This window comes from Coenobita brevimanus, chromosome 3, assembly GCF_032717465.1.
Source record: "Coenobita brevimanus isolate Jiangsu-jjx chromosome 3, ASM3271746v2, whole genome shotgun sequence".
NCBI classification, from domain to species: domain Eukaryota; kingdom Metazoa; phylum Arthropoda; class Malacostraca; order Decapoda; family Coenobitidae; genus Coenobita; species Coenobita brevimanus.
Window position 1 is genome coordinate 19,274,841 of NC_136956.1, and position 72,089 is coordinate 19,346,929.

The following is a 72,089-nucleotide window of genomic DNA, read 5'->3' on the forward strand; positions in this document are numbered from 1 at the left end:
AAAATTTAATGCTATATAAAAAAAAAATTGTGAACTTAATGAAATAGGAGTCCAGAAGTACATCCCACAGCACAATGAAGCAGAAAAGAAAATAAAGAAATCGTTCAATACAGAATGTAAAAAATTAAAAGAAAGAGATTTATTGTGGAATAGATACAGAAGACACAATAGTGAAAGGGCATATAACAACTATAAACAGGCAAGAAACAATTATACAAGAATAAGGAGGGAAACCCAAAAACAGTTTGAGGAGGATATCATAAACAAAAGCAGTGATCAGCCGAAGCTATTTTACAGCTACATCAGAAGCAAAACCAAAGTAAAAGATATAATACAATCCATTACGGACGAGGGAATCACTTATACACAAGAGAAAGATATTTGTGAAGCACTAAATAAGAATTTCCAATCAGTTTTTACAAAAGAAAAAAAAAATTAGAGGGACTATGTGGAACATGCATATCCACACATACTACCAGATATACTGTACAAATATCAGAAAAAGTAATACAGGAGGAGTTAATCAACTCCTACAATACCTATGTATTGTTTTAAATTGCGTTGTTTCTTCTGGTAGGCGATTAGATGAAGTTGTATCTTTTTATTTATTTATTCATGAAGATAGATTTATTTATTTATTCATTTTTCTTATTTTTTTTCCTTTGGCTCGTATTCTCGGCGGTTAAGTTAGTGCCCTAACACCTGTTCTTTACCTACTTATTTTGGGATACAGCTGGCGCATATAAATTTTGTATGTTATTTATGCAGAGTATGGTTATGTTAGAATGATTTAAGTAACACAGGAGAAGACGGAAAGGTGTAATAAGCAAAGTAAATCGCTTAGGAGGAGGTGTTGGGCAGCTTCCTTAATGGACGAGAATACGGACCTTAGTCCTAGAATGTTATTTCCCTTAGGACACACACACACACACACACACACACACACACACACACACACAGGAAATTCAAGGTGATTTATGAGCTCATCAGACAAGTCAACCCTGGAACTGTCTCCCTCTCTATAATTCCTACTGCTTATGATCTCTAAGTCTATCAATCGAAGCGTGTCCAGGTATCTCGAAATGAAATGACTTTGAATTTGGCTCCCTGATTTTTTTTTTTTTTTTTTTTTTTTTTTTTTTTGAGGGAGCAATCTTGTGGGCTACTGGACTTTGGTTTTTTCTTCTTTGCATTTAAAATAATCTGATAGTGAAACAGTTAAAGCAAAATCCAATACTACTAATACCACTGTGCTGAGTTGAGGAGGGGACAGTGTGTAGTGAATGTGTACATTTTTTTATTTTCGCGTTAAAAAAAATAAGGCTATGGCTGCATAGAAAAATACAATATAACTCTGCTGGCTTTACCTGGCAGTACCTGAAGTCTTGGTATGTTGTCGCCATTCTCAGGGTTTGCATATGATTAGAAGATTTATTTCTGCTTCATATATCTCTGGCGTCTGTCTTGAAAATATTGCTTTTCACATAAGGTATCATTTCTATTCTCCTTACCACCACTGTCTCATTTACTGCAGGTAGGCTTACACATTAGTTACTGATTTCAATGTAATAAATTTTCCGTGATATACTCTATTTAAATTATCATTATCATCATTATCATTTAAATCTACCATCATCAGTTTCTTATATTTGCAGCAACCAAAATTCTACATCTAATCGAGATCGTCTTCCTTTTCATCGACAGTTTTCATATCTGTTTTCAGAATGAACTGCAAGGGACAAGTTTTGCCGATAGCCTTTGTTACCTTCTGCATTACAAAAAAGAAATCATCACCACTTACTACTGTCACCATCTTGCATCTTTCATCGAGACGTGAGCAATTTTACATCCCTATCGAGGTCATTTTTCCTATTATTTTTTTTATCATTTCAGTGCTCTGCCATATCACTGCTTACTATTACCATTAGCACCATAACTTTAATCAATCCTTAATCATCATTAAATCTACCAATCTGCACCATATTTAGGACTGTCATCATATCGTCATCATATCATTCGTAACCATTCCCAGGATATGAAAAATGCCATAGCTATTGTCAGGCACCATTACCATACTTTTACAGATTGTTAGCAATATCAGTCTCCTTTAGGCACCACCACCATCACCACCATTACTATCATTACTACCCAGTATTACTACCCCTTCACCAACCAGGCAAGTCCACTGCCACAACATTCATTATATTAAAATCACTACAATTTTTGCCACCACCCCAACCACCACCACCATAATTACTATAAATTTCAATCTTTTTTGGCGATATGTATCAGTAAGTAATTATATTCTTTCTTACACCAGAGTATTTGCATTACTACTACTACTGCTGCTGCTCCTGCTGCTGCTCCTGCTGCTGCTGCTACAACAACAACAACAACTATTACTACTACTATTACCACAACTACTGCTTCTACTATTACTACTACTACTTCTACTACTACTACTACTACCAAACAATTGTCAGTCTCTGCCAGTCGTTACCAAACTGTCCTCTCCTTCATTGGTGGCAGATGAAAAGTAGATTTACACTGATAATGTATAGTTTTGAGAGAGAGAGAGAGAGAGAGAGAGAGAGAGAGAGAGAGAGAGAGAGAGAGAGACGGCTTATGTTCCCACGCACATCCATAAATTGGTAACCCTTTCAGTGCGATTCTATCACTGTAATTCGCGTTTCACAAGACAGCATAATCAATTTATGAAACATCTCCAGTATGACAAAAAAAATAAATAAATAAAAACGCAATACGTTTGAATGTTTAGTCTGATTGGTGATCTTTTTCCCTTGGTAGTAGTGGTTAAATCTGAATTCAATTTCTTTTTTTCATGGAAGAGCGGTAGCCAGAGACAGACATTTTTTTGTTTTTCTATAAATTTCCCAACTACTCTTTTAACGACATGGGTGCAAACACACGATGAGAAAAATTGCATGTAGTGAAACACATTACAAACACTGTATGTGGAATTTCAAATACGAATTTCGATATTATCATGAGTGTTACATGTATCAGTCCGTTTGGTAATTCAGTGTAACATAACCTCAGTTAGTCTCGTCAGTCAGCAGCCTCAGCACGCTACACGAAAAGTAGGAGCAACAACGACTAAGATAAATCGTTGAGGATGAAATGAAAGAAGAAAAGTAAAGGTTGCTAAAAATAAAAGGAGGGAAAGTGAGCGAGACATGGTATGAACTGGGAGGTAGTATGGAGTAAGAGGACGGGAGATTGACAGTCATGATACCATGTCCACCCAAAGGATTATCCTGTCTCACACAACAGCTAGTCTAACGTTCATTACCTCACCTCCAAACAAGCAGACATCCGCCAGAGCGATCCACAAAGAAATTACATTCGTCAATGAAGAGAACAGGATTCCACTCTCATCTGGCCCACCATTCATGTTGGCAACACCACTGTAATCTGTTCTGACGATGGGCGAATGAGAGATCCAGACCTCTTACGGGTCTACGTGGGTTTTGGCCAAACCACCGCAGTCGCCTCTGTATGGTGAACCTGTTTATCCGATGATTACGTAGACCAGGATTCTCACCTGCTGTTTGTGCTGCCGATAGGAATCTGTCTCAGAGATGCAGCAGCTAGATGTGGTGACCTTGACATTCTGCTGTGACATGTACTCTTCCAGGACGCTGTCGGTCGTCAAATGAATCTGTCCCATGATGCCTGTGGATGAGACTGACAATCGTTGAATGATAACAGCCCATTATGCTGGCAGTCTTTCAAGAACTAACAGATTGTATTCCATTTACCCATGACCTAACTTTTATCGTAGACGTAAAACGACCACGTGCTCCATTTCCACCAATAGGCAGCGAGTGGAATGGGTTGACGTGATACATCTTATCTCTGAGACGTGGCTTCGTGAACAAAATGAATCTTTGTGTTCATGTGAGTGCCGTATGAGTCCATGATCCTTCCAAACCTGATCAATGTTTGAAATAAGCAACGGTACATGAATTATTACAATTGAATTAGATGGTACGTTTTCATTGACTCAAACTTTTGCTCACTTAGTAACATAAAGTGTGCCTTCCCGGACTAATATATATATATATATATATATATATATATATATATATATATATATATATATATATATATATATATATATATATATATATATATATATATATATATATATCATCATTTCATTTCATTGCCAGACGCCATGTATCCCAAATGGGGTGGCCAAGGGCTTAGAGTTAACTGTTTTACAGGGAGGGGCACTAATCCTCCACCAACCCCACTTGACATGTAGGGATGCCAACAGCATCTGGTGTTCCCAGGCGGTCACCCATCCAAGTACTAACCAGACCCAACGTTGTTTAACTTCGCTGATCGGACGGGAAGTATATATATATATATATATATATATATATATATATATATATATATATTACACTCCGTTCACAGTCACAGCTAGCTTATGGTTTATTTGTCATTTGTACCTGTATCTGTATGATATGTACTAATCCACTGGACCGGATTCTCCCCTCAAAAATAATAAATAGACTTTTCCCCCGTGCTGCCAGAGTATGAATGACGGGAAGGTGTCTGGAACTGGAATGGTACATGTGAAAGTGGAAATGTTGTACTGGCAATGTTTGTGTGTGTCAAGTTTGGTTTATATCATCGGCTAAACTGACTGGATGCAAACATATAAGGATATCAAAGAACAAGTCACTAGTGCCCTTTTGTGTGCCCCCACCTGGTTCGCATCCTAGACTCATAGGAACATACATCAAGAGATAAGTGTTTTACCACTGGATAACCTTTGAAGAGACATGTACAGTTCATCGTTACAACTGTATAACCTTTGAAGAGATATTTAAGGTTTACTGGTGAATACATTATGTATTATGCCACATTCTTTATCGTTTTTATCAGAAAGGGAATATGCGACATTAAATCTAAGTTATATTTCCCGCAACGCCCATCTCAACAGTTACTTCAAGAAACAAGGGATGAGGCTATGGCACACCTAATGTCTGACTTGGCTCATATCTCTGACTGGGGTAAAAATAATATGGTTGTCTTTAATGCTTCTAAGACTCAGTTCTTACACCTATCAACCCGACAAAATCTTCCACAGGTATACCCACTAATGTTTAATAATATTCAGATTAATCCTGCATCATCCTTGAACATGCTTGGGGTTTCATTTACTCGGGACTTATCTTGGAAAGATCATATTACAGCTCTTGTAAAATCTGCTTCCAAGAGATTGGGTGTGCTAAGCCGACTCCGCTCTTTCTTTACCCCTGCACAATTGTTGACTCTATACAGGGGTTTTATCCGCCCGTGTGTGGAGTACAACTCTCATGTGTGGGGAGGCTCCCCACATACAGCTCTTCTCAATAGGGTGGAGTCAAAGGCTTTTCGTCTCATTAACTCTCCTCCTCTTACTGACTCCCTTCAACCTCTGTCTCTTCGCCGCACTGTTGCATCTTTATCTCTTTTCTATCGCTACTTTAATGGTCACTGCTCCTCTGAACTGTCTGCTTGCATTCCTCCACCTCTACGACGGGCGCGTAGCACCCGTCTGGCAGCAAACTCTCATCCCTTTTCTGTCCAACTCTCTAATGCAAGAGTTAACCGTTACTCCCAGTCTTTCATTCATGCAACAGGTCAGCTCTGGAACTGTCTCCCTCTGTCTGTATTTCCTCCTGCCTATGATCTCCAGTCTTTCAAACGCAGTGTGTCCAGGCATCTCAAAATGATCGGATCTTGAATTTGGCTCTCTATTGTATTTTGTTTTTCTCTTGGAGGGAACTGTTACTGCGGGCTCATGGCCTTTGGTTCCTTCTTCCTCGCATAAAAAAAAAAAAAAAAAAAAACACTGAACACCGGAATCGTCAACCTAACACGCACTAGTCATAATCTCTATTTTCCGTTTTAAATCTTTTAGTATATTCCTGTTAAAAGTTTTATTTTTTTCATCACTTCATCCATATCAGGAGAAAGCCAGTTCTGATTCACACATATTCTGAGATTTGCCTATATACGTCTAACTAATAATTCCGCATCTAGCATCTCTTCAGTTCATAAATCCTTCAAGAAACCTAATATAAGCAAATTCCCGTTTCTGAAAATGACGACTAGCCAATTATTACAGTACAAGCACGATTCTTGAAACTTGTATATAATTTTTACAGCATTACCAGGTCAATATAGATATCAGTATGGTATAATGACTTGTAGGTAAGATGTTAAATGCAGAGAAAGGACACAGGATTTATTAAACGTTTCGACTGTGACGGCTTTCCTGAAACAACAAATGTTTGATACAAATGAGCAAATAGTTTACAATATTGTTCTTTATATTATGGCCAGCAGGAGGCTATTGTATACTAAACATCGCCCGTGCAATGTATGTCCTCTGCTGCTGGTAAACATCGCCCAGGGAACATATGTTCTTTCTGCGTCAGGGTTATCATCATTATCACACACCACCTATACCTCAAAGTTCCTCCTTGTGATCTCCCTCAACCACCACCTTTTCTGGGGCCATCAGCAAGTTTTCCTTCAGGGGTAGTGTCGACCAGAAGTTCAGTACCTGAGGAAGGCGGTGAAAGCAGGAGAAAGCTAAAATGATTGCATGAAAAAACGATAAAATGAAAGAGTGCGGTAAGACACACACACACACACACACACACACACACACACACACACACACACACCTCATTCCTCACACCTGCAAATCACACAATTTTTCAACGGGGTCTCTCCTCATCTATAAACTCATCTGGATATAAAACACCGAAATATTGAAAACAAACTTAAACGTGATTTATAAAATCAATTACCAAATACATTGTAGAAGGACGGTAAAAAGATGCTCAGTTAATAGCAATAATAGTTCCAAACCCAAGGTTAACTGAACGTTAACCCAGTGGAGATCAGGCTGAAGTTACCCTTTTCCCATAGTCCTCAATCTTCCATTTGGGAATAATAAGGTAACTGAGAGACGTTTACATGACTAGGCAGCAATGCTATCACGTGACGACGTCCCTCTCGTACACCGGAAGATACTCAAAAAAGGAACAAATAGACAAGGGTACAGGACCGCTACCCTTGCTCAATAAGGATACTGGCGCAGTCACATGCCATGCACCTTGCTAAATACACTGGCGCGGTCATCTGCCATACACCTTGCTAAATACACTGGCGCGGTCACCGGCCATACAGCTTGCTAAATACACTGGCATGGTCACCTACCACACACCTTGCTAATACACAGGCGTGGTCAACTGCCATGCACCTTACTCCTAGACTAACCCCTTAATCTATCCCTGAGGGTGTGTTATCGTTACCTGCTGGAGGCGATCGGGTGCCATGGCAGGAGCAAGATTAAGATCAAGATGGTGAGGGTCAGAGGGGTCAAAAGGGGTCCAGGTGAAGCCCAAGGAATCATCTGGGGTTGGGTTTCTGTGAGAGAGATATCTAGGGTAAGTTGGATACAGCACTTTTTTTCTTCTATATCAATATGATTGTCTCATTTTCACTCTCTACAGTACATAAACATAAGGAAAATAAGACCATAACGAATAAGGGGAATGGAAACAAACTAAGCACACACTATTGCCATACACTTATTTAAAAATCTTGCACGTCTATTGCAATTTTAGATTCCAGAGCCATCTTGTGTTCTCTGTATTGTAACAATTCACTCTGGCGCAATCAAATATCCCTGTAACATATCCTAGCCTCCTTTAAGAAAACTAGTCCCTTTTTAATGTAATCCCGACCTCTGTAGTGTAACCCAGTCCTCTTTGATAAAACCTGGCCCTCTGTAGCACAATTTGGCCCTCTGTTGCACAACCTGGCCATCTGTAGCACAACCTAATCCTATGCAACACAACCTGGCCCTCTGTAGCACAACCTGGCCCTCTGTAGCACAACCTGACCCTCTGTAGCACAACCTGGCCCTCTGCAGCACAACCTGGCCCTCTGTAGCACAACCTAATCCTCTGCAACACAACCTGGCCCTCTGTAGCACAACCTGGCCCTCTGCAGCACAACCTGGCCCTCTGCAGCACAACCTGGCCCTCTGCAGCACAACCTGGCCCTCTGCAGCACAACCTGGCCCCCTGTAGCACAATCTGGCCCCCTGTAGCACAACCTGGCCCTCTGTTGCACAACCTGGCCCCCTGTAGCACAACCTGGCCCTCTGTTGCATAACAAGGCCCTCTGTTGCACAACCTGGCCCCCTGTAGCACAACCTGGCCCTCTGTTTTACAACCTGGACCCCTGAAGCACAACCTGCCCTCTGAAGTACAACCCTGTCCTCTGTAGCACAACCTGACCCTCCGTAACACAACCTCGTCCTCTGTAGCACAACCTGGCCCTCTGTAGCACAACCTGGCCTTCCGTAGCACAACTTGCCCCTCTTTAGCACAACCTGACCATCTTTAGCACAACCTGGCCCTCTTAAACATGAACCTGCCTTCTGTGCCACAACATAGTCCTCTGCAACATAGCCACTGTAACACAACATAGTCATCTGTAACACAGCCTAGGCCTCTGTAAGACAACGTAGTTTTCTGAACCATAATCCAGCCCAATGTAACATAGTCCTCTTTAGACAGCAGAGGCTATCGTAACTCAGTCTAGGTCTCTGTAACACAACCTAGGCATTTGAAACACCTACTAGGCTTCTGTACCAAAACCTGGGCCCTCTGTGATACAGCCTAGAAATCTCTACAATTATTTAGGTCTCTGTGGTACAACCTAGCAATCTGTACAACTATTTGGGTCTCTGTGATACAATGTAGCAATCTGTACAACTATGTAGATCTCTGTGGTACAACCCAGCAATCAGTACAACTATATAGGTCTCTGTGATGCAACCTAGAAATATGTACAACAGTTCATGTCTCTGTTTCACTACCTGACAATCTGTACAACAGAGGCTTAAACACAGTCCAAGTCTCTGAAAAGGAATCTAACCCTCTTTAACATTATCCTGCCTTGTGACACACATCCAGGGGTCTCTGTATCCTAATTTAGAATCCTTTTAACACTTTTTTTCTACAGTTTTTTTTTTTTTTATTGAGAAAACTAGGTCGCTCCCACAACTTTAAAATTTTGCGGTGGTTAAGTGAAATTCCAGAAAGGTTAGTTATGAGGTCGGAATAAGTCTCGTTAGTTACTATTTCCTTGTCACTCCAACCTGGCATAAAATTGCCATTCTTCCCTCTTGAATATTGAGTTTAAAAATATATTAACAAAGGAAAATGGTGCTGGTTACGAAGTAGTGCTATTGTATGGATATAGAGCCATAGCATCGACCTATCAAACCACTGAGTTAAGTGAAATAAGCTGCAGAAGGACGAAAATCTGGGCCAGGTTAAGGTGAAGCAAGTATAGTTAAACTGACCACCTAGTCTGAGTATAGTTGACCATTACTAAGCTGAAGGGGGTTAGGAATATTTTTCAGGTTAAAGTAAACACACTATATACTCCTCATACCCTAATCTAGCCTAATATTTTCTTCTCGGCATGTTGAATACCGAGCTGTAAATTAAATTAACACTCGTATAAGGCGCTAGTCACGATGAAGTGTCTTGGAAACGATGTAGATTCATAGCACTGTCTTTCCCTGTCATTTAGCAACATGGAGTAAGCTACGAGGGGAAGAAAAGATGGGCCAGGTTAGGTAAATGAGCAAAGAAAGCATACCCAATAGTTGTGACAAGATGTAGATTTGTAGTATTGTCTTCTTCCATCAATAAATAACGTGGGTTAAGCTAAGAAAAGAAGGATGTATGGGTCAAATTAGGGTAAAAGAATGAACCTACCCAGTGGATGCGAAGTTGACCCACAGCTGTGTTATGAGGTCACGCATGCGCCCGTCGTTTGGTGTTGTGGAAATGGACTGACTGAAGATACCATCGAGTGGGAAGAGGTAGAAAAGGTCATCCCCGTGGCACACCCCTGATATGCAATGATGATAAGAGTGATAATAAAAACAGAAATAATTTCAAAGGCTGAGGGGAGAAAAGCATAACAGCATTACTAATAATAATAATAATAATAATAATAGTAATAATAATAATAATAATATTAATGATAATAATAATAATAATAATAATAATAATAATAATAATAATAATAATAATAAATAATAATAATAATAATAATAATAATAATAATAGTAATAATAACAACAATGGTAATAATAATAATAATAATAATTATTATTATTATTATTATTATTACCATTGTTGTTATTATTATTATTATTATTATAACAATAGTTATATAATAATAATAATAATAATAATAATAATAATGATAATAATCGGTAGGTGGGGGCGCTCACCATCCACTCACTCAATGTAATGCTGCTCTCGGGCGTGTGCCCTTTCCTCTCCTCCATCCTTCTTTCCTTCCATCCTCTTCTGTCTTTCTTTCCTTCATTCTTTCCTCTTTCTTCTGCCTACGGGTGACTTTACACCTCCTCTTCTGTCTTTCTTTCCTTCATTCTTTCCTCCTTCCGCTTGTGGGTGACTCTACAATGAGTGACAAGTCAAATGGTTTTCTGTACACCAGGATACGACTTACTATGTTGGGTGGTAACCATATAACCTAATTTTGGCGCCTGGTGGTTTAGTGGGTAATTACGGTGCTCCAGTCGGATTGAGCCGGTGAAGGTTTATATCCAAGGGATGGTTGGGGTTTATTGCTCACGTAATGCCACTAAGGGATGAGTAAGGCTGGTCATTCTCATCTTAAATGTCAGGACCAACTTGCCTAGCCCCGGGCTACTACGTTCCTCATGGGGCAACGTAGGATTGGATGATGGATGGATGGATGGATGGATAATAATAATAGTAGTAATAACAATAGTGCTAAAGACAGTGAGACAGCCAAACTATATATGCGCGCATCAGCAAAAATACGTCCTCGGTACAGACTAACCCAAGAGAGCTTTGACGAGTTAGGAGATTAAGGAAATAAATCACTTAGGAAGAGGTGTTAGGCAGCTCCCTTTACCAACCACAATATGAACCAGAGAGACAAAGCATCATGCGTGCATCCGTAAAAATACATCCTTAGTATAGACTAACCCATGAGATCTCTGAGAGGTTATCATTTACACTTGGCCAAAGTAATCCATCATGAAATTGTAAAGTGTGTCAATGCTTTATGCCTCATTGGTTTCAAGGCTTTAAAAATACTACAGTATTCATTTTATTCTCGAATCATTGCTCCTCAGGTAGTAGCGGACAGAACCTGATAACACACACACACACACACACACACACACACACACACACACACAAATACACACACACACACAGCAATAATGTAAATCCCCCTCTTAATCTAAGTTCAAAATTACATGTAAAATATATACACATATTGTACATATTTACAATACCTTATCCCAGATTCAAAAATAATGAGAGAGGGTGGTGTGAGCTGAGGGCAGGGCAGCGAAATGGCGGGAGACAAGGTGATATGGAGGCGATTTGCTTGTGGGTACCTCTTACGAGACCGAGGGGTCTGGCAATAGATAGATATTTAAATTCAATCTTTAATTTTTTTTTAAACTTCGCTTGCAAAACAGCCTCTGATTTACTCCACGCCCAGTATTCCCGTCGGTTAAGGAGGCTCCTTAGCACCTCTTCCTTAGCGATTTATTTTTAGATATGGATTGTTGGTATTAATTTGCACGTCATGTATGCAAAGTATTGTGGTATCAGAATACTTTATATAACACAGAAGAGGAGAGCAGGTGTTAAAAGGACAATAAATAGCTCAGGAAGAGGTGTTAGGGAGCTTCCTTAACTGAGGAGAATACGGGCTCCTGAGGCAGCCACTGTTGGGATCATATTCTTGTTGATTATGGATGCTAGGTAGCACCTCTTCCTTCGTGATTTATTTTTGGATATGGCCGGTTAATATTTTTTTCTGTATTATTAATGCAGAGTATGGGGATTATGGATGGACTTATGTAACAAGGAAGAGGACAGCAAGGCGTAAAAAACAAAATAAATTGCTTAGGCAGTGATGTTAGGGAGCTTGCTTATCTGTTTATGTAACACAGAAGAGGACAGTCAGGTCTAAAAAAAAAAAAAAAAAGGCTTAGGGAAAGGAGTAAAGGAGTTTCTTTAATTATTTATGTAACACAGAAGAGTAGGTAGGGTGTAATATGCAAATAAATTGCTTAGGAAAAGATGTTACGGAGCTCTCTTAACTCTTTATGTAACACAGAAGAGGCCAGGAAGGTGCAATAAACAAAATAAAGGGCACAGGGAAAGGTGTTAAGGAGCTTCATTAACCGACAGGGATAGGGCCTTGAACTGCAAAATCATATTTGTCGGCACAGTCAACAGAAATCCTGATCAACTCGCTGGACATGTTTGCAACACAGCGAGTAATGATCACCCGACATTAGCATGGGGAGGCAATATAGTTCTTGTGTGTGTGTGTGTGTGTGTGTGTGTGTGTGTGTGTGTGTGTGTGTGTGTGTGTGTGTGTGTTGTCAAAATATCTCGACAAGTTATAGATGAATTTTCACCAAACTTCCAGGGAACAGCAACCGTGTGGAGGCGCAGAAGCCTATTACCTTTGGTGAAAAGTTAATCAAAGATGACCGAATGCCAGTCGCCATATTTTTTTTTTTAAATATGAATAGGCTTTTTGTGAAATGCAGGGACTTGGTTCAGTAGTGTTTAGCGAATTTTCTTCAAATTTAGTTTGTAGGCAATAGTACCTTAGCCAACAGCGTATTTTGGCGGACGATTAGCATTCCACCCCTGAACGCACTACCCTGAAGCCAGAAGGATCCCCCCAACACCTCACTCTACACTCCCTCTGACTTACACTGGCGTGGTGGTGTGGAGCCCATTAAAAAGAGAGTTGCGAGAGAGATCTGGCTGTAATGTGTCAACTCGTAGGTGAAGGTGGGCGCCATGCGGGAGTATCGGTGAGCCTTCTCCTCCACACCCACTTTGACCAGTCGATCCCCGTACATCTGGGATTACAGTAATGGGTATACAAATTACTGCACATGTGAAGTGTACAGTAATGCAGATACAAGTTACTGGAAGTCTGCGGGTTACAATAATGCATGGGGATACAGCTGCACAAGAATAAACACACGAAAAGCACAGTAAGTATTACAGATGTGCGTCTTCCTTGAGAATGAATGTGAGAAATAAATGGTTCATGCGAGCATCAGTGAATGTCTATCAGCAAGACAAGCAGAATTAAGTACAAAAAAGAACAAGGCAAAATAACCTGTGAAAAAAAAAGATAGATAATAAACAGATAAATATATCAGCACAATTGCAAATGAGAATAGACATCATGATAACTCAGAATAAAACTTGTAATTAGGCAGATTAAGCAGCATGAAAAGTATACATTTTCTAAATGTACGAAAGAAGGAACTATAGGCCAGGTGCCCGAAAGATTCTTCCCTCCAAGAAAAAACAAGAACAAGAAAATAGAGAACCAAATTCAAGATCCGTTCATTTCGAGACAGTATTCCAAGTAAGAGTAAGTAACGTATGTAAGAAGATGTAATATCATAACTTAGGATCATGTAAATCGAAGTAAGCATCATCATATCTACTGGAGGATTAGAAACGTGACACTCTTGACTAAATATTCCTCTGCCACCTCGTACCCCGCTGAATATCCTCCTGTCTCAATTACACCTATTCCTTTGAAGACCCTTGAGTAACTTGTAAATGCTTAAGTATATTTGTTGAAAGCTCTATTCGTGTTCCAGATGTCCAGTGTGTATTTCGCGAAGGCTGTGGTGTTTGTGACTCCCTTCTTACTCTGGTGTTTATGCAGTTGTCCCTTGGAAATGTTGGGTGGGAGTGAGACACAGGTTAGAGCTTGAATTCTTTACTTTTCCAAACGTTTCAGGCCACACAGAACCCACTTTCAGAGAGAATGAACAGGAAAATGGGTTCTCTGTAGCCCGAAACGTTAGTGAGTGGACTGCCTAGCTCTACAATAGAAATTGGGATACTTCAAGACTGTAAACGGGTGGCTAATTTAATTTTGTCTTCAAAGAGATTGAACAAGAGGATGAGCTCTGTGTGGCCTGAAGCCTTATAGAGAAAATAAAGAATTCAAGTTCTACTCTGTGTCTCTCCCACCCAACATTTCCACTTATCGCAATGGATCATGTACAGTTGTCCTTTGATTCTAGTCATAGGTCGTGTGATTGGATGTACTTGAGTTCTGTCTTTGATCATGTGATTCATAAGACTGATTATTAAAATTATTGTACAAACATCAGTGTAGGTGAAGCATTACTCAGTGTAATTCAAGAGTTTTTGGGTAACACGCCCCAGTGTATAGTTATTAATTGAAAACATAGTGATCATTGGAATGTCATTTGAGGAGTTCCCCAAGGTAGTGTTTTGAGTCCAGTACTTTTTATAATTTATACTCATATATGGGATGGTTCAAGAAAAAAGTTAATAGCCTATACTAACGACAGCACCCCGTTTGTAGCCATTCCTGCATCTGCAGGAATGAACTGTGGAATACTCTCCTTATTACCTCTGTGATAGAAAAATGGGATAGCCCAAGATTTTAAACGGGGGACTCACTTAATTTTATCTCGTATATCAAGTGAGGAATAGTTTTTCGTAAGCTGCTAGTCATTTTTATTTTGTTCTCATGTTCATACCCCATTTTCATGTTTGTTAGTTGTTTTTCCTGATGGAGAATTTAGGTCAATACTCCTAGATTTCTTCCACTATAATAATAATAATAATAATTATAATAATAATAATAATAATGATAATAAAAATAATAATAATAATAATAATAATTATAATAAGAGTAATAATAATAATAATAATAATAATAATAATAAAAATAATAACAATACTGCTGCTACTGCCATTACAACAACAACAACAACAGCAACTACTACTGCTGCTACTACTACTACTACCTCTACTTCTACTACTACTCTGTCTATCTATCTATATACCTAGGCTGCTTCCCTCAAGGAAAGGGAGGTAGCCGTGACAGGACGACACACTCCCCATTTACTCATCCATTCAGCCACATTCATTCGCATCTTAGCCCCAGAAGAGAGAAGGGACAGATCCTCACAGCACCACAGCGCACAAGGGTCAACTGCGCAGTGCAATCAGTGACATCCCCAGCAGGGCCCGACAGCAGAGCTGGTTTACCCTGCCACATCATAATAGACCCATCACCTTACCCACACCTGACCTGACTAGCTGATCAGACCCAGTGCGGGAGAATATCCCCTCAAGGCTGCGTCATAATTTATTCATTCACAATTTCTCTCCATTTATTTCTATCACGCACAGCCACTCTTCCTTGCTCAACAGACATCCCTCTCACATCCAGCGCTCTCTTCACACTGTCTATCCATCCTATTCGTGGTCTTCCTCACAACCTTACAACTCTCACATCAGATCTAGTTATCGTTTTCACCAACCACTCATTATCCATTCTCTCCATATGCCCAAACCATCGCAACACGCTCTGCTCAACTCTATCAGCCATCTCCTGAACAACTCCAGTTCTCCTTCGCACTCCATCATTTCGCACTCGATCCATACGCGTCACTCCACACATACTCCTCGGACATCTCATCCCCATTACATTCAAACTTTTCCTCTCTGCTACACCCATATTCCATGTTTCAGCCCCATATAATGCAGTCGGTACCACAACACCCTCATACAGCCTTCTCTTTACATCCATTCTAAGCGAACGACATCTAAACACCTTTTTCATTCCTCCCAGCACCTTTCCTACTTCATTCATTCTAAACTTCACTTCTGCATCTATTCTTCCATCCACAGCAACATGTGACCCTAAATATTTAAAACACTCTACCTCCTCAAGCAACTCACCATTCAAAACTATATTCATCCCCCTACCATCTACCAACCTCGTACACTTCATCACTTTACTCTTATTCTCATTTACTTTCAATTTCCTCCTTTCACACACCCTTCCTAACTCCTCTACCAACTGTCTCAATTTCTCCTCTAAATCAGCACCAGTGCAGTATCATCTGCAAACAGCAGCTGCTTCAGATTCCACTCTCCACCATCAACATTCACCAGACTCAGACCTCCACCTAAAACTCTTGCATTCACCTCCCTTACAACACCATCCATATGAATATTAAACAACCAAGGCGACATCACACATCACCTTCGCAGCCCCACTCCCACAGGAAACCAATCACTCACAGCATTTCCCACTCTTACACACGCTCTACTATCTACATAAAAACTCTTCACCCCTTTTAGTAACCTACCATCAAGTCCATACAATCTTAAAACAGTCCACAAAGCCTCCCTATCAATTCTATCATATGCTTTCTCTAAATCCATGAATGCCCAAAACACATCCTTGCCTTTCGCTAAATATTTTTCACACACTTGTCTCACAGCAAATACCTGATCCAAGCATCCTCTCCCTCTCCTGAAGCCACACTGCTCATCACCAATCACTCCCTCTGCACCCTCTCTAACTCTCATAATTAATACTCTGCCATACACCTTACCTACAACACTCAAGAAACTTATACCCCTAAAGCTAGTACGTTCATACTTATCACCCTTGCCTGTATACAACGGGACAACACAAGCACTTGCTCAGTCAACTGGGACCATACCTTTCACAAAGCACACATTCAACAATCTTACTAACCAGTCAACAGTAGTCACTCCACCAACCTTCAGGCATTCCACAGCACACCCATCCATACCTGCAGCTTTCCTTGTTTTCATGTCTTTTACTGCCTTCTCAACTTCCTCCTTCGTGATCAAAGAATCATTCAACTCTCCCAACACATTTATTCCCAGCACCCTTCCATCCGCCACAATCTCAGCCACCTTTTCCTCCTCTACATTTAACAATCTTTCAAAATACTCTGCCCATCTCTTCCTTGCTGCATCCATCTCAATTAACATCCTTCCATCCTCTGTTTTTACTCGCTCTTCCTTCCCAGACTCTCCCTTTCGCACCCTTTTCACCTCCTTCCAGAACATTTTCTTATTCTGTTGAAAATTCTTAGTCAGCCGCCTACTCCATCTCTCATCTGCTGCCACTTTAGCATCACGCACAGCCCTTCTCGCCCTATTCCTCTGTTCCTTATACCTCGCATATGACACCTCATCCTTCCTCTGCAGCCACACTTCATATGCACGTCTCTTCTCAACCATAGCCATACTTACTTCCTCGCACCACCATTCACTTGCTTTTCTTACACCACCACCCACACGTCTCACACCACACACCTCTTCTGCATGCCCCACCACAGCACCCGTAAACAACTGCCATTTCTCCTCCACACTGCCATTTTCCTAATCTTTCACTGTGTTCCATTCATCTTTCAATTTCTCCTGATACTCTATCATTTTCTCTCTTTCATCGAACTCACTCACTTTCAAAACCTTCCTACCACACCTAACCCTCCTAGCTCTCACTCATCTCTTACCTACTCTTAACTTTCCCTCCACCAGGTAGTGGTCAGACATACCTCCACCCTCCCCTCTCAGAACTCTCACATCCAATAATCTTCCTATTACATTCCTGGACACAACCACATAGTCCATCAAAGCTCTATCAACAACCCTTCCACCCTCCTGTCTCACCCATGTATACTTATAAATATCTTTCTTCTCAAACAGCGTATTTCCAATCACCATCTCTTGCTCAACGCACATCCCTATCATTCGTTCCCCATTTTCATTTCTTCCAGGCACACCATGCATACCAACTACACCTTCAAATGCTACATTTCCCACTCTAGTATTCAGATCTCCCATCATTACCACATTCACATTCGTTCCAAAACTCTGCAGACACTCATCAACATCATTCCAGGAAGACTCCCTCTCTTGTTCATCCCTTTCACTACGAGGCCCATATGCACTCACAAACACCCAGAACTCACATTCAGATTTCGCTTTCACCCACATCAGTCTCGATAACACCTCCTTCCATTCAATCACACACTGCTGTACTACAGGACTCACTAACAAGGCCACACCTTCTCTTGCCCTTCCTCTATCAACACCTGACAATCTTCCATTCACACTTCCAAACATAGACTCACCCTACTACTACTACTACTGATAATAATAAAAATAGTAGTAACAACATGCAGTACCATATCTAAGAATTAAAAACATAGTAACCAAAAACAAATTGACATAAGCAACAACAGAAAGAATAGGAAAGAATAAACAGTTTAATATTTTATACTGAGCAACATTAAGTTAGACGAAAGGCAGCAGTCCACTCTCCCTACCTCTGTCATCTCATCCAGGCGATCCTCTCCAAAGTGGCGTCCCCCAAGGTAGTGTGAGAAGATCCTGGAGGAGAGGGTGAAGGGATCCGTCTCATCCTGTAGCTCCAGCGACACCTCCTGAATCTCCCTCTTCGTCAGTAGCTGGGCCATGGACGCGTTAGCAAGAGTCTCTGGGGAGGTCGACATGTTTTCCGAAATATTGTGAGTTTTAGTGTATTCCTTATGAAAACATTCGATTATAATGTTATCTCTGGGGAGGGCTGACACTTTCTCTTAGATGTTGTCAATGTTCTCTCTGGGGTCGATCAACACTTGCTCCAAAATGTTGTAAATTTTAATCTATTCCTTATGACAACACCCGACTACATTGTTGGTCAACACTTTCTCCTAAATGATGTCAATTTAAGTGCATTCCTTGTGACATCAAGCGATTATATTGTTAAATCATTTACTCACAGGACTGCTATTTGGAACTCATTGCCTCAGATTAGCCCCCCCCCCCCAGAAAAAAATCAACCTACAGCAGTTCAAGTCCAAATATTAGATTTTTTATGAACGGAGGACACCTGTGTTCTTGTATGTTTTTTCCCTTCCTGTGTTCATCTTCTTAATATATATATATATATATATATATATATATATATATATATATATATATATATATATATATATATATATATATATATATATATATATATATATATATATATATATATATATATATATTAAAGAAGAATAATTCTTCACATTTTTCACCCTAACATGGCCTAAAATTATCTCACCATTCTGAATTCCGAGATCTAACAGTAGAATAAGATGCCAGTCGTGCACTAATGCTATCTCAAAGATGTAGAGTCGTAGTATTATCTCTTGCTGCCGCTGAGTATGTAATAAAAGCTGCCCAAAGGACGACAGTCTGGGCCAAGTTAAGGTGAAATTCGTAGAGCCGCAAATAAAGATGTCCCCATAAGCGAAATAGTCACATCACGGTACCTAGACTCAAATGGAAAGGATGGTGCTGGAGAGGCTTGTAATCGTCTTAGAAAAAGTTAAGCTTCGATGATGTTGGCTGTTTCCAGGCACTTCAGAAAGGGAAGGAATATAAACAAGGCCAAAGCATCTCAAACTGTTTCTCTTAACGCTTTGAGACACATCCACATCAACACCACAACGCGTCATTATTTTCCGACCATCTGTCTATCTGTGTATTGCCAGACGCCTCAGTCCAGTAAGGGGTGGCCACAAACATCGCCTCCAAGTCGTCCTGTCCCCTGCGATTTGACTGCCCTTCCCCCAGCTCACACACACACCCCTCTCTCATATACCTCTCCACTTTATCCCTCCACCTCATCCTCTGCCTCCCGCTCCCTCTCCCCCTTTCTGTCTCACTCACATACACTCTCCTCGTTAGTCTCTCTCTTTCCATCCTCTCCACATGGCCAAACCACCAACGTGTATTTCTCCTAACGCTTTCTATCACACGCACATTCAAATCACAACACCTCTTCACTTCCTCATTTGTCAGTGTTTCTCTCCACGTAACTCCACATGCTCCTCTCAACTCATTTCCACTGCGCTCACTCTTGTCTTCTTTCATTCAGACCAGGTCCAAGCATGACTTCCGTATGTTAGAGTTTGTATCACATCAACATCACGCAGCGACTTTTTTACTTCCATGCTCACTTCCCTGTTTCTTATCACTGGCTTAAAAGAACCAGCAACATCTCTTCCTTGTTGCACCTTTTCAAGTACATCATCCTCCAAATTTCCATCCTTACTCGCCACACTATCCAGGTTCTTAAATGCATTCATATTTTCCATTTCCTCATCATCCAGCCTCACTGTTCATTCAGTGACTTCATTCTCCTCGAAGACCATATCTTTACACTTCCCGACATTCACTTTTAGAATCCGTTTATTACGGACTTTCCCAAACTCATTCACTAAACCTTGGAGTTCCTTTTCGTCTTCACTTAACATTACAGTATCATCTGCAAACAACAGTACAGGATTTTTCCAAATGCTGCCCTGTCTCATTAGGGCCACAACCACTGCCCTACCTTGTACGTCTTTTATTGCTCCAATCATATAGGCTACAGACTGAACAACCATGGAGACATGGCACAACCCAGATTCAATCCAACATTCAGATATTGAAAAATTCACTCAGTCCACTCACCACACACACTGCAGCCTTAGCATCCTCATATATACTCTACACGACATTCAACAACTTCACATTTACTCCATATAATCATAATATTCCCCATATTTCTTGTCTGTCCACTCTGCCATATGTTTTCTCCAAATCCATGAAGGCTGCATACAACTTCTTTCCCTTCTCTAAAATCCCTTCCACTGAAAAACCTAAGGATGAATATCTGATCTACACAACCTCTTCCCTACCTGAAACCTCCCTCTTCTTCTTCTCCAACTAATTCCACTGTTATTTCCCTAACTTTGTTAATACGTATGCAGCCATATTTTTCCCGTTGCAATAAGAAGACGAATGCCCGTACGATTACCATGCACTTCTTTTGCCCTTTTTCCTTTGTACCGGGGAATTATTATACCTGACTTCCAATCCTCCGGGACTCTTCCTTCTTCCCAAGCAAATCTGCGCATCTTCCGTATCCATTCTACTACTAATATCTCTCCATGTTTCATTATTTCACAACACACTGCATCAATGCCTGGTGCTTTCCCCGTACTGACTTTCTTCACTGCATCCACTACTTCCATTCTGCTAATCTCTTCCTCTCTTCTCACCACCCTCTCTCTCCCAGTCATTCCCAAGCAACTTATACACTCATTACTTTCATTCTCTATGTTAACATTTCCTTAAAAGATTCTCTACGTCTGCTCACTTTTTCTCCCTTTTCCACCATCAGTCAACCACTTGTACCTTTCACTTCCCTGCTAACTTCTTTATCACTTTGTCCGACCAGCGGGGGTTATAACAGTCCTTATCAAACACTTCTATTCTACAATGGAATAAAATCATAGACTATAATCGTTCAGTGGTAGTGTGATTGAAATGGAAAAGACGTCATCAGATGAATAGGGTTAAGGCTGAGTTTTGTGTCATTGAAAGGAAAGGAGACAGTCGTGTGAAATCCGTAAAGAACTGAGGAATGGTAAAATTGATTTTGGACTCGCAGTTGTTTATTTCCAAAACTATGCATTAATACCTTCGTTTTTTGCTTCGTGTATCCTTTTAATGTCGACATAGATTGCATGAATAACACACACAAAAATTGTAAAGGAGCAGAATCAGAAATAAACCGGTAAGGAAGAGGTGTTAGCAGACATCCAAACCGCACCAGAATAACATAAAAATATAGTTACGGAGCAGAATAAGAAATAAGCCGGTAAGGAAGAAGTGTTGGTAAGCCTCCAAACCGGACTAGAATAACACAAGAATGTAGTAACGGAGCAGAATCAGAAATGAACCAGTATGGGAGAGGTGTTAGGAAGCTTCCTAACCGCGCCGGAATAACACACAAGAATATAGTATTGGAGCAGAATCAGAAATACACCGGTGAGGAAGAGGTGTCAGTATGCTTCCTAACGCACCAAAATACCACCCCAGGAGCTTTTAGACGTGCTATTATTATTCCAATCCTCAGACAACTGGAAGATTTAGATATCGTCCAGTTTAACTTCCTCTGTACTAGACATCTTTCCTGAGTGTCATGTAATGATCTAGTACTTTTACCAGGCGTGAGCTGGGGGAGGGCACAATAATGGCAGGGGACAGGAAGGCGATTTGTTTGTGTCCGCCCCTTACGGGATTAAGGAGTCTGGCTCTAGGTAGGTAGACAGACAGAAAGATGCAAGGATAGATATATAAGTAGGTAAATATGCAGATATGTGGATAGATATTGCTAAAACCTCTCGTATTATTGAAGTTAAGTATTTTTTCGTCCCATTTTTTTTACTATTGAAGTACGACTACAATTTACTTTTTTTCGAGAGATCTCAAAAAGAATCAGTAACTTCTTGACTTTCGTGTTTGAGATTTCGTGTTGATAATACGAATGGGCTGGAGAGAGGCGCCTATATGTGGTGGCAACGATATGACCAGGTGGCTTCCCCACCTGGTTATACAAACGTCCCTCATCTCCTTCCTATCCCTCGAAAGAAGAATGGTAGGATGCAGGAGAGGTGAAACTTTGGCATGTGGTCCACTGGTTCACAATACAGATGAACCAAGGGCAACAACAACAACAACAATAATAACAAGAACAACAACAACAACAACAACTACTACTACTACTACTACTACCACTACTACTACTACCGCCACTACTACTACTACTACCACTACTACTACTACTACTGCTACTAACGAGCAGTGACGAGGGCCCCTTCGTGAGCCGTGACCCCGGTGATGAGGGGTACGTGGTGGTGCCTCCCGTCCCTCAGAAGGACAGCCGGTTCCTCAGGCAAGTAAACCCTGTCCACGCGAGGCGCCATCAGTACAGGGGTAATCCCGAACATCTGTCAAGGTTTAACAACAGTATCACCATCAACGGTAGAGATAACAGTAGAGACAACGGTAGAGATAACAGTAGAGACAAGCATTTAACAGCCCAGTCTTACTTGACGTGGACCTACTCTGACATACCGGGCATCTCCATGTGAACTTTCAGCTCAGTCCACCCAGCACTGTGACCTGTAGAGGGTTCCCAATGCCTGGTGAAAAATTGGGCATAAAAGTGCGTTTGGCTGGCATGCAACTGACCATACGTAATTATAATTTACACACAAAAACTAGAGGGAAATCAATCCACATGCCACAGTGCATAATAAAATTCTTGACATTTATAGAAAATTGAATAAAATCACCTCGTGGCAACAAGAGTAAAGGTCCATTACCTTGATGTTGTTGATGTAAGCAGCCAGGTCACCTGCAGGGGCTTTCTGGAGGCAGGTCAGGAGGGCGGGGCTGTGGGTGGTGTCAGGGCAGTTCAGGTCACGTCCAATTTTCTCCGCAACTTGCCTGAATGAACCACCGAGCGCCCAGGGGTTGAGAGGTGACCCGGATTGTGCTATGGCTCGGGAGAACAGACCTGACGATGATTGGAAAAGGTATAGTAAAATCTGCTCCTAATAAGAGACATAATGAGGCCTGGGCAGTAAATTCGTAGGTTTAAACATACAGAATTGACAATGAATAGATGGATGTGTAGTAAGTCCTTGAATATGAGGTCTGGGGCGGCTAGTAAGGAGTGGAAGGATGTGATTTGAATATATTGTTGTTGTGATTAGGAGAGGTAGATCGAGATGGTTTGGGCATATTGAGAGGATGGAGGATGACACTTTTGTGTGAAGGGTGAAATGTGTGAATGTCGGAGATATGGTTACGAGAGGCTGACTGAAATGAAAAATCTATAACCTGAGGGATAAGGGACAGAATAGGGAGGCTGCCAGAGATCGAACAACGTGGAGAGCAGCCATTAGGTGACAAAAGCCGACACATGCATGCATATTGGAGCCCTTATAAACGATCCGATCCGATAAGAACTTCTGTTCAATGAATATGGAAGAAGTGCAGAATCATTCTTCTTCCCATCACCATCCAATAAGAAAATATCGTCGTTTATGGCAGGGACAAATTTTCGTAATATGTTAAATCTCAGTCCTGGGTGATGCAGGTGGAGAGTGACTGGTCTTTGTTTAGCAAGAGTAAGCAGGAGATAAGCTGAAAAGTATGCAAATAATTCTTCAGCAAATAATTATATAATAGTTAAACACGAAAAACATGGTATATTCGTGATCCATATCAGGGGAAGTAGGTCAAGTTGGCATATGGACACAGGACCTGCATCATTCACACTGTATCCATTATGACTATCACTCCTTATCATTAGTCTTCGTACAACTTTCACAGTACTCTAGTTCTTAACCATACTCTTTCAAACAGTTACATTTATTCTTCAAAAAAAAAAAAAAAAAAGAGGGGGGGGGGTTGGACAACCAGAGACGATTCATGCTTGACGGGCTGAAACAGAATGTTAAAAGGAGCATCATGTACCCTTGGTGAATGGTGAGAGGAGGTGATAGCTGACAGAGGCCCCGCCAGCACTCTCCCCGAAGATGGTGACTGCAGAAGCGTCGCCACCAAAGTGGTGAATGTTGTCCTGCACCCACTGTAGCCCTGCCACCTGATCCAGCATTCCCATGTTCCCCGGCAGTACCTCGTCTTCGGTAGATAAGAATCCTGGTTTGAAGAGTAAATTTTTCAGTATCACATGTATCTCCCAGAAGCAAGAATACAGTATAGAAGAGAACAGCTTGATTATACTGAATAACTTGATGAGGATTATAAAGCTGATTTCCTAATGAAAATTTTCCGTCTGCAACCTCTTAATCCATCAGCATCTCTCCTCTATGCCTCTCGCCCACTCACTCTTGTTGCTCATCTCACGCTCTCTGCATATCCCAGTCATCCCTCTCCTCTCTAATGCCATTATCCTTCTCCCCACTCACACCATTATCCCTCTTCTCTCTCACACCATTATCCCTCTCCCCTCTCACACCATTATCCCTTCCGCAAGTCCTCTCCACACCTTACTGTACCCTCCCACCCCCTTTAGTACCTCACTCTCTAACCCTACTCACCTAACTCCTCATTCACTTTTCAATGACCCATTTGCCTCTCATGCCAAAGACACTCACCAGACACCTTGGCCCATATTTTCATCGGTTCAGGAAGCTCCCTAACACCTTTTCCCAAGCGATTTATTTTGCTTGTTACATCTAACTGGCATATTCTCTGTTACATAAACCCTTCTAGCATTGCCATAATCTGCATAAATAACGTAGAAAAGAATATTAACATCCCATATCAAAAACTATATAGCTAAGGAAGAGGTGACAGGGAGCTTCATTAACCCCTTAACCGCAGGTGTCATTCCAGAATGACATTGCAAAAACTGGACCAAACCACGGGTGTCATTCTGGAATGTTTGTGAATATTTTGAATACCATGGGTTTTTTCCGTGCACCAGTTGTTTCAAGGGAGAGTAGCTATTAAGTTCTTTCACTCCAGCCAACCCCCACCTCCCTCCTCCCACCCCCCAGGCCCCCACCTCCCACCCCCCGGGCCCCCCACCCCACCCCTGACCAAACACGCATCAGTATCTGTCCAGCTTTGTGAGTGACAACAGCGCTGATGTGGCAGTGAAGTGCGGGTTATAGGGCCTTTTACCTGCCTCAGTGAACACAGAGTGGGTGTTTATCGTATGTGCAGTGTTCATATATGTTTATAGTATTATTATCAGAATCAGGTTGGCATTTAGTAATGGTGTGTGAGGAAAAAAAAAGTGATTTTAGATCACTCACTTCTAATGGCACTGCCCATCCAGTGATAGTCAACGAAATCATGAAACCTACATCATTGCAAAGCCGAAGGTTAGTACTTTCTAATGGTACCTTATTTTTCGCTCTAGATTTATTCTGTGCAGAGTTATAAAGGTTTAACGTTTGTTTACATTTGGCTGGAACCCCCGTGGGGGGGGGCCAGTTGGGTCAAAACAATTCCCACGGTTAAAGGGTTAACAGACAAGAATACAAGCCTTAGCAGTACAAAGGGAAGAAGATAGCAACAGATCTATAAGTCCTGTCTAGGCTGTTTCTTCCCCTCTATCTCACGTCACGTCTCTCATTCCTCTTCATGTTCGCCTCTTCCCCTCCATCTCGCACTCCACGCCTCTTATCCCCCTCTATGCTCTCCTACTCTCTCTTTCTCCGCACGCTATAGAGAGGACTCGTGTTCATTTTGCTCCTACAAAATCTTAAATTACCGCAGTCCAACAGCTCCGACGCTAAAATTCTTGTTTATACAAACTCATAAGACCGACAAGTCCTGCCTAACGACAAAGTTCAGTGCTAATCTAACCGCGAACACAGTGAAACACCCATTTTAATACAAAAAGTGCTCTGTTTCTTCATCAACCATGGCAGGTACATCTCTCAGTGACTTATCCACACCAGCCCCAGAAGTAAATACCAAACAGTGCTAACGCCGCCTCACCGAAGACTTTCTCAGCGACAGCTACACGAAAGTGCAACTTTAGAAAAAGTGCAGAGAAATGGGGCTATCAAATGTGTGGGTGAATAGAGAAAAGTTAATTGAAAAAAATCTTGAAAAACTCCGCGAATGGCGACATCCTCACCGCCACAGATCTGCCACCTACCTTCCCTCCAACGAGTGCTTCCCAAGCAACAAACTCCAATGAACAAATCGTAAGTGACATTATTTCTCTTAGAAAAGAAAATGAAGCAAAGACTTTTGAAATCATAAGACTAAACGAAGAAGTATACAGCATGAAAAATTTACTTGAACATGTGTCCGCACGTTTGGCAACACTGGAAGGACACATCTGTACACCTGCCGCTACCACCTCACCTCCGCCATGCCGACCCCCTCCTCCACCCACGCCACCACCTCTACCACCACCACCGTTCAATCTGATCGCAAAGGTGGGAAACTTCAACAGGCGAATCAAAACGATCTAGGAAAAGGTCTGAAACATTAGTGACAATACTTCATCTGATGCAGCAGATCACTTAAACCAGCCCAATGAAAGATGCTGTCTTTTGGAGCAGCAAATCAGTGCCTTGGAGGAGTCAACAACACGAACCCAGAGCAGCATGCCAAGCCCGGACAACAACGATGGTAAAACCCTTTTGCTTGGTGATATCAATCTAACAAATGTACAGGCCTCAGACCTAAACACCAAGTGATATATAAATGCTCTCAGCGGTGCTAACATCGACCTGCTTAAATGCTGGGTTCAAGAAAAGTTGTCATGGAGTCCAGCAAATTGTGTCATCTACTGTGGACTGTATGACATCATGGACAACGAGAGACCCACTTCCATCATTGACAACCTTGGAACTCTTGTCAGTGAAAAAAAAAAAAAAAAAAAAAAAAACGAAAATATGGATATTTATGTGTGTCAGCTCGTCCCAAGCCTGCAGTTGGACACCCTACTTGGTAAGATCAATGAACTTAAGGAACAAGTGAATAAATGGACGAATGACAATGGATTTCACACTATAAAACCAGATGCAGCCTTCAAACTAGGAACTGGAGAAATTGACGAATCTTACTATGAAGCATATGCGGAACACCAAGGTTCTCTAATAAACTGAAAGGGGGCAGTCAGGCTACTTGGTGTCCTCTCCAACCAGTACCCTTGCTTCAAAGACTGTGTCAACTGGGACAAAGGAAAAACGAACAGTGACAAGGAAGGCCAACATAGACACACCCCACCACGCCAACAACGAGAATCTCACCAAGGACATACCTCATCCACCTACCATGGTGCCGACTCCCTCACCGCCCATCCCAAACAAACTATATGGACAGAGATGGGTGGGAAAATGCAGGTCGTAGCAGGCGCCAACACATGGGACAGAAGTACCACCGAATGGACGTGGGGACAGAAGAAAGTTTCCCCGACCCCCCACCACCCAACACGCCTCGGGAAAATACTGCTGGGTCACAGCGGATGACATCCCGCTACCAAGCCATCCCCCTCGCCACTAAGACCGCGCTACAATGCACGACTCCAACGCCTCACAAAAAAAGGCTGCTATAATTGTGGCGAGTTTAACCACCTTCAATCAACCTGCCGCTTTGATCATGAAGTGCAGTGATTTAGCTGCCATAGATATGGTCACAAAGGCAGACTGTGTGAATTTTATAGTGCGTAGGAGAATAGCAAAGAAGGCAAAGCTGACAGTACTGCATCTCACTTAAAAATGGATAATCTTGTTATAGAACACATAAATGCTCAGTCTCTTCAGTCTAACTTTGATGAAATAAAGCTCATGACTAAAGACAGAGACATCGATATACTTTGTGTTAGTGAAACTTGGTTGCTTTCTCACACTCCAGATGCGTACAGTATGTACATTTACCTAACTACAAAATTTATTGTAACGATAATGGACGCGGCGAGGGTGTCTGTATATACATTAAGCAAATTTAACCTCGAAACTAATAGACCCCAAACATTCTAAACAAACAGAAGTAGAAGATATCTGGATCTCAGTACAGTGCAGAAAATTACCCTCAGTCATTGTAGGATGTATCTACAGACACCCGAAGGCTTCTTATGATTCCTTTGTTTATATTAATGAGGTGCTAAGATCTGCTTTAATTCTCAAGAAAACTTTAGTCTTAGGAGACCTAAATGACAATCTTCTCTCTCATAATACCAAATTATCCCACATAATATCCAATAATAAACTGACACAAGTAGTTAATAAGCCTACACGAATCACTCCTACATCTGCTGCTCTCCTTGACATAATCATAACTAACAGTCCTGAAAAAATAACTCATAGTGATGTTGTTCCATACATCATAGGTGATCACGAGCTCATAACCTTAACCGCAAATATAAGTAAGCCTAAACGTCCACCTACTATTAAAACATTCCGTGACCTGAAAACCTATAGCAATGATGTATTATGTTCCCACCTACTAAATGAAACAAATAACCTAAATACTGTTCTGGATACTGACAACGTATCCTCACCAGAAGTTTGGACAAATGTGCCCCCCTTGTTACCACAGAAATAAAACGTCCTCCTGCCCCTTGAATTACTGATGAAATTCGAGAAATAATAAAAACACGGGATCACACATGGAATCAATTAAAACTTAACGGGTCCAACATGTCATTACAAGAAAGTTACAGGGATTTAAAGAAAAGAACCAAATCACTTATTATCAAGCAAGAAAACAATATTATCACAAAGAACTCTCAAACTCAAGAAGTAATACTTCTGCGACATGGAAAATAGTCCAAGATATAATACCCAACAATAAAAACTCCAACAATAGCTTTTTTGATGATCCACAAAGTAAAGCTGAAGAATTAAATAACTTTTTCGCAAACGTAGGTAAAAGAACTTTTGAAAATACCCAGGTCTCCTTGTACGCCAGTAACACCATAAATCCTCCATCTGAATGATCTGTCACTTGTAGTGGTGCACGCAGCATGACACAGTTCCGACCAGAAACTGTTGATGTTAACACTGTAATATTAACAATTAAACATTTACAAAATACTAAATCTTATGGCTCAGACAATATTTCACTTCGTTTTATTATGGATTCCCTCTTCATACTCGCATTTTATTTAACCCATGTATTAAACTCTTCAATTGTTACGGGCGTATATCCTAATGATTGAAAGAATGCTATAGTCACACCTTTATATAAAAATGGGGACACTCAGGTCGTGAACAATTACCGACCAATTTCATTGCTACCTGCTTTTTCCAAAATTATCGAAAGAATCGTCTCATCTCAACTAATAACATTTCATGAGACAAACAAACTTCTCTCACAAACTCAGCAAGGCTTCCGTCCTAAACTATCCACAAATACAGCACTCACAGTTATCACTGATACTGTAATATCTACCATAACATGGATAATAAACACATATCACTTCTAACCCTCTGTGATCAAAAGCTTTCGATAGTGTCAGCCATCCCATTCTTCTCAAAAAACTCAGTAAAGTCAATGTCCATAACTTCTGGTTTGACAGCTACCTTAATAACAGAACACAGTCTGTTCGCACCCAAAACACCATATCCTCCAAATCAAATGTCACCTATGGGGTACCCCAAGGCTCAATTCTTGGCCCTATACTATTCAATATATATGTGAACGATCTCTCAGAAAATCTTAACGAATGTGTTTTAGTGCAATATGCTGATGACACAGTTTCTTCACAGTGGAAAACTGGATTCTCTTCAGGATATAATGCACAAAGCAGAGGAAACCTTCAGTATAGCCTGGGAATATTTTCTTAAAAACGGTCTTCTTCTGAATACCAATAAAACGCAATGTATCTTTTTAGGTACCAGGCAAACGATCTCACTAATACCACCTAACACTACTGTTCGATTTGGAAACAGCAGTTCAACCCAGCACCTATGTAAAAAACTTAGGTATATATATGCATTGCTACATGACCTTTGATAAGCACGTAAATGACCTTAACAAAAAAGTAATGGGCATATTAATATACATCAACAGGATAAAAGATAGCTTTGACAAAGAAACTCGAAAAATCATAGTGCAGGCATTGGCCCTAAGTATCCTAAACTATGGCAATGTAATATGGGGCACTGCAAGGAAATCTCAACTTTCACGTGTGCAGAAACTACAAAATATTGCTGCTAAAGTTGTCGATGGAAAAGCAAGGAAGTATGACCATGACACTCCAATTTTAAAAGAACTGAAATGGCTAAACACTCAAAGGAAGATAAAGTTTGACACAGCTGTCACAGTCTTCAAATATCTGGCTAATTTCTACCCTGACTATCTTCTTTCTTCTCCATTGGTACACAATATGACACAAAGTATCACTAGACAAAAAAATAATCTGTACATTCCTAAGGTTAATACGGACTCAGGTGCAAGATCCTTAGCAGTAACAGGGCCAAAGATATGGAACCATCTCCCAGAAAATGTCAAGGAATCACATAGTTTAAACACTTTCAAAATTAGACTTAACAGCCACTTTTTTTTTTTTTTTTTTTCGTGTGCTCGACTCTGGCCATAGGCTTCACAGCCTGCTCCCAAGGCCCAGTAGTCCTCCTACGTATCATACACCTCTACATGTCATCACTTCGGCACTAACACCCACCGTTCATACTGAATGCATGCTAGGGCTGTCTCATACAGGACTGGCGTATTGGTATTAGCGGGGGTATTTTTACATATCGGCGGGTCTTCTGGTAGATCGGTAAAGTCTGCTGTACATGAAATTCAATTCCTTAAATTGTTCCCTGCCCCAGCGGGGATTTGAACATGGGTCCGGTAGGACCGCAGGCCACCTCTCTACCGATTGAGCCACCGGCTCCCCCACTTACTAAAAACCCCTCAATAATCTTACTGTATAATCATAAACAATAATATACCTGTAAAATATGATGTAAAATATTATGTAATAATTCACAAACACAACAATTTGAAATAGAAAATATAATGACATTTAGTATACTGATAATTGTACAATTATATATCTTTGTATTATACTCCCTAATACTTATATCTACAGGGTATAATCTTCAGATCTACGTTTTGTACTATAGTTGTATACATAACTTATACTGTTACATGGATAACCACGGTTTGTGGAAATAAACTTTATTATTATTATTATTATTATTATTATTATTATTACTCGCCCCTCACTCACCCATCACCCCCACACGGTACTGCAACACCACCAGGATGATATCATGATCGAGAAGGACTGAGGGACCGTACATTGAGGCACTCCCGCAGAAGAAAGCACCACCGTGGATGAACACCATCACTGGCAGTTTTGTGGTTCTGTCTTTGGCACCCTGAAATGTTTTTAATAGAAGTACTTTAACCTCAAGTACTGGAGTGAAATGGAAACACAGACAAATGAGAAACTAAAAAAGCATCAAAGGGGAGTTCATTGAAAAGACTGATAGACAGAGCAGGGAGTAAGGGAGCATCAATGGGAGGTCAGTGGAAGGACTGGCACAGATAGACGAATCTAAACTAACTAGACAAAACAGGAAGTAAAGGAGCACCAAAGAGAACTTCAATAGAAAGACAGACAGACAAATAAGGAACTAGAAGAGCATCAAAGAGAAGTTCAGTGGAAAAAGACAGACAAGTGATGAAGAAAAAGGGCACTGTGGTGTTGATGTGGAAGTGACTGAAAGCGTTAAGGGAAATGATCTGAAATGATTTGGCCATGTGAGGAGGAGGGAGTTTGAGAGACTGATTAGAAGAGTGTATATTGGGGAAGATGGAGATTGCGAGACTGACTGGAAGAGTGTATATGAGTGAGGCAGAGGGGGAGAGGGGAAGGGGGAGATGAAGGATGAAAATGGATGAAATGAAGAAACATAATTTGAGAGAGGGGAGTGTGAGGCGGAGGATGGACAGCCAAACGACAGATGGCAGAGCGACGTGAAGACTAGTTATTTATGGCCACCTCTTGTGGGATTAAGGTGTTTAGCTGCAAATAGATAGATTTTTGTTTACCGTAAATAATTTGGTGCCAGTTTGGCGTCTTCAGCAAAATTGTGTCTTGCCTTGCTGATTCCTGCCATCTCTAGACAAGTTTATTTAGCTTAAGAAATTTCACTCTAGAAATTACGAAGTAAATTAAGGTGATACCCATCCCTTCCAGTTCAAATAATATCCTCTGCTCAGAACAAACATCTAGAAATTGATGAAGGGTTTAAAGAAAAGACTTAAGCTTGTCTGTCAGCCTTTAGCCCAAAGAAAACAAGAAAGACAAATAAAAGAGAGAGAAGGTACAATAATATAGATAAGAAAACGCACCACAGGAGTGAAGACGTTTAGGTAAAGACAGTCTTCTGACCCCACAGTCTCAGGTAATGTGCCGGTCGGGTCAAAGAAGGGCACTTGGATGCACATTTCGGGGTCCTTGCCGCCATCCCTCACTCCCTCCCACCCCTGACTGGCAACGGGGGGCTAGAAGCAGAAAGGATATGTACATTACCATCGCCATCATCATCATCATCATTCATCCATCATCACCATCCTTCCATCATCATCATCATCATCATCATAACCAACATCAACGCTGGTGATCGTGAGTCCTTGGCCCGTAATCTCGTCGGTTAAGGAAGCTCCCTAACATCACCTCCTTGACGATTTATTTTTGTATACGGCGAGTTAATAGAATTCTGCACAATGTTCAGGGTACTGTGATATTAGAATGATTCATAAAACACAGGAATAGCAAGGTGTAATAAGCAAAATAAATCACTTTGGAAGAGGTGTTAAGGAGCTTCCTTAACTGACGAGCTACGAGAGAGATGAAGACTGCCATATCTGACACCCTGGTTTATCCCACATATTTGACCCCCTGGATTATCATACATATACATATTTAACACCCTGGTTTATCCCATGTATTCGATGCCCTGGTTTATCCCACATATTTGACACCCTAGTTTATCCCACATATTTGACACCCTAGTTTATCCCACATATTTGATACCCTGGTTTATCCCACATATTTGACACCCTGGTTATTCATTCATTCATTGCCAGACGCCATAATCCCACACGGGGTGGCCAAGGACTTAGAGTTATTTGTTTTACAGGGAGGGGCACTAATCCTCCACCAACCCACTTTACACGTAGAGAGATGGTTTATCATACAAATACATATTTAACACCCTGGTTTATCCCACATATTTGACACCCTGGTTTATCCCACATATTTGACTCTGGTTTATCCCACAAATCTAACACCCTGTTTTATCATACATATACATATTTAACACCCTGGTTTATCTTACATACTTGGCACCCTGGTTTATCCCACGTGACATCCTGGTTTATCCTACGTAACATCTTGGTTTATCCCACGTGACATCCTGGTTTATCCCAAATGACACCCGGGTTTACTCTACATATCTCCATCTATCTTTGAGATTTCTAGTTCTCACGTGAACGGCAGAGTATTATATACTGGGTAATGTATTTTGCTAAAAGTTGGTGGAAGATACAAGAAAGATGGCTTGCACTGCACAGAGAGGAGGTGAACAGAGCGATAATATTATTACTGTTACGGAGAAGCATCATAATGTGGAATCGACAAACGCTTGCCCGTATGTCTGAAGCTTCACTAAACAGTGATGAAGTAATCGAGATCAGCTAATACCGTTACTCGGATTATTGTATCTTATAATGTGACATCCACATTTAGCAAGAGTCGTGCCTCCATTTTTCTTATAACGCTATTTACACTGGAGGGTATTTTCCGACGTCAGACTTGAGCAAAGAGCCTAACAATACCAGTCGCAAAATAGATGGGTATAACATCCATAGACGGCTTGATATTAGTGCAGGTGTCACTCTCACTATATACAGTTGCTCTTTCGGTGTCAAAAACTAGGAGTCATTGATTTGTGGGTCCCGTCATTGTGGTTTAGAAGGAGGGATAGGTTGATACCTCCAGGTCCAGTCCAGCTCAGATAGTACTGTGAGTGGAACACATTTTGTCTAATCCATAGCAATGCTCCTTTCTGGTACAGATACATAACAGATCACTAGGATCACAAGCTAGTTTGTGACGACAAAGCAGTACAAGGAGGTATTCCTTTGGAGAAGTGAGAAACTAGAAGAGAGGGCTGATCAAAATATGCTAGCGGATATTGTGCATACACTCTTACTTCAGTGGTGCATGCAGAGGCTCCCTTGGAAGGTCACTGTAAATTGGACGATACGATTGTGCTGTACCATTAAGGGGAATTCACATTTAGGTTGTCTTCACCACACTTTCTTTAATGTGTGTATAGTTGAACCGAAGCTGAAAGCGATAAGTTATACTTGAAGTCCTGGGAACCAGTTTCTTGAGGACTTGGTATCAACAATGGATTCAGCGGATCTCATAAACCCAGTAGCCATTGAAAATATCCGTACCTCAAAAAAAAGGAAAGAGGCTGCAGTCTTTTGCATACTATCTTTGTTACGTACATCAAGGGGTTTATGTCATAATGGCCCCTTTTCTTTTTTCATTTTTTTTTTTAGATAATGAATGGAGGAATGAAAAACAAGGAAACAAAAAAAGAAAAAACAAGTCCATGTGCCTAAAGGCATCCTCCATTCATAAAATACTTATAACAACTGGATTTGAACTGAAGTGGATTAAATGTTTGTGGGAAACAACTCCCAGGAAGTGAATTCCAGAGAATAGTAGTTCTGGGGATAAAATTAATGAATTTTGATAAGCAGAGGTTCACCAAATCACCAGCCCCAGCGCCATTCGACATTTACGTGTAGACTAGTGATCTTCGACTTGGTGCTTTTGGGGGCAACTTTCAGGAAGACAGAAGAAAAGCATCGTTTATGAAAGCAGAACACCTTAAAAAAAAAAAAAAAAAAAAAAAAAAAACGAATGCCAGACAATTATGAGGGCCAACAGGAAGTTCAACCCATACCTGTTGTTTGGCATATATGATGTCTCCTTGAAGCATCATAGCCTGTAGTGGCTCAGGTAAAGTTGCAACTACACAATATGCTACATGATGGAGAAAGATTCCTAGAGTACAATTCTGTTCTTAAATAATGGCTGAGAGAACGCCAAAGTGTTCTCTATCCTGTGCATCATGCTCGTTTGCCACGTGGTACTGGTGCTTTCAGGTCCTCCCCGATTCTTAGCTTCTTAGTGGAGGCTGGCATATCTCCTTTAGATCTGGAGTGCAAGTCATTAATCAGTTGTTGCTGGGATAGTGTGAGACGGGTGCTACAGCTATTTGTGTGTCACAGCAGTCATATTTTTCAGTATTATGATTCACGTCTCACATTCCGCATCACTTTGAGTACAGGGTCAGGCAGATTATGGGTGACTTAGGTTCTGCAGTGCCTGTCTACTCTGTTCGGCTCCCAAGGAATGCTCCATGGTTCCTTCATGAAGTTCAGGTCTGCAGAGATTTTGAATGTAACAAGCGTTCATCTGTGCTCAGGTTCTCCATCAGTTATTTTTGGAACATTCAACATTCATAAAGGCATTGTACCGGTATAAGCAGATGGTTCGAAATTGGACACATGGGTCGGATTTGGAAGGAAGTCTTCTTCTAGATGCCTCTGTTGTTACTAAGGAAATGACTGTTGTTTTTTGTTTCTACTGATTTTAGCTCACAAAGAGGCTTCTTTTACGAGCTTCAGTGACTCCAAAAGCTCCCTGTTTGTCCTTCAGTATTTAAATTCACCTCATCCACTGGTCCTTGTCGTCCCTGAGTAGCTTTTCATGCTTCAGTGATGAGGTAAATTAGTCTAATTTTGATGGGTTCCTGCGCTTGTTGGTGTGAAGGGCAATAAGAGGGTGGATGCATTAGCTAAAGCAGCGCCTTTTCAACGACCCTCTGACAATTACCCATTTCCTGCTACCAGTATGATGCCTTCTTTGGAGTCTGCGATTCGTACCTGTCGGGGATGGTTGTGCCGGGAGTTCTCCTCTCCGTTCCTCGGCGATTAGAGCTGGCTGTCGGCCGGCTTCGTGTTGAGCGTTGAAGGTTTTCCCCTGGTCTTCTGATGTGTGGTGGGACTCAGCTCTATTGTGATGACTGCCTGGTTCCCCTTACTGTCCGTCAGTTGCTGGTTGAGTGTTCGAGTCTGGGGGACTTGCGTCAGAGGTCCTTGTTAGGCACAGGGGGGCAGATGGTGCTTGCTGTTTCTCTTCCATGCTTGGAGGAACCTCTGGCTATCCGGCAGACAATTTTGGTTTTCTGAAGTGGGCCTCCTCCACCTGCTATAGTTAACTGAGTTTTTTTTTTTTTTTTTGATTTTTTTAATAATGTATCTTTGGAATCAGATATTGATTTTGTTGTTGCGCGTTGGTTATAGCATTTTTTTTTTTTTAATTAGCGCCATATGGCCTACTTGTTGCGGCAAAAAGTTAATATGTAATAATGCTGTTTGGTAAACTATCATGTCCAGTTCTATTTTACCTTGTCGAATCAAATCTAGCCTAACCATATGTAATCTTACCTTATGTAACCTAATCTAAACATAACCCTATCTAACCTTACCTTACTTAACCTAATCACTTCTTTCCTTACCTTTCCAAAGCTAAAATATCCTAATCTATCTCCACCTGACCTAACCTGACCTAACCTGACCATTTCCAACCTCATTTTCGGGCAACAGTAGCCAACATTACGTCGACTGAGGGTTCAATAAATACAATTTGTTATTTCCTACGCGATTCCTAGGTTACTGGGAGAGACTGAAGGAGTATTGCACGACAAAAACCCTTTCAAGTCTCCTGGCCACTATAGTGGCTTTCTCGGTAGGGGTCTCCTAGCCACTCCCGTGGCAGCTTATTTAGGCATGAATGAAAACTGTTGCATGAGGCTGGTGAATGAAATAAGGATACGAGCCGCTCCCCAGACCCCTCTGCTTCTGCCAGGCATGCGCAGATCATAATATTTTAGTTTAAACAGTCTGGGAAGAGCTAATCATGGTGAGGGGTTGGGTTGCACATATTGGTTTTATTATACTGTTGATCTAGGCAATATTTTTTACTATTTTGTTATCAGACAGTTCATTTAGAAAAAAAATATTGTTTGCAATATAGTTTTACTGCTCTGGAGGATACATAGCTCTCACCTCCCTCCTCCCTTTCATATCCCCCTTCCTCCAACCCCCCATCTCCCACCGGTTCCCCACCTCTCTACCTCCCACCCTTCCACCCTCCAGCCTCCCTCCAATCCCCCACCCCCTACTTCCTCCACCCTCCTACCTCCCACCGATCCCCCACCCCTCTCCCTCCCACCCTCCACCCTCCACTCTCCCTCCAATCCCTTACCCCCTGCTTCCCGCCAACGCACATAGCTGGCGCGTCGCAGGCAATCAAGATATATCCATGTTGTATGTCTCAATATTTATTCATTTCCTGGGTGTTAGAGTGTCTGATTGAGGGAAAATAATTACATATTTATGATTTTAGGTTTCTAAGGTTGTTTCTGTAGCCTTTTATACACGTACCATGCATTTGTTACCAGGCGGACACACATGTGCAGCGAGAGTTGCCTTTTTCATTGACAAATGATTGTTAGTGTCTCCATACTTTTTTCTGATTTATATTTCATGAGATTCTCACATTTACTGGTTATATTTATAACACCGTCAATTTTGAGAAATAATTAATATTTTATCACTGTCTCTACTGCTGCCTGTAAGTACACAGGATGATAGAGTTAGCAACAATAAAATAAACATACGTACATACAAAAGGCAAGCTCGTAGGCTTACCCCCATGTCGTCACCCCCACAGCCTGTGACAGTACTAAGCAAAATAAGAGCAAACTAAAATAATCAGTAGTAGATAGTACGTGATAGTTTTATATGGATCTTGTAACTGTTTAGTTTGTTTTTTGTAAAGAAAACATCTCAAGAATCATTCACAAATCACGTAAGATATAATGTACATATATTAGTGCATTATTTTTTATGGAAAGACATGGAAACAAACAAGGCAATCATGTTGCCTGCGCACCAAGAAATCACCTACCCACCGGGACGGCAGCACTCAACGCTACCACACACCACTTGCTATGCAACTTCCCATCATTTTTGCAGCATTTGTATAGTGAGTAGAGCTCTAATGTTTCATAGGCAGATGTGTATTACTTCCTTGTGCATGAATATGATATTATTTTTCTTTATTTGCAAACCTTGACTTTTTTTTTTTTTTCAAAAAAATGCGTCTCTCAAACGTGACCTTGGGACCTATTTGAGACCTGAAAGGGTTAAGTAATGTTAGCTGATTCTCGATTAAGTTAAGATCATATTAAGTGAGCTATGGGATCAAAGCAGTTGTTGGAGTAGCTGGGGTAATGTTAGTCTGACAAAGAGGTAGGATTAAGTCAGGTTAGTTTAAAGTTAGGTTAGGTTAGGGATGTTATTGATTAGTGACTGGTTAGTTATTTCACGCACTAAATCAACAGATAAGTTAAGTGTAGCCACTTGGGTAAATACGACACACGATATATTGGAATTGCCGTTTTTCATTTAATTTTTTCTTCCTCTGTTCAACATCTGGGGGAAAAAAATCTACTCTCACCTACCTTGAACCTTAAGTTACCGACAGGAGGCTGGGCAAAGGGAATGGCACGATAGGACCAGAAGGGGGCTCCTTTCACGGTCTTCTCCACCACACCTTTCACCAGTCCTCCCTCAGTCTTCACCACAGGGGCCTCTTCCAGCTCACCCTGCACCACCACCACCACCACCATCGTCATCAGAAAAGTTCGCATTTTGGCTTCTTACATTCTGTTACAGGTACGAGAAGGACACATTATCATCATCATTATCAAATTTACCACCTCTTCATATCGCAGCGACAACTATCATTAACGTGATCATTATGAGTAACATCATCATTAATATCATCTTGATTCGTTGCTCAGAAAAAAAAAAAAAATCAGAGGAAGGTCTCGGTTATCAACACATTGTAATCACCCTCATCATTCTCCAAAATTATCATCACTTTCATCGCTATTTTTTGTTGTGTTGCAGATCTTTCCTGTCAGAGCTGAGGATGCCATGTGGTGGCACAGATCCGACTGTCCTGCAGTTAGGCCAGTCTGTCTGTGTCACTAACAGCATGGATCACTTCCTTATGATATGGCGCTCTCCTTTCTTATTTTGGTGCATGTCTGTTACTATGAGCCCCTTTCACACGGTGTAAACACACTAGTGCTTGCCCATAAAAAATTGGTGGACTAATTAATAGCCTTTCCATCACAAAATGCTTGCAAATACCATTACCTTTGTTTCAGTACCGTTACTGAGCACACAATGACCAATTCTGACCAAAATGTCGAAAAAATGATTTTTGCATATTTTCTCGTCTTGCGATTTTCAACAATTTTCCTCCGCCGCGTCGCGTACGATAGCCATTTTCTTTTATTTTTATTATTTTGACACTCCCTGGACTTATCCCGATCAAAAAAAGAAAAAAAAAACTAGGTTGATATCGTTTACCGTTCTGGTGAAAGAAGCAAACAAACAGACAGACACACACATACACAGCTTGACTTATTTAGATTCTGCCTCACGAACGAAACCCCCAACTGATGCAATTATTCCTGCTCTGTGATTTGTCTGTAGGTATATAGTGTCCTTATTTGACTGTGCCTTCCTGTTAGGTGGAAGAGCGCTCATCTTGCCTGTATATATGTGGCCTGTTTATTTTTTTAACCTCTGTGGTGGTCGGGGCTCTTTCTATTTTTTTTCATCCTGAGGCCTGGGAGGACTGTCGACTATGGCTATAGAGCTTTCTTCATTTATTGAAGCCTTACTACAGCTGAGTTCCACCTCATACCACCAGTTAGTAAGATCCTTTCCTAGTTAATCTGGCACTGTTTTCTATCTATCTGTCTATCTATCTATTGCCAGACGCCTTAATCCCTAATACGGGGTGGCCACAAACAAATCGCCTCCACGTCACCCTGTCCCCCGCCATTTCACTGCTCTGCTCCCAATTCACACCCTCCTCTCTCATATACCTCTCCACTCCATCCCTCCATCTCATCCTTGGCCTTCCCCTCCCTCTGTCCCCCTCCACCTCACTCGCATACACTCTCCTCGTCAGTCTCTCACTCTCCATCCTCTCCACATATCCAAACCACCTCAGTGTATTTCTCCTAATGCTTCCTATCAAATCCACAGCCACATCACAACGCTCCTTCACATTCTCATTTGTCAGTCTGTCTCTCCATGTGACTCCACAGGCTACTCTCAAATAACTCATTTCCACTGCGCTCACTCTTGACTTGTGTCGCTCCAACAACGTCCAACCTTCACGTCCACACGTCAGAGTTGGTATCACAATACTGTCATGTAATAACTTTTTCACTTCCATACTCACATCCCTGTTTCTTATCACTGCCTTCAAGGAACCAGCAACCTTTCTTCCTTGTTGTACCCTTTCAAGCACTTCACCCTCGAACCATCCATTCTTACTCATCACACTACCCAAGTACTTAAACGTACTCACATTTTCCATTTCCTCATCATCAAACTTCGCTGTACATTCACCGACTTCACCTCTCTCGAAGACCATAACTTTACTCTTCCCTACATTCACCTTTAAGTTCCGTTTCTTACACACTCTCCCAAACTCATCCACCAAGCCTTGCAGCTCCCCTTCCTCTTCACTTAACAACACAGTATCATCAGCAAACAACAGTACAGGGAGTTTCCAAACACTGCCCTCTCTCATTAGGGCCACTCCAACATCCACTGCCCTACCTTCTATCTCCTTTACAACCCCATCCATATACAGATTCAACAGCCATGGAGACATGACACATCCGTTTCAGCCCAACCTTCAAATAGAAAAACTCACTCAGTTCATTATCCACACGCACTGCAGCCTTAGCACCGTCATACATACTCTTCACAGCATTCAGCAGCTTCCCATCTACTCCATATCTTCTTAATACTTTCCACAATCCTTGTCTATCCACCCTGTCATATGCTTTCTCCAAATCCATGAAGGCCTCATACAACTTCTTTCCCTTCTCTAGACACTTTTCCACTAAAGATCTAAGAATGAATATCTGATCTACACAATCTCTTCCCTCTTAAAGCCTCCCTGTTCTTCTCCAACTAATTCCTCTGTTATTTCCCTAACTCTGTCAATAAGTATCCTACCGTATACTTTTCGTATTACACTAAGAAGACAGATGCCCCTATGATTACCACACACTTCTTTTTCCCCTTTCCCTTTCTACAAAGGAATAATTATACCTGACTTCCAATCATCCGGGACTTTACCTTCCTCCCAGGCCAATCTGCACATCTTCTACATCCACTCTACTACACTCTCTCCTCCATGCTTCAGCATTTCTCACAGATTCCATCAATTCCTGGGGCTTTCCCCATTTTGACTTTCTTCAATGCTTCCACAACTTCCATCCTACTGATTCCTTCCTGTTTCTTCACCTCCCTCTTTCTCCCAGCCATTCCCCAGCCACTTATACTCGCATTACTTTCATTCTCCATGTTCAACAATTCATTAAAGTGTTCTCTCCATCTGCTTACTTTTTCTTCCTTCTCAGCTAATAATCTACCATATTTATCTTTCACTCCCCTACTAATTTCATTGCCACCCTTTCTGACTCTCTTTACTTCTTTCCAGAACATATTCTTACATTCCCTCCACTTTACTCCCAAATTCCTTCCAAATTCCTCATCCACTCTCTTCTTACTCTCTCTTCCTTTCTACATATAACTCTTTCTTCCATTTCTCAACTTCTTCCACGCCCCTGTTTCTCATGCATTCATTATATGCTTTCTTCTTTTGTGCCACAGCCTGTCTCACCTCTTCATTCCACCATGCTGTTCCATGCATCTCATTTCGTCTTCTCTTCACCCCACACACCACCTACCATGCTGCACATATTTCTTCTGTAAATATCTTGCACACACCTTCCACGTCCCCCATCTGCTCCAGTTCATATTTACCCAATCATTCCTCCATTTCTCTCTTATATTCTGCCTTTTTCTCATCCTCTTGTAACCTTTCTATTCTCCTTACATCTACTCCTTCGTCCCGTCCTTCCCTTCTTCTATTTCTCCACTTTACTTGGACCTTGATTCTGACCACCGCCAAGAAGTGGTCAGAAAGTCCACTCCCCCAACCTCTGTATGCTCTTGCATCCATTACACATCTTCGCATCCTTTCATCCACACACACATAATCAATCATTGCCTTGCTTTCATTCAGTTCACCGTCCAAGTTTCTCATCACTTGCTATGTATACCTGTGGATCATTTTGTGCCTGAAAAGGGTATTGGCTATCACCAACCCCCTCCTGGCACAAATATCCACTAAAACACTGCCATTCTCATTAATATCAGCAGGCACACCCCACTCACCAACTGTTTCATCCACCTTCACGTTCCCTACTTTCCTATTCATATCGCCAATCAAAAACACTGTCATTTCTTTCAAACTTTTCCATGCACACTTCCACATTTGTCCAGAACTCTTCTCTCACTCTGCTTGCACGATCTTGCATTTGCGCATACACACACACAATCGCCCACATTTGTATCCAACTTTTAGTCTTACCCACAAAACCCTCGAACCAATGGATCAATACTCTCTTATATTCTCTTTCCATCGGATACTTACAACAATACACACTCCTTCTTTTGCCCTCTCATTCTCACCTACTTCTGCACATATCCCCCACCCATACTCCCATTCTGTCACACTCTCACCTCTCCATTTAGTTTTAGTTAATCCACATACATCCACTTTCGCACCCTCAGGCACCTGGACAGTCTCCCTCTCTTTCAGTGTTTTCACTGTCTTTAATGTCTTCTCTGGTAATCTGCACCTTTATCATTGTGATGTGGATGTGGGTGTGATAGGACGCGTTAGGAGAAACGAACTGAGGTGCTTTGGCCATGTGGAGAGGATGGAGAACGAGAGATTGACAAGGAGAATGTATGCGAGAGAGGTGGAGGTGGGGAGGGAGGGGGAGTCCAAGGATGAGATGGAAGGATGGAGTTAGGAGATATATGAGGGCGAGGGGGAGGAGTACTGGGAGCAGGGCAATGAAATGGCGAGGGACAGGGCAACATGGAAGTGATTTGTTTGTGCCCTCCCTTTATGGGATAGATAGACAGATCATTCTTTTTCTATATCTGTCCTCCTCTCTTCCTATTTCTCCCATCTTTCCTGTCGCTTTTTATTACTCCTTTCATTTTCAGTGGCCTTACATTGAGTGACGAGCCTAATGGTTTTCTGTAAGCCAGAAAAACATTTACAGCGCTAGATGGTAACCAAATAACCAACCCATACGTGTTCCCTACGTGTCAACAAGTGGGTTGGTGGAGGGTTAGTGCCCCTCCAAATAAAAAAAACTAACTCAGAGACAAACGGCCACCCCTTACGGGATTATGGCGTCTGCCAATAGTTAGATAGATGGAAAATTAATTCATTATATCTAGTCCATTTACAGGTTTGATGTCCATTGTCATTTATCCAATTTGATTGTTACATACTACTTACAGTTTAATGCTGGATACGTTATCAATTATGTCCTGAAGTTATTGCCTGTTAATCTACAAATTTAATCGTCTGCTAGTAGGCCTATTAGCTTGGTTGAACATCCATTAAACATTTTTTTTATTATTAACATGCATTGGCTCTTATAAGTTAAATATTTTTTATTAGTTAACCAGCCGAACGTCTTTCCTCATTTGTACCCATCCCCCCTCCAAAAAAAAAAAAAAAAATGGTATCTCCTATTTAAAAAAAAAAAAAAAATGACTTGTGCCTACAAAGGTTTGTGTGAATACTGAGTCTATGAAAACGCACCACCTAATAGTGTTACAATCATTCGTGTACCGTTGATTGTTTCCAACACTGATCGGAGTGGTATGATCAGGTACTCATGCAACATCCATCTGAACAATAATATTCACTTTGTTCACGATGCAGGGTCTCAGAGATAAGACTAATCAATTCAACCTATTCCACTCACTGCCTATTGTTGGAAACGGAACACTTAGTTGTTTTATGTGCCCGACGAAGGTTAGGTAGTGTGTAAGTGAAATACTGTCTGTTAGTTCTTGAAATACTGCCAGCATGCCCCGTTTGTTATGCCTTGAACGTCATTGTTCCTTAGGGATGCTGGAGGTTATCATTCACCGATTGTCAGGCTCATCCATAGACATCATGAAACAGGCTCAGTTGACGACCAACAGCGTTCTGGAATAGCACATGTCAACAGAATATCAAGGTCACCATATCCAGATGCTACATCTCCGGGACAGATTCCTGTCGACAGGACAAACAGTGAGAATCCTGGTCGACATAATCATCGGATACGCAGGTCCACCATACAGCGGCGAATACGGTTGTTTGACCTAAACGCATGTAGGCCCGTAAGGATTTTGGATCTTTCACTCTTCCATCGTCAGAACAGACTACAGTGGTATAACCATCATGATCTTTGGACCAAAAGACAGTTGAATACTGTTCTCTTCACTGATGATTGTCTATTCTGTGTGGATCACTTTGACGGACGTCTGAGTGTTTGGAAGCGAAGTAATGAACTTTGTGCTAATTGTTGTGTGAGACAGGGTATTCACAGGGTTGGACCCGGCAGCATGGCTTGGGCAGAGATTTCACCTGACTACAAAACACAATTAGTGATCATGGAAAGTAACCTGGTGGCTCGAGGACACATCGACAATGTTCTCAGGCCCCATGTGATCCCGTTTCTACTTGACCAATCGACCATCCTGGCATAACAACGCTGCAACAAGATAACGCTCGTCCACACGCTGCTCGTGTCACAACTGAGTTTCTGCAGCCTGATAATGTCAACATGTTGCCATGGTCTGCCATCTCACCTGATTCAAACCTAACTGAAAGTGCGTGGGATTAAATTATGAAGTGTCTATCGTTGCATTACCCCAACCACAAAACAGACGACAACTGATCCTGGCGGTTCCCATTTGCAATAAGACTGTAGACCACATACCAGTCACTGAGTATAAAACATGAATATTATAAAATAACAGCACTCTCTCACCAACACTTTGCCCCAAGAACTACATGTCAGCCATTATAAGAAGATACAGTGTGTGACACTCCTACAGCATCACTTTCACCTCCTAATGTATCACTTGATCTGACAGTCAGCTGCAGGAACTAATCGACCCCATCTAATACGTCAGTGATATTTTCCTGGTATCTTACACTGAAAAATGAACAACAAATGTCATTATGTCAGTCACATTGCAGCTATGGAAACAAGTGTGGCATAAATCCTTCCATTTATGGGCAAGGAAGCATGAATGGTTTACTGTTCGAACCTCTCCCTTGTCCTTACTTGTCGTGCTGTTATGCAAGAAAAATGGCAGTATTTATTTCTGTGTTGGGACTGTAGACTGCAACAATGCAACAGCCAAAGATGTACATCTTTTCGCTTTGAATGGCGATTCCCTCGTGCCGCTGCAAGTCTCTTCCTCCTTTTCTACATTAGGTTTGTTAACAGGTGTGAGTCGCAGGAACTGCCACGCTCAGAAAACAAATAAAACACGACCTTCTTCGTCACCAAAGGAAAGCTAAACTAATTAAAAGTATTATCCATTGGCAATGTCAATTGTCCTGCCCTCTTCACGTGGTTAGTGGTCACACCTCAGCTGTCTAACACACCGTGCCTACATAATGATACCTCAGCTACGTCATGAACTTCGTATCATCTTGGCAACAACATAGAATACACAAGCACATGAAAACTACTACATAACTCTACCAAGTGCTTTCTGGCAAGATGTTTCGTCCACTAGTAGGATGCAACATTTTAAAACACATCATTAACCCCGACCCTGACAAAGCACCTGCGGCTATTTTCTGTCGAAGAAATAACATTATTTCTGGAACTGGTTTCCTACTACCATTTTGCCGTTATTGTTACATAGCTTCATGACCTACCCTAGAAACATATCAACTTATCTGATGTACCAAACACCAGAGGGTATTCACCACTGTACAGACGTCCATTACGTCATCCCTTCTGAAAAGAATTCAACCATCATAGTATACATGGTCGCCATAAATATGGAATCGAGGCTGTCCTAGCCCAAAAAGGAGCATAAAATACCCTGTGTAAGCCAGAATTTTACAAAATCGAGACAGCACTACAGCCCCACTTCGAAAGAATGAAGTTTTCTGGGCAGTGCGGTGCAGTATTTCAACCAGATATCAAAGGATGATATTTCAGAGTTTTTGACTCCTACTTCTTTCTAAAACTACTACAGAAATCAAAAGTGGCAAACCCTCTTTCAATCAAGTGGAGTGAAATCCTTGATGAGTTCTTTTTCAACATCATCCACCCCCCAAGCAAGCATTTCAACATCGAGGACACTCCCCTGGCACCCACCACCCCTACACTCCACAGCCTCCACCTTCAACTACCATATTGACCACCCCAGGAAATCCTGGAACTGAAAGGCTTGCCATAATCATGTAGAGGTGTATGGTATATAGGAGAACTACTGGGCCTTGGGAACAGGCTGTGAAGCCTATGCCCAGAGTCGAACGCATTAAATAAAATAAAAGATCCAAATTGGTTGCAAAAATACCTGAAGGTGAAAAAAAATGGTGGCGGGTGATAGAGGACCGTAAACAGCAGTTTTTTGTTTTATAGTTTTACATGTCTACCGAGTCCGCTTGTCATAGATCATCAGTGTCTAATACTATGACCTTTCTCGTTTTTAATCAATGTCTAATATGTTCATGGAGTGGGTAAATATTTCGTCGACTCGGCCACTACTTCACAGTGCCTGAGGATTGCTTAATCTTTCGAGTTAGATCGTTGACTTCAGCGCATCTCGTGCGAGGGTTCTGTAACTGATCGTGTGTGTGCATATTTTTTCCAGTCCTACTCTAAATCTTAATATCATGCCCATAATACCTGTGACTAGTAGAGCTTCTGAAACATCGTCAGGCTTTTTGGGACTGAGGGTAGTTTAACTAGCCTGTCTTGCTAGAATATCGGCTTATTTCTGTCTTATCTCTTGGGTGTTGATATTAAGTAATATCTTGCTGCAGCACCACTTTGTCTAAACTGTTCACTCCTTGATGCCCTTCCTTTAATAGTTGTAGCTTCGTATTCGGACCAAAGAACAAGTATTAAAGTTGCTTGGTATGAACCACTGAAAGTCCCATCATACATTCCAACACTGTCAGATAATCAAAACTCTGATTACAGCCTCATTATCTCGCAAAATGATGATCAAGAATGTTTTAAACTGTGCATTGCTCAAGTGGGGTGTCTGGATCACAGGAGCCCTCAAAGGATCTCAAGCAGGGTCCGAGAAGAGGCGGGGAGTAAAAATTTAGTAAAATGTCCTTCCCAGTTGATATAAAATCCATTTAATACATTTTAGAGGCAGAACGATATAGCTTAGATGATGAGATGCTGTATCCACTGAGAGTCACCAAGCATGAAAAGGAGAAACACTTGCATCTGCTTCTCATATCAAACCATGTAACACGTCACTATATCCTAATGGAAGGTTTGAGTCCACTCATTAATACACAGTTTCCACATTCAAAGTTGCTAGAGTATTACAAATTGAGCCCCAAAGTCCATACATCTGTGAGGCTGGAATTCGCCGAAGGTCCGGTAAAATTACAAAACCATTGATAAACAAATTTACCATCAATTGTTTATCTATGCTGAGTTTAAAAGTACCTAAAAAAAAAAAAAAAATCACCCAGTCCATCCTGATCCAAGGAATTTATACACCATGGGAGTGCAAATGCATCGACTGAATAGCTGGTGCTGGTATACAACATGCAGTGGAGAAGATGCATATTCCAAACTTCAGACCTACCATGGAGGTGATGTCTCCAAACATTTGTGAACTACCTCACCGGAGAGAGTAGGAGGATCTATGGAATAATGAACACACCAATGGTTCTATTCATACATCTGGGCTGGAGAGTAACTCTTGCATTAAGCAGGCCAAAGGTAAACATAGAAATCTCTCTTGCTTTACTGGAGAAGCTCAAAGACTGGTAACAAGACAACAAGTGACAATGTTCCCTTGCACAGATATAAGATCAGTTATGGTTATACAAAGACAAGCCAACATATGCAGACGAGACACGTAGGTTCAAGAGAATGCATACTCCACGCACACCAACAGACTCGCTACACGCGCGCGCGCGCACACGCACACACACACACACACACACACACACACACACACACACACACACACACACACACACACACACACACACACACACACACACACATTCTCTCTCTCTCTCTCTCTCTCTCTCTCTCTCTCTCTCTCATCACAGTGGTTTGTAAGATCATGTGGCGTGGTAGTTTGATGATTACGACCATGGAGTGTGTTAATGATGATGATCTTGTGAGGTAGTGGTGCTTATAACCTTGCAAAGTTGTGGTGTATATGTCCTTTAAGACCATTTACTCGTATTATTGTGTTTAGGATCATAATTATGGTGGATTGTTCTTGATGACATTGTAGTGTTACGGGGTTTCATGTGTTTTTGTTGTTGTTGTTGTTGTTGTTGTTCTACGCCATTCTGTTTGATCGAGCAGACCCATCAAACGCAGGCAAGTAACCGCACCTGCTTGGCCGTTTCGTGTGGTGGTTTTTATGATGTGGTGTGGGGGTTATACATGATCACAGGTAGCGGTGGTTTTTATGACAGTGGAGCACGCGCGCACGCACGCACGCACACACACACACACACACACACACACACACACACACACACACACACACACACACACACACACACACACACACTAGATAGATAGACAGATAGACAGACAGATAGACTGATTGATTGACTGATAGATAGATACAGAATGGAGGGAGGGGGAAATGGCCATGAACGCCGGTTGCTGAGGAGGGTGCGACTAGATAGTTTGAGAGCACTGTTCAAATGGGTGGAAGAGATAGGGAACATAGAGCATAAGCCCGTTGACTTAAAAAGCGTTATGTCCTAGAGGTTGACCTACAGTACACATGCTCCATAACGACTGTCCCCCAGCAGGGTAGAAGATCTGAGTGGATAAAGTTATTTAGTTTATGCCAAATCTGTGTGACAAGAAGACCTACGTACTTCATTATAGTGCTTTGAAGCAATGCTTGAAGTTAGGACTTGTACTAAAGAAAGTACACCGAGTGCTAGGATACGATCAGAGTCCGTGGATGAAGTCCTACATAGGTTTGAATACACAACAAAGAAAAGCTACGAATGTATTTGAAAAAGATATTTTCAAGCTCATGGACAACTCGGTCTTTGGTAAGACCTTGGAGAACATGAGGGGTCCGGTAGATGTAGAGTTAGTGATAAACCTGGGACAAGCACGAAAACACACATGATGTTCACAAACATCGCTGCCCGCACCACCAAAATCTTACATGTGAATAGTAAGAGAATCTGGGAGATGAGCATGGACCCTTCTTTTCTGCTACTTTCATGTAAGACTATCACCACTACAGTAATCTTTATCTATCACCATCACTGTTATCACCACCACCAATATCCATTACCATCAGTATCTCCACCAAATACCATCCTTAGAGAGCTCCCTCTCTGTCCAGTATTTTAGTTAGGAAAGGAGACTCCCTAACACCTCTTCCTCAATTATTTATTCTTCAAACTACCCATTACTATCCCCTGAATTGCTTCTTATGTCCTTTTTATATCGGCATAGATTGCACGCATAACACACAAGGATATAGTAACGGAGCAGAATCAGAAATAAATCGGTAAGAATGAGATGTTTGTAACTTTCCTAATCTTACTAGAATACCGCCCTCTGTCACTACATTCATCAATATCATCACTACCATTACCACACACACCACCAGAAATAGGAAAGGAATTGAACACCATTATCATCCTCATCCTCGTCACTACCTTCGTCACTATCACCACAATCCATCAGAAGCAGTATCACCACCACAGTTACTTTTCTCTATCACCACTAACCCCATCATTATGAACATCACCAAAAAACATTAACACTGTCACGAGTTGGCGCGATTTTCTATCTAAATAAACTCGTGACATTGAACTTTGGTGGGAAACCGCGAATTCTAGTTGAATCCCAGTAAGTATCACTCAGTCAACCGCCACGTATTCACTCGATCGGGAGTGTTTTCATAACATTTTTCACTGTTTCATAAGTGATTTTCCTTGCGCGTGACATTAGCATTTTCCCTGAGTGATTTGTTTGGGCGTGTTTCGCTCACTTCTTTTCATTAGCCGTTACCAGTTAGCGGCTGGCCCGCCCTCGCCTCTCTCTCACAATTTGAAGTTAGTCATGATTAGAGCGCCGTGAGACTAGGTTCATTGGCCCAGCTTGGAGCAGCGTGTGTACAGCGAGTTCCTGAATCCCCACTTAGCGGGAATTGGCGAGAGGTTTAGCATGTGTGGCAGCGTCCTTCCTCAGCAACGATGTTCAGTTCATCTCACTTAGCCCACTTTTCTGACCAGTATTTCGTTTCGTTTTTCCTAGGCTTAAGAGTTTAGCTTTTGAGTGAGCGAGTGTGTTCTTATTTTGAATTCATTTTTAAACATGTAACATAAATTTAACTCATTGTAATCAATAAATTTTCAGTTCTTTTCTTTAAGCTTAATGTAATGTAAACTCGTGTTTTATTTCTCCACATTAAGCTTATTTCACTTATAGCTCCTAGTTTGCATAAACGCTTTGCATTATTCATAACTGGTACTTAGGCCAGTCCTTTTGTATTAAGCTTAAAATCCGTTGTGCAACCAGGAGTTAATGCACCAGCAAGAACCTGTTTATCATTAATAGCATTAGTTATTGATTGTCAGGGGTGGAGTCACTTTCTCCAGAGGCCAACAGTACTAATAAACAGCAACGTGTGAGTAATTAGTCTCTGCTGTGTACTGTTGAGAAAGTTTATATATTCTCGTCCTTAGAGAATTGGCGAAGTAAGGCGACATAAAGTAATCATTGTTTGATTTTCACAAGTCAATTCATTGTCCTGTTCTCAAGTAACATTTTAAAGAGTCAAGTATTATTGAATATTATTCTTTAATATTGCATAATCTCAGAAACCCCGTGACATCTGGCGACCTCATTCCAGGATATTAACTTCTAGCTATAAAGTTATTCATGAGACAATACTCACTCACTCATACTTAGGTATTTATCATTAAAGTCTATAGGCACTATCTTACTGGTGATTATTAATTCATTTTTATCAATTTTAAGTTATAGTTTTCACAGTCAGTGTTTTGTTTAATTTTCTTTCTTTACCAATCTAACTACATAAAACTGGTCACCACTAACCTGTGCCTATATTCTTTATTCTCGATTATTGGCATCTTTCTCTGCAAAATAACAGTCAGTGCTTAGTCTCTAGTTCACTTAGATTGACTTAGCATCATGTCTACCAGCGTCTATGTACAGGAAGCTAAAGATATGGGGCTTATAGACCCCAAAGAAATAAAGGATTACGTCCTCTCTCGGTTTAATTACGAGCAGCAACACAAGAATGATGCTCATGAAGAGCGTCGAATTCTGCGTGAGGAACGCGAAAAAGAGTGCAAATACGAGCAAGAACAGCGCAAACACAAGCAAAAACAACGCAAACTCGAGTTACAACAACGAGAGAGAGAACGCGAACACGAGTTACAACAAACTGAGAAAGAACGTGAATACGAGTGTGAACAACTAGACAGAGAACGAGAATACAAACGTGCCGAGTGAGAAGCACGCGAAAAACATGAACTTGAAATGTTGAAGCTCGAGCGAGATTCCTTGGCTTCAGACTCATCTGGTGCAGTTGGCCCAAGCTCCACGAGCGCTATCCCTGCACATATTATGGCAACCCCACACATCAAGCTTCCTCCATACAAGGAAGGCAAGCGAATCGAGCCATACATAGCTCGTTTTGAAGACATGGCTCAACTTTACCAGCTGGATGAGGCAGCTAAGCAGCTTCAGTTTCTTAGCCTGTTTGAGGGCCCTGCCCTTGATATTCTCTACAGAATTCGTGGGGACAATCTCACGTTTGAGATGATGAAGGCCGCACTCGTCAAAGCGTAATGTCTCACAGCTGATGACACTAAGAGTCAGTTCATGAGGGTCCGTTTACAGGAAAAAGAGACTGCCGTTCAGTTTCTTGACCGGCTTACTGTTTACTTAGATGAGTGGCTGGAGAAGGATGAAACTCCTTCCACGCATGAGGGGATAATTGACCTCATGCTGCACACCCAGCTAGAAAAGTCGTGGCCTACTGAACTTATGGCTCAGCTTAAGATCTGCCAGGTAAGGGATGCCAGCCAAATGGTGGAGAAGACTGATGCATTCTTCACTGCATACGGGTATCAAACTCGTAAGCAATACACCTGGAACAGGAAAGCTGACAAATCTGGGAAATCGTTTCAGACTGAATCCCAGCAACAAGGCCGTTCTCAGAATAATGGCCAAGGTCCAAAACCGCAGATGAAGGACCAGGGGCAAAACATTCAGAAACCTGAGTGGAAGCGGTATAACAAGCAGAACCCTAACCAGCAGCAGTACTGGTATTTCAAGCAGCAGCACGGCAAGGACAAACCACATAACCCTGTCAGGACAATCGACTTTAGTGAATAGGAGGCAGGAGGTGAACGCAGCCTTCATTCCTCAGCAGCAGCACGGTGGTCACGTCCCTACCAGTACGGGTACTCCCCCACAGTTCTCTAGTCCCACAGCGACAGTGAACACTCTGCCACAGGAGGTCAATGCTCCATCTCCCCAGACAATGAGTACGACCCCTCAAGTATCTAATACTCAGGGCACCATGTTTGCCGCATCATTTATTCAGCAGCCTCATGAGTGGTGGCTCCTTCTTCCACAGGCCTTCTCACAGGTGACAGTGCCTTCCTTGTTCAGCCAGGGTTTGTGGGAGACATTCCTGTGAAGGTCCTGAGAGACAATGGTTCCTCAGGCTGCTCTGTCAGACAGAGTCTAGTTCGGCCTGAGCAGTATACAGGTCGACAGATCCAAGCTAACCTTATTGATGGATCAGTGAGATTGTTCCCTGAGGCACGTATCCAGGTGGCATCTCCATATTACACTGGTACGACAGTTGCAGTCGTCATGCCAGAACCCTTATTTGACCTTATCATAGGCAATATTCCCGGTGCCAAGCATAGTTGCACTGAAGATGACGCTACTCAGACTTCGGCTACAGTAACATGAGCCATGGCTGAGGCTTCGAACTGTGTCACCCCGGTGATCATTGAATCGCCGCAAGATCTGATGTGTAGCCAAGTTGTTGTTCAAGAACAACATTCTGACCCACCACTTGCTGCTGTGCAAAAGAAACAAAGGGGTAGAGTGATAAAGTATTCACAGGGAGGTCAAGCCAAGTTCCTTCACAAACAAGAACGGCTGTACTGTGAGTCACGAACACCCCAGGGCCAGGTTCGACTGCAGTTTGTCGTTCCCGCTAAGTACCACCAAGCAATGTTAGAATGGGGTCATTGTTCAGCATCAAGAGGTCACATGGGCAAAAGGAAAACCCAGGGCTGTATCCATGCTGACTTTTTCTGGCCAGCGATGGGACGAGAAATAGATAGTTTTGTGTGTTCCTACAATGTGTGTCCAAGTACCACTAATCAGGGACTTGTCCTTCCTGTGCCGTTTGAAACCACACCCGTAATCTCTGAGTCAGTTGAGAGACAGGGTAGTGGTGAAGTGGGTGCAGACCTGATGTCTCGCCCGTTGGCCCCACAGGACACAGTATGTCCAGGGCCTGCATACACATATGTACCGTAAGTTAAGGGGGAAGTTCGAGAACCCCGCAGAGACAGTCCGAGGCTGTGTATGAATTACCTTGTGAAACGTCTCAAGCTGTGGGCCTCTCAGAGGATTCCCGGAGAATGCACATTATCCACATGGGTGTTCACACCCACGGTGGGTGTTAAAATGTGACCTGCCCGAGATTGCGTACGGATTCTCAGCTTCCTAATGTTAATCATAAGTGTAGAGTTAGTTTAACCAGTAAACTGGGTTCCATTAGCGAATCGCAGTGTTTGATGTCCTGCATAGATGCCCAGTCTTTTCACTCATGATCACATTCCCTGGTTAATTTAGTGAATTGCAGCGTTTGATGTCCTGCACAAACGCCCAGTCTTTTCGCAAATTAAGTTTAGGGTTTAACCAGTAAACTGGGTCAGTGTCTGATGTCCTGCAAGTATCTAATTCTCAGGGCACCATGTTTGCCGCATCATTTATTCAGCAGCCTCATGAGTGGTGGCTGCTTCGTCCACAGGCCCTCTCACAGGTGACAGTGCCTTCCTTGTTCAGCCAGGGTTTGTGGGAGACATTCCTGTGAAGGTCCTGAGAGACAATGGTTCCTCAGGCTGCTCTGTCAGACAGAGTCTAGTTCGGCCTGAGCAGTATACAGGTCGACAGATCCAAGCTAACCTTATTGATGGTGCCCTGAGAATCCCGAGGTGGATGGAAAGCTGATGACAGGGAGTGCTGGAGCTCCCGTTTCATCAGCCCTCAGGACTAGTTACTGACCATCCCCCCTTTGCTGAACTTTTTCAGTGTCTCAGTTACACAGAGAGTAGGCCAGCATGCTCTCCAGTACAAATTTCTCTATCTTCACCAAACTACATGCACAGTACACACTACACTTCCTATTCAAAATTTACCAAAATGGCGTCGTCTTATCAAGCCTCGGAGTCCCCAGGGGGGGGGACCATAAATGCCCCCACCATCTGCCCGTCTCCCGGTGACGACTCAAGGTGCCTGGAACCACGGTCTGACTCTCTTCTTCTTCATTTCTGCAACATTCGCGGCCTTTCCTCTAACTTTCGCTCTGTTGAGCACCACCTCTCCTCCTCTAAACCTCACCTTCTTTTTCTAACGGAGACTCAGCTGTCTGAGGCAACTGACAGCAAACCCTTTCTGTATCCTCCTACTTTCTCTATACTCATTTCAAAGCCAAAGGTGGCTGTTGTGTATATATACGCAACGACTTATCTTGCTCTCGTGTTCCTGAACTTGATTCTTCTGAATTCTCCACACTCTGGCTTCGGCTTTCCTGTCATTGTCTGACTAAATATATCTGTGCTGTTTACTTATCCCCTTATTCTACTGAGTATCAAAAATTCTTCGACTATCTTACTTCTACGATGGAACACATTCTATCCATTTCTCCTTTCTCTGAAATCTCCATTCTTGGAGATTTCAATGTTCACCACCACCTTTGGCTCTCCTCTCCTTTCACGGATCCACCTGGTGAACAAGCCTACATCTTTTCTATCCTTAATGACCTAGAGCAGCTTGTACAGCACCCTACCCGTATCCCTGACCGCCTTGGAGAGAGCTCCAACATACTTGACCTCTTCCTCACAACTAATCCTTCTGCTTACTCTGTTAATCTTTTCTCTCCGTTGGGCTCCTCCGATCACAACCTTATTACCTTAACCTGTCCTATCACTCCGGTATGGCCTGTGCACCCTCCAGTGAAACGTCGTCTGTGGCATTTTTGGAGCCGCAGACTGGGAGGCCCTCAGGCAGTACTTCTTTGATTTTCCCTGGAATGATTATTGCTTCCATGGCCGTGAGCCATCTGAGTGTGCCTTGCGCATTACGGAGGTTATTCTCTCGGGCATGGAAGCATACATTCTTTTCTCATATCCTTTGACTAATGCAAGAAAGCCTTGGTTTAATCACGCTTGTTCTAATGCTGTCCGCAACAAGGAGAGGGCCTACAAAAGGTACCGGAGCCAACCCACCCCTGAATCACATCATCTTTACGTTTCTGCCCGGAATCGTGCTAAGTCTGTTCTTCGCTCTACTAAAAATAATTTCATCCATACTAAATGCTCTCAACTCTCCGACTCGAATTCTTCCCGCTCCTTCTGGCACCTTGCCAAAAATCTTTCTAACAACTTAACCTCATCATCCTTCCCTCCTCTTTTCTACTCTGATGGTTCTGTAGCTATTTCTTCTACTGATAAAGCAGATCTCTTCGCACAGACTTTCTCCTCCCATTCTACCTTAGACGATTCCGGTGCTGTTCCTCCATCACTTCCTCCCTCTGACTTCCTCATGGATGACATTAAAATTTCTTCAGTTGATGTATTTTCTGTCATCACTGGCCTCAGTACTAACAAGGCATATGGGCCTGATGGGGTCCCTCCTGTTGTTCTCAAGAACTGTGCTTCTGTGCTTACACCCTGCCTAGGCAAACTCTTTCGCCTTTGTCTGTCAACTTGTACCTTTCCTTCTTGCTGGAAGTTTGCTCTCATTCAGCCAGTCCCAAAGAAGGGTGACCACTCCCAACCCTCCAACTATCGTCCAATTGCTTTAACGTCCTGTATTTCAAAAGTTTTCGAGTCAATCCTTAATAGAAAAATTTTAAGGCATCTTTCCTATCACAACCTTCTTTCCGATCGTCAGTATGGGTTCCGTCAGGGACGCTCCACTGGCGATCTTCTCACCTACCTTTCAGACTCCTGGTCATCCTCCTTTCGGGACTTTGGCGAAAGCTTTGCCATTGCACTTGACATCTCAAAGGCTTTCGATCGAGTCTGGCATAAATCTTTAATTTCCAAACTGCCCTCCTACGGTTTCTATCCTTCTATCTGTGCCTTCATCGCTAGCTTCCTTTCTGTCGTTCTATAGCCGCTGTTGTAGACGGCCATCGTTCTTCTCCTAGATCTATCAACAGTGGTGTTCCTCAGGGCTCTGTCCTATCACCAACTCTCTTCCTTTTATTCGTCAATGATCTTCTAAGCTGTACATCTAACCCTATCCACTCATACGCTGACGACTCCACCCTTCACCTTTCCATTCGGTTCCCGCAACGCCCATCTCAACAGTTACTTCAACAAGCAAGGGATGAGGCTGTGGCACACCTAATGTCTGATTTGGCTCGTATCTCTGATTGGGGTAAAAATAATATGGTTGTCTTTAATGCATCTAAGACTCAGTTCTTACACCTATCAACCCGACAAAATCTTCCACAGGTATACCCACTAATGTTTAATAATATTCAGCTTAATCCTGCATCATCCTTGAACATGCTTGGGGTTTCATTTACTCGGGACTTATCTTGGAAAGATCATATTACATCTCTTGTAAAATCTGCTTCCAAGAGATTGGGTGTGCTAAGCCGACTCCGCTCTTTCTTTACCCCTGCACAATTGTTGACTCAATATAGGGGTTTTATCCGCCCCTGTGTGGAGTACAACTCTCATGTGTGGGGAGGCTCCCCACATACAGCTATTCTCAATAGGGTGGAGTCAAAGGCTTTTCGTCTCATTAACTCTCCTCCTCTTACTGACTCCCTTCAACCTCTGACTCTTCGCCGCACTGTTGCATCTTTATCTCTTTTCTATCGCTACTTTAATGGTCACTGCTCCTCTGAACTGTCTGCTTGCATTCCTCCACCTCTACGACGGGCGCGTAGCACCCGTCTGGCAGCAAACTCTCGTTCTTTTTCTGTCCAACTCTCTAATGCAAGAGTTAACCGTTACTCCCAGTCTTTCATTTATGCAACAGGTCAGCTCTGGAACTGTCTCCCTCTGTCTGTATTTCCTGCTGCCTATGATCTCCAGTCTTTCAAACACAGTGTGTCCAGGCATCTCAAAATGATCGGATCTTGAATTTGGCTCTATATTGTATTTTGTTTTTCTCTTGGAGGGAACTGTTACTGCGGGCTCATGGCCTTTGGTTCCTTCTTCCTCGCATAAAAAAAAAATAAAAATAAAATAATAGTGTACTTTTTGTAACATAAGTACTGATTGCTAGGCAGAGAGAGAGAAATGACACTTTTGATGCTCCACCTTGATTGCTTTCACAGGTGCAGCTGGCAGGTGCAGCATTGCCATGCAGAACAGCTGATCATCCCTGACGCATGCTGCCGCCTCTTCTCTTCTGCCTCGTCGTCATTATTTACTATAAATTTGTATTACATGATTTTACACATATGTACAGTTACACCACAACTGTCACACCTACACCATGTATTACATACATCACGCTACATAACAATTAGTTGTTAATTTAAATGTAGCGAACTTTTCACTCAGTCTGACCAGAGTACAGGATTTTTCACCGTTGTCACGGAGTTTTTTCCTCAAGCTTGCTTCTATTAACATAAATACAAGGTTTTTTTTCACTCACTGGCGACTGTGACTTCTCCTGTAGCAGGATAGCACACACACACCACGGTGTGAATCTTGTGTGACTAAATTAGGATTTATATGTATTAAGTTGATTTTTTTTTTCTGAGAAAAAAAAAAATTGATTTTGATGGGGCGTAATGTCACGAGTTGGCGCGATTTTCTATCTAAATAAACTCGTGACATTGAACTTTGGTGGGAAACTGCGAATTCTAGTGGAATCCCAGTGAGTATCACTCAGTCAACCGCCACGTATTCACCCGATCGGGAGTGTTTTCATAACATTTTTCACTGTTTCATAAGTGATCGTCCTTGGGCGCGACATTAGCATTTTCCCTGAGTGATTTGTTATGGGCGTGTTTCGCTCACTTCTTCTCGTTAGCCGTTACCAGTTAGCGGCTGGCCTGCCCTCGCCTCTCTCTCTCACAATTTGAAGTTAGTCATGATTAGAGCACAGTGAGACTAGGTTCGTTGGCCCAGCTTGGAGAAGCGTGTGTACAGCAAGTTCCTGAATCCCCACCTAGCATGAATTGGTGAGAGGTTTAGCATGTGTGGCAGCGTCCTTCCTCAGCAATGACGCCCAGTTCATCCCGCTTAGTCCACTTTTCTGACCAGTAATTTTCTTTCGTTTTTCCTAGGCTTAAGAGTTTAGCTTTTGAGTGAGCGAGTGAGTGTGTTCTCCTTATTTTGAACTCATTTTGAAACATGTAACGTAAGCTTAACTCATTGTAATCAATAAATTTTCAATTCTTTTCTTTGAGCTTAATGTAATGTAAACTCTTTTTTATTTCTCCACATTAAGCTTATTTCACTTATAGCTCCTAGTTTGCATAAATGCTTTGCATTATTCATAACTGGTACTTAGGCCAGTCCTTTTGTATTAAGCTTAAAATTCGTTGTGCAACCAGGAGTTAATGCACCAGCAAGAACCTGTTTATCATTAATAGCATTAGTTATTGATTGTCAGGGATGGAGTCACTTTCTCCAGAGGCCAACAGTACTAATAAACAACACGTATGAGTAATTAGTCTCTGTTGTGTACTGTTGAGAAAGTTTATAAATTCTCGTCCTTAGAGAATCGGCGAAGTAAGGCGCGTAAAGTAATCATTATTTTCACAAGTCAATTCATTGTCCTGTTCTCAAGTAACATTTTAAAGTATCAAGTATTACTGAATATTATTCTTTAATATTGCATAATCTCAAAAACCCCATGACAAACACTACTAAAAACATCACCACCAACTCACCACTTAACACAGATACATCCCTCAGTCACTAACAACATGAACATCAATATCACCACTACATACCACAGTTACTTCTGTTATCACCACCGTCAAGCATTATCATTACTTGCGCCTACGTACAACGAGCATCATCATCACAGTCAATGCTCTCTCTCTCTCTCATTATCACTCCTATTACCCCAAATCTCCTCTCCAGCCATTAATAGTACCACCATCACCGTTACATTTATTAGTCCTCATCTCTAGTCCAGCAATTATCATCATCACCAGCCCCCCCCCTAGGAGGAAGGTACAGGGAGGTGAGTGACCTCCAACCCACAAGGAGATGACAGGGAGGCTCTTTTCACCTGCCGAGCCCTCCGAGCATAAACGACATATCTCCCCCGTGACCAGACGCCCCTCTTCCTCACAGCGAGACCACCAGGCAGTACACAGTCTGAGTGCATTACACTCCAACGGAGGAAGCACTCATCAGAATTGGGGTGGGACTTTCAGAAGCAAAATCCCAAGCAAGCCCTCAGACGCCATATCCACCGAATTGGCCTCCACCAGGAAAGAGGACTCGGGAGAAACCTCGAGACTTGCTACACCCCAGGAGAGCAGCGACACAGTAGTACCCACCGGGTTTGCTGTGGGTGGAGTGACCGCCGGTTCTCCATCCTCTGCCACCCACCATCATGAGCCAGCACGTTGGGACGTCTTACAGACGACCTTTGCGGTACTCCCCAGGAGAGAGGCAGGCCCATGGGTAGACTCCACTGGAGATACCACTCGGGATAGGCCACCAGCCATCCCTCAAGGCTGCCCCAACCCCAACGGACGGAGGACAGACTCCACTGGAGCTGTGGCTTTGCCCAGGAGTGCCCACCGGGCCTCTCCCTTACGACGTCCCAGGGACAGGTGCCCCAGTCCCGACGGCAAAAGAGCAGACTCCACCGGAGCTGCAGCTGTTGCCAGGAGAGCCCACCGGGCCTCTTCTTCCCATCGCCAGGTTCTGTGGCACCTGGAAGAGTCCCCTCAGACCCCTCCTCCACCCCTGTCATGAGTAGCTCAGGCAGTGCCCAAGGGGGCTGCCTGACGGAGGGAGTGTCCCTTGGACCTCCCACTCGCACCCTGGACCATAGTTTTGGCAGGGTTTATCAGGCTCACCAAGCCAGAGAGCAGGCCCTTGGTCACTCTCCCTCCGTGAGTCCTGGAACTCCTACCGAGGGTAGTGGCTCTTGGTCAGCCCGACCCTCCCATGGCAGAGCAAGGCGCCCCTCTCCCCGAGAGGGTGAGATGTGCTCCCCCGTAGGTTCCACGCCAGAGACCAGACCGGGCGAGACGTCCCTGAGGCCAGGTGACCTGTCCCTGCAGCTCCTTCCTCCCCAGGCGCTATAAGGCTTCACTGGAGTGAGAGGCCACAGTCCACCCCTGACGGCCTCCTCCCGCAGATGAGGCTGCAGCCCCTGGAGTCAGAGGGCCACCCCTGACGCCTGCTGCAGCTGCCAGACCTCCCCCGGTGCAGATGGCCACAGTCCTCCCCTAACGGCCGCCCCTGCCGGAAGAGACCGCGCCCCAGCCAGGACACCACCCTCGCCGCAGCTGACCCTCGGCCCGGGCCTCCCCAGGTCCGCCCCAAGGACCTCAACTATGACTATGGGCCAGCGCCATGTGGCATGCCTCCTGGCCCTTTTCGGCCCTAGCCCAGAGAGCCTTGCATCACCCAGGGCCTCTACAGAAAGAGAGCCGCCCACTACACTGCCCACCAACTCGTACGGGACTCATGGCTACCCTACAGGTGACCTACCCCTGGAATACACTCTGGACGACCCACCCCCGATGCCTGGACGCCACCTGTGGTTCCCAGCGTAAGGGCCTCCTACCGCCCATGTCCTGAGCACCCCTCACTGCTTGTTCCGTGAGTAAAAGACTGAGGTTATTTGTCCCCTAGCGTCTGTGAGCCCCTACCTCAGCATACCAGCCTCCCCCTCCGTGCCCAGTGCCCCCAGTGTTACCTTCCCCATTTGGAACAGTGAATACCCCACAGAAAAACTCACATGCAGAGTGCTTGGTGCTAGGCCACGGGTCGCCCCCCAGTGTGACTATCACCCCCCCCCCGCAGTGTTACACACAGACAGACAGCACCAGTGCCGCACCCTTCCCTTCCCCCCCCCCATTGCTTTGTCCGTGTCAAGATGTCTCAAAAGTGACATATAAGGTATATTCCCAACAACCTGTCCCATAAGAAAGTCTGTATCACCACTCTCTCTCTCTCCCTCCCCCCCCTCCAGCCCCTCACGCTTGGATAGGTTATAAGTGCTATATTCTCCCATCCTATGTAACGTGCATGGACGTAGCATAAGGATAGCTAGGGTATCGTCTGTGTCACGCGGATGCATATAACTAGCATAGGAGGCCGTTTATGTTACGCGAATATATATATATATATATATATATAAGGACCTGACTATATACTGCCGTCTGTCATGCGTTTGCGTATACTGGGATATACTTGACTGTCTTTGTCATATGCCTGAGACCAAGTGCACCTCGTGTATTGTGTGAACCATATGTATAACACTGTGTGGGAATTATTCTATGTAAGGAAAGGTAGAGTACTGTGTAAAGGTCAAACTCGCTGAACTAGGTGGAAATATCTATTGTAATAGCTAGCCTTCTGAGATGATCTTGTTATTGTATGTCACATAGTTTTGATCACGGATTGTGTGTGTAGTTGTCTATTGTTAATATATGTGTGCCTTTGACCAGTTGTGTTTGGACTTTCCTTCTTTGCCTATGACTGACTCGGTCGAGAACAAAGAACCCAAGGTTGCACCGTACCTGAGCTCGAGAAGTCGGGATTCAGACTACGCTGCATAATACTTTTATTATTTTTGTCACCGTTATCATCACTTCCACCATCATTATCGGCACCATCACCAAAACTAACCAGCATCATCACCACCACACTCGTTTCCAAGGCGCTCTCTTGGCCATCACTGTCACCACCACCACGATTACTATCATCACCAAGAAGTACACTGACACCAGCTTCGCCACCACCATCGCCACTACCATACTCACCACTTTTCTTCCCCGTCACCTTCACCACCACCATCAAGCAACATCAGTATCATCACGCTCACCACCACCGTCACCACTACCATGCTCAACACAGTTTTTCCTGCCACCATCACCACAATGACCAAACAACGTCAGTATCATCACCACTCTCACCACTACCATCACCACTACCACATTCACCACAGTTCTTTCTCTGTGTCGTCACCATTATTATACTCTGTTAACTTTAAGTAGGCGTAAAACTGCTGTAGTAAGAGATTAACACTTGAATTGTTGTTACTCAGGAAGAAGTGCAATGGAAATTATGTTGAGGCAGAACACACATTTTTCTGTCATTAAGATACATGAAATACGCAGCAAAAGGATGAAAATATCCGCTCAATTAAAATGGATGACGTATATAACCGATCACTAGCACCACCAAACACCACCACTATCACCACCACAGCACCAGCATACTCACCACAGCTTCTCTCTCTCACGAGCACCAGTACTAAGCCACACCCCTCACGAAATGAAGGATGCCATCAATTCTAGCCCTGCATCACGCACCCCCACCACCACCACCACTGCAGTCGCTCTCTCATGACTCGAAGCTTCTCTCTCTCTCTCTCTCTCTCTCTCTCTCTCTCTCTCTCTCTCTCTCTCTCTCTCTCTCTCCGCCAGTATGTTTTGTATGTTTTTATTTTTTATTCAGGTGAGAAAATACCCACCTCGCTGGTCACATTTTTTTTTTTTTTTGCCAGCGAGGGGTCATTCTATTTAAGTGATATATACAAACTAGACATTATTTCCTTAAAATCCTTTTACTACTCCCAGACGAGACGAATTTACTCCGTTAGTACTATGCTCTCTTATGCTGTATTATTGCTATCTCAAGATCATTTACTTCATTTGAAGAGGGACTTCAGGTTATCAAGGATTTAGGTGTGAATTGCAGTAACACGTGGTACTAGAGGTCCCCCATAGCAGAATAAAACCGTTTGGCTGTAATGAGGAAAAAGTTGGCAGATAGATGGGGTTATCAGATACTTTTAATCTTGGATTATTAAATATCTATCCTAATGTCAATAAATTCGTCTGGAGGTAGCATGGCCGAGCAGACCTATCAACAGCACGAAAGCAATCATCCCTGCAAGGTCGTTCTGTTCAGAGAAACCGATGCTTTCCTGCAGCAGACAGTTCCACGCCACATCGGGAAAGTGTGTGGAGGACTGGTTCCTGGGTGTACTCCGCGTTTATATATATATATATATATATATATATATATATATATATATATATATATATATATATATATATATATATATATATATATATATATATATTTGTTTATGCGAAGAAGAAGGAACCAAAGGCCGTGAGCCCGCAATTATTGTTCCTTCCAAGAGAAAAACAAAATACAAGAGAGAGCCAAATTCAAGATCCGATCATTTCGAGATGCCTGGACACACTGCGTTTGAAAAACTGGGGATCATAGGAAGCAGGAAACACAGACAGAGGGAGACAGTTCCAGAGTTGACCTGTTGCATAAATGAAGGACTGGGAGTAACGGTTAAATCTTGCATTAGAGAGTTGGACAGAAAAGGGATGAGAGTTTGCTGCTAGACGGGTGCTACGCTCCCGTCGTAGAGGTGGAGGAATGCATGCAGACAGTTCAGAGGAGCAGTGACCATTAAAGTAGCGATAGAAAAGAGATAAAGATGCAACAGTGCGGCGAAGAGACAGAGGTCGAAGGGAGTCAGTAAGAGGAGGAGAGTTAATGAGACGAAAAGCCTTTGACTCCACCCTATTGAGAAGAGCTGTATGTGGAGAGCCTCCCCACACATGAGAGTTGTACTCCACACAGGGGCAGATAAAACCCCTGTATAGAGTCAACAACTGTGCAAGGGTAAAGAAGGAACGGAGTCTGTGTGGAAAGAAAAACAAAAAGAAGTGACAGGAAGACAGGAGCGCAGATACAAAATGAATAATAAAGTGAAGGAAAAAGTCGCCAGGATCACATCATTCTTGCAGTCATACAGTTCAGGTATGTAGGGTTATCTCAGTTATGGTGTACAGTTATTGAAGTGGTTGGTATGGTACTGGTTGATGTACTGTATGGTGCCACGGTTTTATAACTAACTCACCATCACTCCTTCACCACACTAGGCCACCTTTGTTCACGTAATGGCTTTTTCATGTGATTCATTTATAGTTCTACTCTCCTCATTCCATATTCACGGAGGTCCACTAATTTCGTTCTTGCTTTTCGTCTACTCATTCGCATATCAAGCTTGCTACTCCCCGCTTGGAAGGTTGGACTGTGATTATGCATTCACTCGTATCTGTCTGCTGGTTTGTCAGTGTACAAGATACCCCCAAATTTTTTTTTCGAACTAATGGTAAATCTGGTGGATAGGTGGACAGTGAGTCAAGGAAGAGTTCAATAGATTTTGAGGCGGATCCGCGTAGGGATGCAAGAATAAATCATAACTGTTTTCGGCGTTGGCGGAGGTATGTGCTGGAAATGAACAGATCTTAAAATTAGCTCTGTGTTATCTTGCATTTTTCCCTTTGTTGGAGAGAACAGTTTTAAGGGCCTATGGCATTTGGTTTCTTCTTCCTTGCGTTAAAAAAAAAAAAAATGAGAATGTGTAACAGAACAGACTAAGACCGTAGAATTAACTATGTGAGACCGCACTTGTCTAAATAAATTTTAGTAACTTTATAAAGATGTAATTATAAATAATAAAAACTGCTACGAGTCTCAAGTAAGTGTAGGTAACGAGAGCCAACAATGACTAACGAGGCAGGCAACGACACCCCTTGCCATGGGGTTAGTTAAGAAGCCTCCTGAATATTCTAAAAGAGATCTTGTATAAATATGACGAATCATATGAGATGTTAAAAGCAAACATCCTCAAAGCTAATGACGAGGATAATTATATGGTAGACCAGGCCAAACGTGAGAAAATCTTGGAAGGTTATATCGTAAAATAACTGAAGATCATATTATAACCGAAGCTAATATCTATTTATCTATAGCCAGACGCTTTAATCCCGTAAGGGTTGGCCACAGATAAATTGCCCCCATGTCGGCCTGTCCCCTGCTATTTCGCTGCCCTTTCCCCAGCCCACACGCCCCTCTCTCGTATACCTCTCCATTCCATCCCTCCATCCCATTCTCAGTCTCCTGCTCCCTCTCCCTCCCTACACCTCACTCACGAACTCGGAAACAGTGAATGTATACTGTAGGGCAACAGTACTTAAGATCCTTCCGTAATTATATGGTGTAAAAAAAATTGGACCACATTCTGGGATAAGCTTAAGTATTTAGTCCATGATAGACCAGATTTCGCAAATGTTAATAAATTTTCTTATGTATTAAGTCAGGTGAAAGGCATACGCTATAAAATTATTGGAGAATTACCTGTTGAGGATGATAAGTATGAGGTGGCTCTCACTGTCCTAAGAGATAATTATACAAGGAGCAGACTATGACCAGATTAATTAAGAGTCTGATTAAGTTACCTAATCCCATGCATGACCTTGACTTTCTGTACAACTTTCTGGTTATGGTAAGCTGCATTTGATGACCTTGGGTACATGTCAGTATGTTTATGCTTCAGACTGGTTACTAGGTGGGTATATATCATTGAACACACCTCCTAAAACCGAAGATGCATTATATAATAGATACAAGAAAATAATTTATCCTTTAAGCAAAATGAGATTGGCCTAATGTACATCACTAAGATAGTTTAACTACTTTCCAAAACTTACCACCATCAAAACCTAATCATTTTCCTTAACTTTCACGCTTCCTAACCTTACCATCTTCCTAAAATTATCGTCCTAGTCTTTCCCCTTCCCTGCCTTAACAGTTTCCTAACATTACCACCTTTCGAACCATACCACTTTCCTAACCTTCCCACCATAAATACCTTATCGCGCTCCTTACCTTTCACGCTTCCCAACCTTACCACTCTCATAACCTTAAAACCCTTTTAATTTATTGTTTTTGCTTTACCTTTTCCTAACCTTGCAACCTTTTTCATTTACCAGCATCCGATCCTTACCATCTTAAACTGACCATCGTTCTAATCAGTCATCTTTACTTTTCCTCTAACCATACCACCTTCTGGATTACTCATCTTCCTACCTTACCCTAATCACTTTTGTATCTTTTCTCAACCATATCAAAATGTTGGGATAAAGTTATAAACCTAAGAGGTAAAGGACTGACTCTTGAGCTTATCGCTTGCTAGATAAACGCAGACATAACAGTCTCTTTTCCTCCCTGAACACCCTGAAGGCCGTGGTAATAATGGTGTTTATATTTTTACTAACACTTGACCAGCATACTTTCCAGCAATGTTTTACTGTGATGTCATGGTGAAAACTGTTACGGAGAATTGATCCTATTTTGTACAAAAGATGATTTTTTTTTTTTTAACCTAACCACCAACTAGAAAATAACACTTCCAACCATTACCCTCTTCGAAGGCAGGCTGTATATTTAGTTATTTATATGCATTACGTGACCCACCATCATTCAGTGTGTCAGGACTCCATATTATAATAATACAAATCATAATACAGAGCATGATCGATAGATGTAGGAATCTACATTATCATAATACAGCTCATAATAGATAGCATAATAGACAGGAACATCATGAAACTAGGTGTGGGAACGGGAAATATGTCAGCAAGAGTTACAGAAGAAATATGTGCAGCATGTGATGTGGTGTGTGGAAGGAAGAGAAGACGGAGGGGGGTGCAAGGAACAGCGTGGTGGACTGAAGAGGTGAGACAGGTTGTGGCACAAAAGAAGAAAGCATGCAATGAATGGATGAGAAATAGTGACGTGGAAGAAGTTGAGAGGCGGAAGAGAGAGTTATATGTAAAAACAAAGAGAGAGGTGAAAAGATTAGTAAGAGAGAGTAAGAAGAGAGTGGATGAGGAATTTGGAAGGAATTTGAGTGTAAAGTGGAGGGACTGTAAGAAAATATTCTGGCAAGAGGTGAAAAGAGTAAGACAGGGTGGAAATGAAGTTAGCAGGGGAGTGAAAGATAAAAATGGTAGATTATTAGTGGAGAAGGGAGAAAAAGTGGGCAGATGGAGAGAACACTTTAAGGAATTGTTGAACATAGAGGATGGAAGTAATGCGAGTATAAGTGGCTGGGGAATGGCTGAGAGAAGGAGGGAGGTGAGAAGATAGGAAGAAATCAGTAGGATAGAAGTTGTGGAAGCAATGAAGAAAGTTAAATCGGGGAAAGCCCCAGGAATTGATGGAGTGTGTGGTGAAATGCTGAAGCATGGGGGAGAGATAGTAGTAGAATGGATGTGGAAGATGTCCAGATTGGCCTGGGAGGAAGGTAGAGTCTCGGAGGATTGGAAGTCAGGTATAATTATTCCCTTGTACAAAGGAAAAGGGGAAAAAGAAGTGTGTGGTAATCATAGGGGCATTTGTCTTCTTAGTATAATAGGAAAAGTGTATGGTAGGATACTTATTGACAGAGTTAGAGAAAGAACAGAGAAATTAGTTGGAGAAGAACAGGGAGGCTTTAGGAAGGGAAGAGGTTGTGTAGATCAGATATTCATTCTTAGATCTTTAGTGGAAAAGTTTCTAGAGAAGGGAAAGAAGTTGTATGCGGCTTTCATGGATTTGGAGAAAGCATATGACAGGATGGATGGACAAGGATTGTGGAAAGTGTTAAGAATATATGGAGTAGATGGGAAGTTGTTGAATTCTGTGAAGAGTATGTACGATGGTGCGAAGGCTGCAGTGCGTGTGGATGGTGAAGTAAGTGAATTTTTCTCTTTCAAACTTGGGTTGAAACAGGGATGTGTCATGTCTCCATGGTTGTTCAATCTGTACATGGATGGGGTAATAAAAGAGGTACAAGGAAGGGTAGTGGATGTTGGAGTGGCCCTGGTGAGAGAGGATAGTGTTTGGAAACTCCCTGTACTGTTGTTTGCAGATGATACTGTGTTGTTGAGTGAAGACGAAAGGGAGCTGCAAGGCTTGGTGGATGAGTTTGGGAGAGTGTGTAAGAAACGGAATCTAAAGGTGAATGTAGGGAAGAGTAAAGTGATGGTCTTTGAGAGAGGTGAAGTCAGAAAATGTACAGCGAGGTTGGATGGTGAGGAATTGGAAAATGTGAGTAGGTTTAAGTACTTGGGTAGTGTGATGAGTAAGGATGGAGGTTTGGAGGGTGAAGTGCTTGAAAGGGTACAGCAGGGTAGAAAGGTTGCTGGTTCTTTGAAAGCAGTGATAAGAAACAGGGAAGTGAGCATGGAAGTGAAAAAGTTACTACATGACAGTATTGTGATACCAACTCTAACGTATGGAAGTGAAGCTTGGACGTTGTTGGAAGAACACAAGTCAAGAGTGAGAGCAGTGGAAATGAGTTATTTAAGAGAAGCCTGTGGAGTCACATGGAGAGACAGGCTGACGAATGAGGATATAAAGGAGCGTTGTGGTGTGGATGTGGATGTGATAGGAAGCGTTATGAGGAACACACTGAGGTGGTTTGGCCATGTGGAGAGGATGGAGGGTGAAAGACTGACGAAGAGAGTGTATGTGAGTGAGGTGGAGGGGAGAAGAGGGAGGGGGAGGCCGAGGATGAGATGGAGGGATGGGGTGGAGAGGTATATGAAAGAGGGGGATGTGAGTTGGGAGCAGGGCAGTGAAATGGCGGGGGACAGGGCGACTTGGAGGCGATTTGTTTGTGGCCACCCCAAACGGGATTGAGGCGTCTGGCAATAGATAGATAGATAGAAGAGTTAAGCAAAAGAATGCCAGAGGACACCGGAAGTGCTACATACACACAGACAAACACCAGCTTCTAGAACCCGTCAATACGGGTTATACACGTGACAAAAGCCCTCCTAGAGAAGGAAGGAAGAGTTAGAGAGTCAGAAGGAGGCTAGCTATAGAAGCAGGAGGTTGTAGAGAGGTGTTATAGAGAAGAGGGGTCCGGCGAGAACTTGGTTAGAATATATACGTTCCTGTGTAATACACACAGTGTTCAACTTAAACTTTCCCTTTGAAGATAATAAGCTACAACCAAGACCCAGTATCCATCTTTAACTTCTCCTGTCTTCGATTACACGATAACTAAAATCTATCTCAAGATTCACATATTATATGGTCAAGATTCACATATTATAGATGGTGGCAGGAACGTACAAACCAACACCTACAAACCCTCACTTCTACAATCAGTTAAACAATTGCATATATACAACCACTACGAATGAATCACAAGAAGAAAGAAACACAAATCAACCAAACGAAGAGCAAGATATGACCACCTGACCCCAACCTTCCTCTCGACAACCGCCTCCCAACTCGTCTCCAACACCACGCTGGCGTAGGAGTGAAGAGGTCAAGACGATGGCAGCAAATACCAAAGCCCACATTAACAACTCATCTTACTCATTCTTCTTCACTCAGGTTACTCATTGCTACTCATTTACTCACCACAGCTACCAGAGTGTGGGAAGTCGACGTTGCTGTGCGCGTTTGCTGAGACAACGTCACATCAAAGTGTGTCTGACACCACGCACCTCTCACCCACTGCTTGTTACTCATCTTTCTTCACACATTCCTACTGATACTCATTTATTCTCATCAGTTATTGAGTGGGAATTCGACGTTGTATGGTGAGGTTCGACTGTTACTGTGGCTGTTTTGCACTACATTCAACACTGAGATCACCAAGCCCTGGAATTTCCTGGGTAACATCATCTATTAACACAACCCTGGAGTTCGCGAGAGTGAGATCATCTATCAACACTGCACTGACCTCTCGAGAGCAGCATCTTCTATCAACACGCCTCTGAGTCTCTCAGAGTGACATCATCTGCCATTCAAGTGGGTGGTTATACCTTACCAATACCTTCCCAGTGCTTTAAAATTAGGTATAATCACCTCCTTTACTTATACTTAACACCTTTCATTTATTAATACTCATTTACTCATCTATTCATTTAACACATACATAAAATAAGTGTTTCATAACACCATACCCCAGCAAAATGAGTTTATTTTAGCTGAGTGACATGACAGGAATATTTTTCAATACCGCCCATGTTAGTGCCAGATGATACACAGTTAGCGGCCACTGCAGATCCACAATTAGGGGAACAACAGGAAAACACACCCACCCTACAAAATTCTCCTCAAAGTAAAGATAAGGAAACAAATACATCATTTCTAGATGATTGGCAAACTCCCTCTGATGTAGCAAGGGAGGATTTTAGCTCTGACTTACATATCTATGAAAATTTACTTAACAGAGTACCTAGATCAGGTAGAACTTATTTAGTTATTCCTTCACACAACAATAAAGAACTCCAAGTGAACCTAACAAAAAACCAACCAAAATGAATAACGAAGGCAATGCCACAAATCAAACATCCCCCCTTCATGTTTACGTTTATCATGAGGAAAGAAAATCCCAAAATTCTCAGGAACAGATAAAGACCGAATTGATATAATGTCACTCAGCAACCAATGTGAACAATTATATGTTAAGAGACATGTAACAGATGAACAGGAGAGAATAGCAATATTTTCCTCCTGGATTAATCAAGAAAGATGTCTGGCAGGTGATTTGCTTAGGTCAGACAAGCTTCTTCAAGCTAAGACATATGATGAGTTTAAAGCAGAATTCCTGAAGAAATTCTCTGGAGGTATAAACTTTTTGCCAGGTATAATCCCAGAATTACATAAGATTGTGGCCCATGTAAGAAAACATACAGCAAATCCTGTATTAAGTGAAATAACACCAGATGTTTCCATGATTAAAAGAACATTACTAGCTACTTTAGAAAACTCAAACTGGATAACAGATGATGGAAAGATGTCACCAGTGCTTATCATTGGTTATGTAGCTGCCTTGTGTAAATTACCTGATAGAGTCCTCAAGATAGCTAAGACGATTCCTAACACCCCAGGAATGTGCTTGCTAGATTTTATGGACGAGGTAGAGATGAATTGTAGCAAAGCAGGGGTGACTGAAACAGTCAAATTCTACTAGAAATAAAATGACAGACACAGCATCAGCTACAACTAAACAAAACAAAGAACAAAATTGATCGTGATCCGAAAACAGACAGAACAAACAACCACACACTTCAAGGCAGCGTTCTCAAACACCAGGCCACAGGCAGTCACAAAAGTTGGCGCGCAGTCCG

At 42.3% G+C, this 72,089-nt stretch overlaps 1 protein-coding gene across 1 annotated transcript; it reads right to left on the bottom strand.

Annotated features, from left to right (window-relative positions):
• Positions 1 to 6,493: 6,493 nt before the first annotated feature.
• LOC145393371 (cocaine esterase-like) lies at positions 6,494 to 39,124 on the bottom strand. The gene is made up of 11 exons (XM_080267472.1): positions 38,957 to 39,124; positions 32,694 to 32,846; positions 31,564 to 31,714; positions 24,363 to 24,548; positions 23,204 to 23,397; positions 22,675 to 22,825; positions 18,323 to 18,492; positions 12,868 to 13,018; positions 9,834 to 9,969; positions 7,347 to 7,461; positions 6,494 to 6,589 (listed from the first exon to the last, which is right to left on the bottom strand). Exons 1-11 carry the CDS (start codon positions 39,122 to 39,124, stop codon positions 6,494 to 6,496), a joined length of 1,671 nt encoding a protein of 556 aa, XP_080123598.1.
• Between the last annotated feature and the right edge of the window lie 32,965 nt (positions 39,125 to 72,089).

What these genes read in the sequence shown, in the direction of transcription:
- LOC145393371 (XM_080267472.1), bottom strand. Translation starts at nt 39,124, where the DNA reads ATGGTGGTGGTGGTGGTGGTGCAGGGTGAGCTGGAAGAGGCCCCTGTG. An exon ending in TAAACGTCTTCACTCCTGTG is followed by an intron (nt 31,715 to 32,693) that starts GTGCGTTTTCTT and finishes AAAACATTTCAG; the next exon opens with GGTGCCAAAGACAGAACCAC. An exon ending in CTCCACACCACCACGCCAGT is followed by an intron (nt 9,970 to 12,867) that starts GTAAGTCAGAGG and finishes ATTGCATATCAG; the next exon opens with GGGTGTGCCACGGGGATGAC.